Below are 62000 nucleotides of genomic sequence, written 5' to 3' on the forward strand. Positions count from 1 at the left end.
AAATATTGGGTGTATAAAAGATAGCATTCTCGTGAAACAGTAAAAATCAAGCTCATTTCCTCGTAATATTAGCTGTAAGTGCTTCTTGCAGATTAACAAAGCTCTGGCGTATGGTTCTACGTCACCTATAATCCTTTGTAAGGTTCATGTTGTCCTATAAATTGTCGCTATACATACTAAGTCCCTAGTTACAGCCTAAGCTTTTAGTTTCAATCAGAGGATTTCAGTGTTCAGATAGTGATTGTAGCCTCGTATAATAAACCAAATGGAAATAACCCAAGTGTTGATGCACCCAAAAAACCAGAAATACTTCAAAAATACTTTGAAAAAGGCTATAAGGCTAAGTTATTCTTCTAGCATAGAAAAAAGTTTAGCAAGTCGACCTATGGTTCATATAGTCAGTCGTCTGTGAACTTCGTCTTGTCCTGTGAATTGTCAATATATTGATAAATGGTTATATTTAAAAAAAAGAAACAATGTTGGTAAGCGTCCAGTTGTGGACCCTTCGGTAAAGGCATTTCACTCTTTATAGACACACAATAATTTTCGTTACACTAAAAATTTGGCCTCGTATAAAGGTAAATAGTCGAAATGATAAACATTTCGTGTACTTTATCCAGTAAGCCTTAGCTATAAAGACAATAACAGCGTTACAGACATAAAAATTAAGCAAGCTTTGATATTCTAGTGGCACATAATAAATATAAAATATCCTTTAAAATACTCTGACAAATAGTTGTGGGTTATCTGAGATCAAAAATTTCAAGCCCTCTCTCCTGCATAAATAGGCTCTAGAATTCACTAAGCCTCAAAATAATATTGGGTACATAAAATAAAAAGCAGATGGAGAGTGATGCTGATCGCATCATCTCCAAACAGCAAAAACAAAAGTATATGGATGGAGCCCTACCTGATTGATATATTTAGAAAACTTTACCTAGTATAAAAGTAACAAAATACTCAGCAAACTCTAAAATAAACAAACTTTCGTTGTTATTTGAGTAATAATAAGCCTAAACTTGTAAAATAAAAGGGTAGAACTTGCCAAAACATACTTTTGCATCCAAAATATAATTGAAAACTCTTTCTTGAATAGACTAAGAGGTCTTACTTTGGTAAAATAAGCCTAAACTTGTAAAATAAAAGGGTAAAACTTGACAAAACACACTTCATGTGTACAAAATTTAATTCAAACCACATCTAAATTGTGTTATTTGAGTAAACTAGAGAATAATCCTGTAAAGTTGGAAAAAATCTCTCTCTCTCTCTCTCTCTCTCTCTCTCTCTCTCTTTCTGTGTGTGTGTGTGGATGTGTGTGTGTGTGTGTGTGTGTGGATGTGTCCAAAATGTAATAAAAAAAACACGTTCAAATCGTGTTATTTGAGTAAATATTAGGCTAAACTTGTGAAATAAACAGATAGAAATTGAGATCACACACTTTGTGTGTCGAAAATGTAACTAAAAATCTTTCCTGAACAGATAGAATTGTGTTATTTGAGTAAAAAAATAGGCATAAACTTGTAAATAATAAATTAAAAGTTGAAAAATCTCTTTGTAAATACAAAATTTAATAAAAAATGTTGCCTGAATAGTACAAATAGTGTTATTTTGGTAAAAATTAACATAAAGTTGTAAAATAATAAGTTAAAAGTTGAAAAAATGTCTTTGTGAGTCCAAAATTTAATAAAAAATGTTGCTTGAATAGTACAAATAGTGTTATTTTGGTAAAAATTAACTTAAAGTTGTAAAATAAACAAATAAAAGTTGAAAAAATGTCTTTGAGTCCAAAATTTAATAAAAGTGTTGCCTGAATAGTACAAATAGTGTTATTTTGGTAAAAATTAACTTAAAGTTGTAAAATAAACTAATAAAAGTTGAAAAAATGTCTTTGAGTCCAAAATTTAATAAAAGTGTTGCCTGAATAGTACAAATAGTGTTATTTTGGTAAACAATTAACATAAAATTGTAAAATAATAAGTTAAAAAGTTGTAAAAATATCTTTGCGAGTCCAAAATTTAATAAAAAATGTTGCCTGAATAGTACAAATAGTGTTATTTTTGTAAAAATAAGGATAAGCTGTGAAAATGTTTGACATAAAGTCAAAGTTTGGTAAAAAATAATCTTAAAATTAAATTAAATAGCACACAGTAACATACATTTACTACCTAAATCAATAATCAAAGGGTCCTAGGTTCGTTACCCCGTGATAAAAGCAAATGATGAAAACTGTAGGCCCCGTCCCTAATAGCTCTCCCTTCTTCATAGTACAGATAAAAAAAACCTGCGCTAAAGCGTCCTGTGCCTTGAAGGCAAACCTGAGCGGAATATTAATTGGCGGCGGAAACCGGTTCTACAAGCGACGCATAGCTTCAGAGATTTGACCCTTGCTGCGCATTCTCAGACATTCTTTGTTGTCTGGTTGAATCCCTCCCCTGCCCTACAGTATTGCATAGCTTTCCCCTGTTATTGCGTACTGGTTAACCTTGGAAAAACCGGTTCTGAAAATCTACCGACGCGTTCTCTGATTGGTGAATCAGGTTCTTCCTTTGTCCTGACGTTGTGACGTCATTTGACCTTGAACGCACTTCCCCCCAAATTCCTTTCTCCTCTACCTGCGCGGAGTTCAGATTCTGAGACAGTATTCTGTCTAGCGTGTGAGACCATCGTGTTTCATAACATGATGAAATTATTACATAGTACTAATTAATAATATTACATATCGCGGGTTCGAGTACCGGGACCGTCCCCAATCGTACCATTACCACCGTTCATAGCGGTTCATAAACCATAAAAACTTATTTTCAATATTATAAACATTAATTATTATCGATTTATACATTACATACTTTGCAGTAATGAATATAAAACCATATGCATAGCGTTTAGTACCTCTAATTACCTTTTATATACATATTTTTCATAAAATAAATAAATATATATTCATAAAAAGTTATAAACATGCAAATACATAAATGTAAAGTATTCTAAGTACATGCAAATGAATTCTAAGTACGTGCGAATTAGTTCTAAGTACGTGCAAATTAGTTATAAGTACGTGCAAATGAATTGCGAATATTAAACGCCCGAGGGCACAAACAGCCACTGGCGCAGATCGATACTACTTGAAGGTAATAAATTTATAAATCTGAGAGAAATAATTATCGAAACAAGACGGAGAGTGTTCTATAACCTTATTATTGTCAATAGCACGCATCCAAGGTGGGAATCAGGAGGCTCGAGCCCCCCTTCAGGATTTTTTTCTGTTTACACTAGATAAAATTAGGATTTTGTTTTCTTGAATAATGTGATGATAATTTGGGAGAAATAATTATCGAGACAAGACGGAGAATGTTCTATAACCCTGTTATTGTTAATAGCACGTATCCAAGGTGGGGTTGAGGTGGCTCGAGACCCCCCCCCCAAGGAATTTTTTTATTTTACACTAGATAAAATTAGGTTTTTGGCCGTTTGAATAATGTGACCAGGGGCGGCGCGTGCCTTTTCAGTCAGGCAGGGCACATTTTTCTTTTGGGTGGGGAGGGGGGGGGGCAGTTAACCTTGATATTCCTCTTTAAGTTTTTTGAGGGGAATTCCTTGATATGGAGTAAGTAAATTGTTCGAACAATTTGGAATAAAATTAACATTCTGATCAAGATATCTCTCCAAAGAGCATTAAATACTCACTACGTAGGAATACGAAAAATCAGCAACATATGGAACAAATTACATGAATAAAAAATAACTCGAATACTGACGTCGGAACCCTATACGCTTGCAGTAACTAAACTTTGGGTAGATACTGGAATGATTAGAAAAATGTTACACTGCAGTTTCTCTTCCATTGTCAATGAATTGAAAGGCGTAGATATTAATGTTTCTACATGATTCAATGTCATATTCACCAAGTATCTACTAATATCAATGACTAACTAGGAAGATGATGCACCGTTAAGTTCAGTTACAACACTTTACATTGGCCATGTACCCCCAAAATTTCGTTTATACTTACGAAGATATTCTGCATGTCAAGTTGCTGGAACACAGACACAATTATACAAATAAATAAACACGTACAGTAACTATAAAATCGCGAAAAACTAATTATTTCATAAGCGACCAATACGCACAGACGGAACGCAACGCAAACTCACACACTAACTCAAATCCAAATCCGTATTACAATGGGAAGAAAGGAGGATCTTTTTGAAAATACGAGGGACTATAGTTTGTGCAATAAAAAGTGTTGTCAACTTTTCAGGTCGCCGGAACAAGCGCGAAGAAAAGCATTCGAGGGATTTTTTTCTATCTTATTGCTGCAGGCTGGAAGAACGAATGAACTGCCTGCCAAGCGTTGGAAACACTGAACGGTGAAAGAGGCAAACATGAATGGGCAGGGCACCTCGTTCCCTGCCCAGAGACGGCTACGAATTTTTTCGCTTTTCCATTGTGAGGGGACCGTCCCTTGCCTATGCTGTAAATGTTTGGATCAGTCAGTGACGTCACGTCTCCGGGGCAGAGCCGAGATTTTACTCTCTCCAACAGGACGGAGAAATATATTAACCTCGCACAGGGTGCATACCCTGTAAGTCTGGTTGCAGCAACGTAGGGGTTGAGGGAAAAAACAAACAAAAATATTTACGCGTATATACCGATCGTCTCTTCAGATGAACTTTTTATGTTAAAATTGTTGTGGGGCAGTGCCCTAGTTGCCCTTTATGTAGCATCGCCACTGAATGTGACGTAGGTTTTTGGCCGTTTGAATAATGTGACGATGATTTAAGGAGATACACAATTATTGAGGCAAGACGGAGAATGTTCTATAACCCTGTTGTTGATAATATTGCACGTAAACTTTTCTTGCGCTTTCGGTGTTGTGGCAGCGCACTTGAGCACTATGTAGAAACTTGTCAGCATTTAGAAGCTGCACAACAAAGGTAGCGCCACACGTAGGGCGATTCGTTGTAATTTCTAATCTATTGAAGGCGGGAGAGGGTACGTTCTTGAATGAGAGAATGAGTCAACTACTGGCAATATTAACGAATCGTTTTATCTGCGGAGCGTTCTAAAATATAATGAGGATATAAATACGCGGATTCAATTTTTCGGTTGATCTATTTGAATGTCGAGAATAGAAAGCAAGATGTTGCATATGTAGACATTTTAGGTGGAAATTGCAGGCTCTACCAGGACCCAAATCAGGGCTCTACCAACTGACTTCAACCGATTATTCGTTAAAATGTCTACATAGTACATGTCCTGTGTATATCAAATCGTAAGGTGTTGCCTGTATAGTGAACAAGCACAGAAAATATAGGAGAGAGAAGAAAACTGAGGAGCATTCCCACCGGTTGAGAAGAATTTTTTTCTGTGGTCAACAAGAGCTACTACTTCGAGGTGACAATGACAGTGGCCTAATAAGGGAGATTTCACACCCTGTCGCCTGAGGATTTCACAAGTCGAAATTAGGTTTGTGTGGCCTTTTGTGTCGCTACGGTGTGAAACGTTGCTGTTGATTGGTCCATTTCAATTGACATGTATTGCGTGTCCCTTCAGTCTGAAACCTTCCTAAGTCTTGAAAATCCAAGTCACAAGGATGGAAAATTAGGGCCTTGTTAAGGTTAGGTGTGAAAGCAGGCAGACGACAGCACCCTAAAGGATCATATCCAAACCTGCAGGAAGAACGCATCTTACTTCAATCTCCAATACGGAATGATAAAAACTTCTGGGGAGTTGATTTTAAAAAAAAATGTGTCCGAGATAAAGAGAGGCGTGCCCAAGATTTTCGGAAGGGAGAGGGGTTACGCATACTATTTTTGGTGGTCAGTCCTGATTTTTCAATTTTTTCCCTGTCTTTGACGTTCCTCTCTTTTTTTTTTAAAAAAAAAAAAGGAATACTGGGTCAAATGGGGTTATGACCTCACCAACCCTCCCTTGGGCACGTCACTGGAGATAAATGAGTAAGCATTTGATCATACTGGGAGACGAAACATTAGATGTGTTGGGAACGGAAAGGTTTTCACTGTGCATTAATCGTTTCGTGATCCACCTGTATTCGAGAAGACTTCCTTTGTTTCGTGCCGATATAAGACAAGACTCCGGAAGCTGTGACAGGCATTTTTGAACACTTGTTAGTGCTAAGGCCTGAATCTGAACAATTTGGTGGGTTTCGGCTTTTATAAGAGCTGCAAACATGGGAGGACAAGACACGTTAGTGGTATTCAGGCTCGAATCAGGGAGAAATATTCGAGAGCTGTCTGCCTCTGCAGTTCGCAGCCCACAATTTGAATCTCACGTTGTCGAGTGGATTGTCCATCCCGTGCATGTGTAACAGCTTCGTAAAAACACTCAAAGACACCATAGATGTTTTTATGCCTGATGAGAAGAAATGGACAAACACACATACTGAGATGGTTCCGGCACACAATGGTAATGCATGGAAACAGAGTGGTCGAGTGATAACAAATGTTCCGATTTCACGTTCTGATTAAAATGACAGCCTTACAGTGGCTTATAGTTGCTCCTCATATTTTATTTTCTTGCCTCAACATTATGGCCTCTTAATGTTAAGCCTTGTCTACCAAGAGAAAGTAAACTTTGCTTGCAACGCCCTCCGCACCCCCCCCCCCCCCGTTTTGGAACCCAATTGCCACCACTGGTCTTGAACATACAATTGTGAGGTTCTTACATCCCTTAAAAAAATGGTGTTGAGCCCCCCCGAAAGGAATTCCTGGATACGTGCCTGGTCCCATGGAATTGTACAAATAAATTTTGTGGAAATAATATATAAATATATTTATGATGTAAGGCAGAACTTCTGATTGCTGGGTACTGAAATATTTATTGCAGGGTGTGTTGCGTAAGTATTATAAAGGCAAGTTGTGCATCGCCAAGTCCATTCACTTGAGTTTTCACACTGCATATTTCAAGTATTGAAACCAAATACTCTTCTAGGATCACTACAATTCCATTCTGTGAGAACATGTATGATGTAAGAATAAAACTAAATAAAATAAGGGGACAATTTGCCTTGTAATGTTTAAGCATTCCACTAGGCCCAAATTCATTTTGTTTAATTCAGAACTAATCTGGTACAAATACATTAGCCCCGTCTAGTTCCCTACACTTTTTGACTCTCTTTGCACCAAAGCATCTATACTAATGTCCAAAATTAAAGCAACAAACGGAAATTGTTTCCCGTGTGTCCATTTGACCACATAATACGATCAGGTGATAGTAATATTTATGATGTCATAGACAACTGGTTTAAGATAGAAAATAAACTAACCTTAATGTGCCAGGATTCAGGGGTGCCCTTACCCCCCAAAATCATGTCATGCGTTTTCCCCAAATCATATCATTCGCGCCCTTAAACCATATCGTAATCCCCCCAAAATATTTAATTACAACAGCATGTCTACCGAAAGTAACTTTTTCCTTAGCTTTACTGAACATTATAATTGAACTGTCCCTCCTCCCTAAATAGGGGTGCCATCACTCAAGACTACCCCTAAAATCGAGAATATCGCATGAATCCCACTTTAAACTGTAGGTTCAGTCCTGATTAGCCTTAGAGTGCATAAAGTGGACTTAAAATAAAATTTTTACATCCATTTCTTTGCAGACTTTGAAGAATATTAATTTAATGGGGTGTCAATACTTTCTTAAGATCCCGAAATATTTAGTCTTTTCCTTTTCCAGCTTTTCCTTTGGCACATTCGGGGTCGAAAACGTGTGGAAGCCTTATCGCTAAATACAGTCTCCAAAATGTAATGTTCGAACTCTCTCTCCACTACATAAATCCCTTGACAATCTAACATTTAACACTTTATAAAGAGCTTTTTTCTATCTCCCCCTTTAAATTTCGTACTCAATCCTACCACCAAAATTTCCATGCCAATTCTAGACTTATTGTTCATATTGAAGAGTAGATATTGCCTCCTCCAAAAAATTATTCTCAGGCTCCACACCAGAATTTCCGCAACGGTCTAAGACAATAGCAATACACAAGAATTGGGTATCCCCTTCAATTTAATGCTCAATCCCCCTCTAACTAAAGTACTCGCCATAATCTAAGACCTAGAGTTGGATACTGTCCCCCCCAAAGTTTAATTCAGAATCCCCCTCAGAACCCACGTGTCAATTAAAGCCTAATATATGCCCTAAACACTTTCATTTCTTCATCTAATGGATTAAATATGGTGCATTTAAGGTGTTAAATTTTTACATATATTTTGAAAAAGATATAAATGTTGAATTTTATATTATTTGAAGGGAAAAAATCTCCCCAAAGATCTCGATGGTGCAACCTGCACCATAAAACCCCCCTGTGGTCAACCCTGCCAGGATTTATCAACAAAAAAGTCACGATAGCAACAGGATAAACTTGGCAAATTTATCAACAAAAATAATCACACAAGGAAAGGATTTCTGTTTGTTGCTTTAATTTTGGACACTAGTGTAGTTAGTTACACGGTGCAACACTGAGTCATCTAGTTCGTTGATTTGGAGTCAAGTAGTGTATTTGGTGTCTCCATCATTTGCACTACCTTCTGGACTGGTGTATGTGTGGTGTACGATCATGTGGTGAGTACTAACTAATCAAATGACCGTTTATAGCAGCAGACAGGCATTTGTTGAATCTACTGAACTTGAACACCGCTTTCCATCTGGTTGTTTGAATGTCATTTCCTTGCACCACCCTGATACTGGATACACCTACACTGCACCGAGTGTCAAAAAGTGCAGCGAACTAGACGGGGCTGCCATTTACAAGGTTTGATTATTATTGTGTCTGTTCACATAATGGCCGCGGTGGCTCAGTCGGTAACGCGTCTGACTACCATGCTAAAGGTCCCGGGTTCAAATCTGGGAACTTTTCTAACGATGGAAGCGGCTCCGGCGCCCACCCAGCGTCGAATAACATGGGTACCTAGGGGAAACCCTGGGGGGTAAAGGCGGTCAGGGGCATGATGCTGATCACATCACCCCCACTCACGACCGGATCAAGAAAGTGTGGGGCGTTTCCCCCACACCCCCTATATGCCTTCATGGCGTGGTGCTATGCACAGGGGAACACTTTACCTTTTTTTTACCTGTTCACATATAGCCTACTTCAGGAACTTCATGATTGCTTACATGCGTTTTCTGAGCAATGATATTCCCACTCTGTTTACTCCTGTGTGTGCATGTGTTTGCTAGCATCCATGCATTTACTGCCACTTTAGATACATACTGCTGCTATGTTTATACCACGTCACCTGACATAAGGAGCGAAGTGATATTACTTTCTATGAATGGGAATATCTCAAGAAAGCCAGTTTCTACTTTTTATTTTAAAAGTATAGGAGTGGTGAATATGTTGGTGGTTTTTCAGATGAATTTTTATAAAATTTGGTGCACCAGTCATAGGTCACTGTGATATTGAAATATACAGACTATAACAAGTGGCACAACCAATGCACACTCATAATTGTTCAGGTCATGAAAAATACCTGTGAACTCCAAATAAAACACATTTCCACACTATCAAAATTTCTACAAATCTGTAATCGATGTGTAGTAGGCTCATAATAAACAATAAAATTTATACTAGTTGTTTAAGCTGATTAAATCCCCCCCCCCCAAAAAAATGTGTATTTCAACTTGAAATATTATCTATGATCACCAAGAAGTAGACACTTTAAATGTAAATATTCTTAACTGGAAACTAGTTAAACGTCTATTTAAGAAGAGAAGAGTGGAACAGCTAGAAGCTGCAAAAGGCCTCCTGAGACTGGATCATTATGAGAGACAGTTTAAAATGGTTAATGTGGTTGCAGAGAAAGTATTCAGTGTAAGTATTCACTTGTTTCTGTCTTGTCTTTTACAAGAGAATGAGATCTGTTAGATACAACACTGCTGTGTTGACTTTTTCTTGAAAGATTCAATAGTAAATTATGTTGAAACAAGTTTTTTTCATTTGTTGTGTTATGTGCAACTGTAATTGTTTTATATCTAATTATAAAATAAAGGTCTGATGTGTGTAATCTACTGGCAAAAAATATTTTTTAATTAAACTAGACATAAAACAAAGAGCATGTTACAAGCAAAATGAACATATAAGATTTCTTCTGTCTTTCCCCTTTTTTTTAAAAAAAATCAGTATTTAGAACTTGATGTCTTTTAAGTTAGAAGTTAGATTCAAGCAGAAAGTGCAAGAATGATATATTTTTTAGCTTTCTATTAGCCTACGTTTTACTTGGCCCAAGTTCTGATTGTAAGCACAGATCGAATAGACCTACTTGCGCTGTGTTTTGTGCACAATGATTTTTCTGTCCCCATTGACTCCATACATGGACCTCAACTCCCACCCCCTGCCTCCCACTGTGGTATAGTGGAACCACAAGGAAAAGAGCTTGCACAGACCCGCGACTCCTGTTCATCGCACTCCCGTGTGGAGAGAAGGAGCTGAGTGGAGCATCCTTCCTTATGGCCCAAGTTGAACAGATCGAGGTAAAGGTGTGCTGAGACCTTTGGTCGAAGATTCTTTTCATTGTGGTTGCTCTGTATATATATATTGCATTAAAATGTTAAAATTTGATTATATCCTGTGAAATCTAACGGTTTGTTTAAAATAAGAAACTACTAATTCATAATTTGTTGCTATTTCAAGTATTTCACAATGGACTATTTATGCAATATCTTTGCCTTTGCAGGTTATACACAACAGCAGAGTTATCCTTGAAAGTTCCGGCTATGTTCCAGGGAGCAGATTTCCAAAGGAAGACAGTGTCCTGGATGGTAGGTGGTACCGAGAACCATCATCTTGGTGTCTCATAACAAGCAAAACAAATGTAGATTAATTTGTATGAATGTATAGGGTCCGGGCAACTGAACATGACTGTTTTTAATTACAAATGAAAACAAAACTTTCATGCAACGAAATCTATTTAATACATGTTGTATTACATCTCAAAGCATTTCAGGAAAATAGCATGAGATACAGTTTCATGCAATTTTTTGAGAAGGACAGTTCATTTTTTTACACCTGTGAGGCGTGGCACCCGAAACTGGTGGTTTTTATATCAACACTAAACATAAGTTGCTCGAGGTAACGACTTTCACCGTTATTTGCATGATACCAGTCAGAATACTATATTACTGCGGATAAGGAACTTCAAGGAGATGGAATCAGCAATGAAGAGAACACCTGGTGGACATCGTGAGGTTCGAAATCCCGAGAGCATCGAACGAGTTCAGGTCATTCAAAAGATGACCTGTTCTTGTCAAGAAATTGCATGTAACTGTCCCTCATGCTATTTTCCTGAAATGCTTTGAGTTGTAGTACAACATGTATTATATTGACTTCCTTGCATGAAAGAGCTTTGTTTTTATTTGTAATTAAAAACCGTCAGGTTCAGTTGCCTGATCCTGTACTATTGCATATGAACTGGACTAGAATTCTCGCAACTTAAAACTCGCCAACATGTGCCAAATAAAAAATGCAGTTATGACTTTAAATTACCATAAATATGCCTTAACAATATAAATTTGAGCCGGACCCTGTGGCCAAGTGGTTAGCACATCGTGCTGCAACGCCAAGGGTCCCAGGTTCGAATCCTGCTCGGGCTTGGTTGTTTGTGAATGTCCATTTATCAATTTCATCACTCATCCCCATCTTCACAAATTAGCCAAGAGGCACAAAACGCGAATTAAAATAAACTAAATCAATCAATCCAATATAAATTTGTAATTAGTAAATTCCCTTTTCTTTTACATTATGGATAGAGATTTGATTTTTTATGTTTTTTCCCCACTTTTTGGTGTTATTTTTCCCAAAATTTCCATTCTTATTTTAGCACACTTTTCTGCCGAATATACCTAAAAATTATACCTTCATTATGCTTAGGCTGAAGAGCATGTTGATTGTTAGAATCACAACCTTGCTACTGAAGGTGCCAATTTTGAGACTCATTCTGGGCATTGAGTTTGAATTGATGTTTTAAGTCCACTTTATGCACAGATAGGTTAATCGGGACAGGACCTACAATTTAAAGTGGGATATGAACAACTGTGCAATGTGCCTCCACCAGGTATCAAACCCAGGACCTCTTGAAACACTAAGGGCACCGTGAAACGAAAAAGTTTGGGATCCCCTGGATTATGATGATAGAATGAAACACTATGTTATTGGAACAGCAGTCATGTTGGTACTTAAGCATTACAAACATAAAAAGAAAAAGGATAGTGAAACAATATTACATTCTTACTTACATATGCTTTTATTTGGGTGTGTGTTTGTATTGTTCTCATCTAACATTGCCTTTCAGCCTCATTAGGCTATTCTGTGGTGGAGTGGTTATCACATCGCGCTACTATGCCAGGGGTCTCAGGTTTGAATCCTGGCCTGGGTGTTTGTGAGTTCCCATTCACCAATTTCATCATATCATCACTCATCCCCATCTTCGCAATTAGCCAAAAGTGGCAGAAAAGCGAAGTAAAATATATGAAATCAATCAATATCAGGAGAACGAAGTGGCCTGATCCACCTACCTGGTAAAGTTATATCTAACATATTACGAACCTCACTGCTCCAATAACTTGTCCAGGCCACTTCAACTAGTACATGTTTCTGCCATACAGCAAACAATGAAAGTTATGTTGGACCATAACTATGGTTTGTTTCTGCAAACCAATCACGGTTTGTGCTTTTTGTTGTACTGACACCATGTTTACAAGAGTGCTGCCTCACAAGACTCATGTCATCTATGAAAAAGCCTAGAGCATAAACTTTAAGAGTATATAAAACGAAAGAACAATGACCTGATTACATAAGTGAAGTTTTATGTTTCCATGTTGCAGAATTGGATAGTTTTTTCCTACTTAATTTCGAAGGCTCTCTACCTTCATTCACTATGTGTATGGTATCTGGAACGGAGATGATAGCATGTCACTTCGTTCGTGAATGAAGCCAATGAGCCTTCAAAATTAATCTGAAAAAAAACTATCCAATTATGCAACACGGAGACACAAAACCTCAAGTACATAATACTTAAACTGTATTTACCACATTCATCTAGAATGACCTGATCCTACATATGGTACCAGGTTCTTCAAACATTATTATAAAACTGGAGGTTCATTGTATACACCCTGCATATTGATTTGGTCCTGCATCTTTCATTCCTCAAAACATAAGTACCTATATTATTAATTATAATTCTGAGATATGCCATATCTTATGAATTTTGATTATTGAGAGGAACAAATATATATTATTCACTATGCTAAGATAGTCCCCAGATGCTTGAAAGTGCATAAAATATATTACCTTGATACATGTTTTATGGTGAATGCATGAGTTTGAGTTTGTGCTTTAAGTTCACTTTATCCACAGTAAGGCTAATTGGGACTGGACCTACAGTTTAAAGTGAGATACGAACCACGCCTCTACCGGATATCAAACCTGGGACCTCTTGATTACAAGGTGACGACGCTACCACTGTGTCATCGGAGAGACCTGGTGAATGCATGAAAATGTGTGCACAATTGTTGAATTCTTTATGTTTACTAGTTACAATCAACCAACAGAAAGAGTTCTTTTTTTTCGTTAGTACTTTATGATTCTCTGTTATAGCCTTATCGAATATCTTGGGAAACACTGCTATTTTTGGAGACATCCTGTTGAGGCTGCCTGAAATGACGCATGAGATCCTTCATTCACATCACGAGTGGGAAGTTATGTTCGGATGGAGCCTTGGTTTCTGTAATGAGACCGGACTTCTAGATGTGTCGACGACTACTTTGATAAATTTGGTGAGTGAGTAGATTAATTATTTTCTTGTAGTTTACGGTTATTACAAGCATAAGAACACAGTTTTTCGTTGTGACGTTTCAGGAGAACACACACTCCCTTCATCAGACATTTATTTTTATTTTGACTAAAGATACAGTTATAACAATGGTTAGCAATTTTTGTTTGTGAATGTCCATTCATCAATTTCATCATTTCATCACTCATCCCCATCTTCGCAAATTAGCCAAGAGGCACAAAACGCTAAGTAAAATAAACTAAATCAAATCAAAATCAAAATCAAATCTTTGTCAGTGTTTTATCGTGGAGTTGAAATTAATGCAAAGAGATTTTCACGTAAGGTTTCAACTACACATGCTATTGAAGATGCAATACACTTCCTGGAAATGTTCGACAGTGTTGAATCAACATGTAATATCAGTGATGTTTTGAAAGCCATTGAAATCCTTCTGGATAATGTAAAAGAGTCTGTGCATGAAAGCAGAGTGTCAGTGCTTCATTTTATAAAATCACAAGTACGGTTGTTAAATGTTCGCAAAGAACGGCTGAGACATGATTCTGAGATTATTGTTTTCTCATCATTGTTGAATTTTATGTCTCCATATGCATATAGGTTCATCCGTGATTCAATTTTATTTTACCACATCCAAATACTTCAAAGAAATTATGTTCAGATATCCATGCAAGTCCAATTGCAGAGCAAAGTGAAGGTAATTTTCTAATGAATATTCAAGTAAAAGTGGTTCACCTTAAAGACCATGAGTTGTACTGCTCATTGATATTGGATGAAATCCACATCAAATCTTACATCGATTATAAGGGAGGTACAATTGTTGGTACTGCCTATGATAGTTCTGAAGCTGCAAAAAGTTCTCGTGTATTTATGATTAACAGTGTGCTCTCCAAGTACAAGGAAGTTGTGCATAGTATATTACCCGTGAAAACTTTAACTGCTCAGTCATTGCAGAATGCCATATTTGGCCTTGAAAATTCAGGCATTAAGATTATATGTGTTGTTTCAGATAACATGATAAATAGGAAAGCTATGTCCATGTTTAATGTTGAACATAAACAGAACTTCGTGTATATCCATCCAAGTGATAATAAGAGTTCTTTGTTTTATCTTGTGGACACTGTGCACTTATTTAAGTGTATTAGAAACAACTGGATCAATGAGAAAAATGAAAATGCGAGTGTTGTTTACCCAGATTTTGAAAACCTGTGATATTCATGTTACATCATTTGCAACTTTAAGAACACTCTTTAGTATGGAAAGTGATAATATCCTAAAATATGCTCATAAATTATCATTAAAATCTCTGTGGCCAACTTCCCTAGAAAGACAAAATATGAAAACTAGTTGTTCAAGTTTTCAACCATATGGTCATTGAAGGTTTAAAGCAACAAGGGCCAAAAAACAATTTACCGAACTATGAAGTAACTGCAGAGTCCATTAAGATTGTTTTAAACTGCTGGGAAGTAGTCAATCAAGTCTCCATGGAAAGGTGCGAGGTTAAGAAACATTTTACAGTATTCTCTGACAAACAAATCCTCAGATGAGTGTGTCTTGTATCTACATAAGTTCCTTGACTGGTTGGGAAAGTTTGAACGCCCCGTCAGGAAAACTCACCAGAGAAACTTCCAGTCCCCTGAAAATAACCACATTGTCTGATTGAAATAACCAGATATTGTAAAGAAGAGTTAGGAATGTAATATCTCTTGCCAGGAAAATTTCAAACAGACACACTTCAAGCGAGATTTGGCCAATACCGACAGTTGGCTGGTGCGCAGTATAACGTATCTCTCAGTCAGATTTTTGAGACGGAACAAAAATGCATCTTGCGAGCAGAATGAAGTCGTTAAAATATGGTGACATCTTTGTAAATCAAATTGACGAGCATGGTACATCTGAATTAACCCTGGCAGTTACAGACTTGGCTATGTTTCAGAGTTTGAAAACGTGTGCTCCGGATATTTAGGAAGCGAAGAAAGATCTTCCCATTTTGTTGTATCTATTGCTCTTACATTGCAAGAAAAAAAATGACGTGCGATGACTGTAGCAACATTCTATGTAGTTTGGACAAGACTATGCAAGATGTTCCAAGTGATTCATTGGATTTTATAAAAAGTTTGGATAGAAGTGAATTGTTGTGTCCTTCAGAGGTGGTTGTGGATATTGTGCTGATCAATTATGTTGTTGTCAAAAAACTGATAAGCCGTGAATTTGAATAGGAAGTAGAATTCTTGAAAGCAGCAAACCAACTGGAAGTGGCATTCAGTCTGAGTCTTGTGAAGTTGAAAGAAGATGAAGATAAGTGGTGGGTGACCTGCAATAATGGACACGAATGCGAAAAGGTTTCGAGAATAATGTTGTGGTCCTCAACAAATGCTTTGTTAAATAATTATTGTAAAAGAGTAAATAACTTTGTTGAAGGCCGACACAAAAGAAGGAAACTCTCCACAATTAAACTTTTTTGCTGTTTGCCTTATTTAATTATCGAAAACATTGAGTGTTGGTACTAAAAAGTGCTATCTGTGGTCGTCTTTTCATGAACGGAAAGACAATTATATAATAATAATAATAATGAATGTGCTAGCGATGCTTTTGTGAGTTTATTAATTGGTTAGGCAACTTGGCGATTTTACTGTCAATGTAACATGCGGGGTTTAACTTATTCTCTTTGTTTTTACTTTTCTTACAAAAACGGTAACGAGTTTTATGTAAAGCTTAAAAATACTACGGATAATATTTCACAAATACATGCATTTATTAAAAAAATCACTAGTAAGTTTGTAACGATTTCCAACATGAATTTGTGTGATATTAGGGTTTTATTGTGTTGGCCATAGTGGCTTCTTGAATGAGAATATTGGTGTAAATATTCAATATTTTTCTTCTATCTCTTCTAACTATATTCACTGTGAAGTTAAATGTTAAAATGTAACTTCCTCTGAGATTCCAGTCCTTCCAAAAAAGAAACGAATGAACTTAAATTCTCTACGATAAAATATCGTCTTCCTTGCACAGTGTTAAGATGATCGCCTCCAGATGATGACGTCAGGGCTGAGTGCTGCGGCCTGAGTCTCTAAGATGGTCTTGAATGTAGTGCTCCTCATTTTGTGCTACAATATTAATGCGCGTATCCGAGATGCCTGATAAGGTGGTGAAAATCGTACCCGGAGCCGTTATGGAAGAATACGGGGATGAAGCGCGGGTTCTTAGCCTTCAGGTTGCACCTGTTACACCAAGAATCAATATAGCTTCCGGTGAAGTGATCGTGGTGTCAAACTTTCTTTTTTTTTTCCTACTATCAATAAGTTTTTCGTTACAAACTGGGCAGTGTGTTGCCTCTTCATCTTTACGCTTTTCTTCGGCAGGGACGTCGTTAGGGGGGGGCCGAGGGGGCACTGGCCCCCCGAAACGTTCACGTGGCCCCGGCAAACTGTTCTACATTTGCTGAAAATTTTACTTTCATGACAAATATTGAAAAATAGTTTTTCAGTATTTTTTTCTTTCAGTTAGAAACAGTGTTCTTGAGTGGCACGAACCCAAAACCACATTTCTTTCAACTTTTCCTGGTTCTAGCTATAGTGGGTGTCAGTGTAGGAACCTAGAACTTCGTTGTTTCTCGAAATTTTGAGGGAGCGGTCTTTCCACCCCTAGCAGTCGCAGGCCAACAACAGGTAGGGTTGGGCGTTGATTGGATTGATTTGTTGTTTTAAGTCCACTTTATGCACAGTAAGGCTAATCGGGACTGGACCTACAGTTTAAGGTGGGATCCGAACCACTATGTGCCTCCACCGGGAATCGAACCTGGGACCTCTTGATTACAATGTGACGGCACTACCACTGCGCCATCGGGGAGGCGGTTGGGCGTTGCCGTTGCATCCAAACAATGTTTTGAGCTTGAGTAGATTAAAGAACGACCGCTTGTGCAGCGGTAAACCACATATATGCAAACAGTTACAACTGGTCCCGAATCAGAGCGCAATACACGCTAAATAAGTATAATGGTGGCAGGATGCCTCATATCTCCGAGTAAGTAGTATTATTCGCATCAAATATCTATTCTACTATTAAAACAGTCTAAAACACGCAACGTGTTAAAAGTAATTATCTTCACAAACTGTACGATTTCTCGAGTCGCATATTTTTCTTGATATCGTGAAGACCGATTTTGGGAATCCTCCTTAACAAACGATGCTTCCCCGATTGCGCAGTGATAGCATTGTTGTCTTGTAATCGAGGGGTCTCGGGTTCGATACATGTGTGCAGGTACACAGTGGTCCGGATCTTACTTTAAACTGTAGGTCCAGTCCCGATTAGCCTTACTGTGCATAAAGTGGACTTAAAAACACCAACTCAACTCAACTAGTTAACAAACTTTTCAAAGAATCGAAAATTTAAACAAGAACAAGTAAATACATTTTCGTAATTTTGAAATAAATTATTATTATTATTGTTATTATTTTGGGTATTTTTTGTTCGTATGAATCTGCCTCACACAGTAAGCTTATTTTGTTGAGTCAAGTACAACCCTTGAAATAAGTCACTGGAAAGACATGTCTGGTTGCACATAATAACCCGTGGTTCGACAGCCCTGGAAGGGCTTTGGCCTATCTCCCGACTGCCCACAATCCTACCTAGAGATGTGGAGATGTTTAACCAGTAATGGGGTGACGTGGGGTCAGCACGTCGAACCCCAAACCGTTATAGGGAATATCCGTAAAGAATTATTTATTATATTCTTGTGGTAAGGAGTCGTTGTCATTTAAGAAACTTTATTGATTTATTCCATCAGCATTATTTAAAATATAGTGCCATACTGAACTTAACAACTTAACAAATGCACATTAATTGCTAAATGAGGCATTTTCCTTGTGTTGCAGAGCAGGTTCAGCTTTTGCAGTATTGCAATGTTTTACACAGTCCGTTCAAAGCATTTTGAGAATATTGATGTTTTGTCAGAGGGACCACCCCCGAATAAATATCTGTGGATGTTTTACAGGTTTCATCGTATTTAAGAAGGTAATTTTTCCGGTGCAACTTTTCTCTGTACAACATGTCTTTTGCCACTCAAGCTGAAGAGCCGATTCATAGGTGCAACGACCTTGGCAGAAAGAAACTCTGATTGGCACCATGTTGACAAAAGACTCAAGAAGTCCCGCAACCGACAGAGCTCGGAGCGCTCGGATCCCATGGTGACATACACTTTGGTTGAACACAAACGGATGCATTGGTAGGAAATGCAGTGATATTATGGGCCGTCCCTTTCTGGGAAGTCAGGGACCTTTTGAAAACTCACTTTCCCTTCATGCACACCAGGGGGCCTAAGCCAGGTCACCCCCTCCCACAAAATCTTCTCTTCGTCTGGCTCTGGTTATCGGCCGCGCCAAAACGCACTGCAGGTAGCTAGGACTTTCTGGGTTAATTACTTTATTGTTCAGCATGGACATAGGCTTTTCAAATTACAAGAGAAAGAAATCTACTGTTTGTCCCTTTTCTGGCGGGAGATGAATGACAAAGATGTTGCGGTTCCTTCAGGTTCCCACACTCAACCCTTGTGCTCATAAACCTGCAATGAAGGGAAAGGCCATAATAAGCCTTTGTAATGTATCCAGTTTATATCATTCCTTGGTAACTTTCCACTCATTTTCAAGAAACATCTTCTTCTTTTTCCCCTACTGTGTTGATTGGTCGACAATTGATGACTGCCAACTAGTTCGAAGAACAGTTTGATCCTAGAAGTAGTTTCATAGTTAGCTTCTGTAAACGTGAGATTCCGGTAGGATCACGGAGTGCTTGAGATCTCATTTTCATGCATTGCGTGTGAAATTTCGATCGATTTGGTTCATTTTACTTTGCTCTTCTGCTACATTTGGCTAATTGCGAAGATGGGGATGAGTGATGATATGATTAAATTGATCAATGGACACAACAAACACCCATGCTCAGTCCGGAATTCGAACCCGGCACACCTGGCATCGTAGCACGATGTGATAACCACTCCACCAGGGGGTAGGCGAAGTGAAATTTCGAGTGTGAAGCTGCCAGCTCGTTTTCCTCTCGAAAAAAATTAAGTAGGATCGACTGATCGACCAAATGTCCAACACATTGACTTTCTAAATTGGTGTCCGACTACCACACAGGCGACCGCGTTTGACTCCCAGGGCGGTTGATCTCACATGTGATGAAGAATAAGCCACATTTCAATTAAGGAAGGAAACGAGGTATGTAGTCAACTTTATATAGTAGAGTACATGCTCTAGAAATAATATGTTTCCAAATTCTGCATATTTTGTGATTTTTCTTCATTTAGCCTCCACCAGGGTTGTCAAAGGTCCATCTACCCAAAACTTCTATGGGTTCTATTGAGTTCCGTTGCAGGACCTGAACCTTTCTTCTCGCACAATTTAAATTCGGTCCTAGTAGTGTATTGTTCCATTAAAAAAAGGATACTGGATCATATTTAAATTGATCCGGAAAATATTCCTGCGCCAAATTTTAATTGATCCTGGAAAAAAGGTTCCTGGACAGTGTTTAAATTCAGCCGCAAAACAAGGTTCCTGCACCGTATTTAAATTCATACGGAAAAAAGGTTCCTGGACCGAATTCAGGCCTAGAACCCATTTACACTTGCTGATTTTCTCTCCCGGATGTGAAATGAATTTATTTACAATACCTGGACCATTAACAACCCTGGGATTGTTAAGATTAGGGAACGCATACATTTGTTCTATAGGATTCCGTTATAGGACCGGAACCTTTTCTCTCGCACAATCTAAATACGTACCAAGTTGCGAATTGCTTCATTTCAATACGGAACTTTGGCCCTATTTAAACTGATTCGGAAAAAAATGTTCCTTGACCGTATTTAAATTCTTCAGGAAATAAGGATCCTGGACCGAAATTAAATTCATCTGGAAAATAATTCATGGACCAAATTGAAAACGTTATAGATGAAGAGGTTCCTTATGGTCCAGAACCCATTTACGCTTGCTGATTTTCTCTCCTGGATGGGAGTTGAATTTATTTAAAATTCCTGGACCTCTAGCAACTCTGGCCTCCACCCGCAAATGCAGACGCTGTGGCTGCTGCTTAGTGCTTAGGCGGGAAAGTTGACTAGGCATACAAATAAAATTAATCCAAAGTTATATAGCGAATAATAGTTACTTACATAATAATATCATGAAATATTGAGAGCCAAATTACTTATCGAGCATTTTCTGTTATTTGCCTATCCTAGTGGGAGCGAAAATCTTTTGCCCTTGCTGGTGAATTCTGTTCCTGCAAATTCAAGACGGTATTTCTAATTTTCATTTCTATTAGGGTCGACAACTCCGTGGTGGACTGGTTAGCAGGTTACGCTACGAAGCAGAATGCCCCGTGTTCGAATCCCAGCCTGAGAATGTGTCTTCTTCGTGATGGTCCTTTCATCAAGTTAATCTTACCTCATTCTCATCTTCACGATTAGCCAAAAAGTGTCAGAAAAGTGAAGTAAAATGAACCAAGTCAATCAATCATTTCTATTTCGTTATTTTGAAATAAGGCAACTTTTCTACCTCTTGGGTTGAATGCGACGATGAGATTGAATGATGATCCGAAGGAATAGCGATGCGAGACATGATGCAACCACACCTCCTGTCCAAGGTCCGAACCTTGGACCTCTGGTTTCGTAGTGTGTCATGCTCATGCTTCTGGAGTGGAATCCTTTGAATGAAAAACTATAAAAGTAGGGTGAAAGAAAACAACATTGTACTGTGCAAAAAACCCATGTTTAGGTCCTCTAATGAAAACTATAGTTATTCAGTAAAATTAATTTTGAAGGACAAAGCCTCGAAGTGTTTTTCCATTCGGTGACGAGTAATCATCACATCGAGTCCCATCTAGTTTTGAGAGTGGAATTCGCTTACATATTGATTTCAAGTAGCTTCTCAATTGTCCTCACGATGTTAGACCATCACAGAAATCTTGGAGTTTCTACCAGTGATCGAACTTTGAAAGACTAGGGCGCAATAACTTGAGCGCACGAGAATTTTGTTGTTTCTATTGCCATCATATATTCAGTTTTGCACGTGCAAAGAAGATTACTTTTAAGAAACTAGATGTGTGCATAAAATTTCATTTATATCATCATCATTCTCCAATGTGTACAGTACGACGCCACAAAAGACTCGTGCATGTCCCATAGAATAGTGGTTAAGGGTGTCGCCTTGCACTAAAGGCCGCCGGATTCGATTCTGGTATAAACAATATACATGGGATGCCTATCTTGAACTCATTACACAAACATTTCATTTTTGCACCGTTGTCATACTTGTACGTACACCTAATACCAGCACCCTTTTATATCTAAACCCACGGAAGAGGGTTTTCTCTACTTCTCAATTTTCTTCGAGCAAATTTACAAATCTAAGGAGTAAGGACTAATGACATTGTTCTTGGTGTCTCAAAAATCTGACATAAGAGAAAATACATGGATTTTTAAAGACTGTCTAGATGCCATTAAGTTAATAAGTTCATTCTGCATTTAGATTCCTGAATAATGGCCATGGATTTCGCGAGTCTATATCCGTAATTTTTGGGGGGCTACAGGAGAAAATAATGTTCTCTTCCAACAAGATTATATATATATATATATATATATATATATATATATATATATATACTGTGTGAAAGTCGTCGCCCCCCTATCCCTCGTTTCTTTCCGGCCCTCTGGATTACTTCCTACTTTCATCCCTCAATCTCTCCTTTCACCTCACCCTGGGTGCCAAGCGAGCAGATTATATTTGCGCCGGAATTACAAAAGGGGGGGTTTCACATAACAATTTATATTTGTATGTCCCTGGTTCGTTTACACATATACAGCAAGTGAATATACAACTGGTTATATGGACAGTACCGTTGTTCTGGAAATCATAACATTCTCGTAGGATATATTGGTTTATTATACGTAGTTATATATATACATATTTTACAGAGCGTTTCCATGAGTGTCTTGCATAGACCAAAATTACCAAATCTCTAATAATATAGTTGCGCACCTATGGCATAACCATCGGCACTTCCCTTACCACCGAGTTAGCAAAACTATCTCGGTGGGCCTATCCTCAGCTTAAATGATATTCCGTTACAAATGCGTTTTCTTACGCCTTCTCTCTTTCTTTTGGGCATCAATTAATCCAATACGGAAATATCCACATAATCAAAGCTTTTTCTAAAAGGGGACTTGGGACAGCAACAGGGGCTGGCATAACCAGATGCTACATTGTTATATCCAGTCTAGCCACCATAAGTGGACTAAACTTGAGGAGACGTTCCTCTTTCGTCGATCAATGGGGAAACACTGTTTTTTTCCTAAAGCCCACTGGCTCTTTTTATAGCCGGGGTAAACGTCCGTGGACGTGGACCCCGTAGCGTTGGAAAATTCCACTACAACGGTCTCTTGAAAGACTGCTAGCTCCCCCAACCGGGGAGGTAAGAAACAGGGGAATCTAACATCCAGCAAAGCACAATTCAATAATATACACTTACATGCAATAATAACATAAAAGTACACTCATGGAAGCATATTACTTAACCCTACACCTTGTAGCTGGCCAGCAATTAATTATTACAATATACCAAAACCAGTAATGGTCAATCCGACCGTTACATAGTTCCCCCCTTCAAGAGGAACAAGAAAAAACAATACACTCAAAGCCAAAATCACCATATTTACAAAACCATCCAACACAATTACACAATACCCACTAAAGTATTCAACTGTTCTCAGAGTATCTGAAAAATGAAATAGTCACTAGTTCATTCACTTTATCACATTGTCCACAATGTTCACAGATTCACCAAGCTTCCTCTTCCTTGTGAAGTCCGCCACTGAAGTATCCTCTCTAGGATGAAGTCTTCCTCACAGCATCTTCCTTGAAGTTGGTTTTCTCTGGTTCCTGGTTTGACTCCCCAACGAGTCCCTGGTTCGACTCCCGACTGAGTCCCTGGCTTCGACTCTTGACCGAGTCCTTGGTTCGACTCTTCACCGAGTCCTTGGTTTGGCTCCCAACTGAGTCTTGGTTCGACTCCCAACTGAGTCTTGGTTCGACTCTCAACCAAGTCCTTGTTCGACTCTCAACCGAGTCCTTGTTCGACTCTCAACCGAGTCCTGGTTCGACTCTCAACCGAGTCCTGGTTCGACTCTCAACCGAGTCCTGGTTCGACTCTCGAACCTAAATCCACAATGTGTATTTCTGTTTACAACTTGGAGACACGCAAATAAATAAACAGTGTTGTGTGAATGAAGAAAATGGGGGTAAGTTATATACAAATGAAAACTAAAATAAAAATAAGAAACAAATAAAAGAAGATCGGCGGTCGGCTATTATGACAACTGGGATTGCTGTCTAGGCGGCCAGACGGTAGTCTTCCTAACCCTCATTAGGAGTTGTCGCGTGGCTCCCCTTGGCTGTTTTCTGTCCCTCCACCTCGCAGCAAAAGCTGGTGGTTTATGGCTGGACAACTGGCCTGGTTCACCTTCCACAATCGGACAACCCTTCCCATTCTTTGCCCTGAAAGTATCTTCTTTAATCCTTCCAGACATTAAACATGGACCTGAGTGTTCCGTTTCAAGTTCACCATTAACGCCACGCAATCTGCCAGATATAGTGTGCTCTTTCAGCCACACCTTGTCTCCAATGCGAAATTTACATGGCCTACTTTTGATTTCGTTCTCTTCATCCGGGAACATCTGTAAGGCTGGGCTCGTTTTCTTGTACTTCAGTCTCACTTCTTCTGTCTTCCTTTTGCTGGAAACAGTACAAGGAACGCAACTTCTGACGTAGCGAGCGATATCTCGTGTCATTCCAAGCCACGAATATTTCTCCTTGATTTTCGACGAAGTTTTCTGCTTCCCATTGTGTCCTGCAAATTCAGAATCGTGATGTGACGTCAATATTTGAGATTTCAAACTCAACGGGACCCATATCTTGGCTGTTCCCTTAGAATCTTCCTTGCAGTCTATCCTCCTGCACAAAACTCCCTCCTCATCCAAAAACGATTGATTGGCCAACTTAGCAACTTTTTCCTTATACTTCTTACTCCCAGAGAAATGCTTTTCCTTCAGTTGTTTCATTATATGAGATAACAAACTGTCTCTCATTTGCTCTGAAACAAGCGATGAAGTTTTTTGTAGCCTCTCAGAAACCAGTAATTCATCATTTTCATTGTCCTCTAAAGCAAAAGGCAAAAATGATAATGCATGGTTCTTCTTGTCCGTAGAAATGGAATTTTTTCGAGGAAATTTGCATTCCCTTTTTATTCCCTTCCTCCGTTTTCTCTTTACCTCTTTCGAGATTTTCAGAGAGCATAATGCACCAGCGTTTGCAGTCTTCTGAACTTCGAGTCCTTGGGAATCCACTAATTGGCCCGTATCCTCATTCGTAGACTTCCCGCTATTCTCTTGTGCATGTGTGTTGCATCCATCCAGGCGCGAGTGATCTGACGAGTTATTCCTTTCCTGTACCACGTTATTTCTCTGCATAACTGTAACAGCGAATTCTCGTTTACATGCACGCTTCGAGAACGTGTAAATCACGTCGCTATCTTTAAACGACCATCCGTTCTGCTCAATGTGCAAAATTATCCCACTCTGCTTCAAAAAATCCCTTCCAACGATTATGTCACGGAAACAATTCTCAAGGATGATAAATTTATGCTTAAATTTCATGTTATTAATACAAACAGTAGCATACATCTCGCCAACTAATATATAACGCTGCCCACAGCTAACGAAATGTTCCATTTTCTCGTCTTCATGAATTTATTTCCATCCCTCTCTAACAACTTGGCTGTCTCCAAACTTAGCGTAGAAGCTGAAGCTCCCGTATCTGCAAATAATACAAAGCGTTTCTTGTTAATCTTACATTGAATGAGAGGTTCGAGGTCTTGCTGAAAACAGCTTTCTCCATTCAAAAAACGGCCTTTGTTTCTGCGTTTTCTCCCGGCGGGTGACAGAATGTTTATTTGGGGACGATGCTGACCTCCCTTTCCAGCGGGTCGGTTCCTTTTATTGGTCTGTTGACATTCCTGAAGTTTATGGCCCTCACTACGGCAGCCCCAACAAATTATCTTTGCAGAATTTTTATTGGCCCCCGCTTGCCCAAAAGTTGCATCAAAAGAGGGTCTCTTTTGCCCTACGGTCGTGTCACCGCCAATACCCCTTCTTAGAAACGCGGTTGTTTCACAGCCCTTGATCCTTTTTCCTAGACCTGGATTCAGAGAGCATAAGGGTAGCTGGTCACTCTCGGTTCCCCCCTCGCTTGTCCTCGCGGACAAAGCCAAATGTTTTCCTCCTGTTCTTCGTGAGGTGTCCTCTTCAGTGTTGCAAACTTCAGAAAATGATAATTCCGTCTCACCGGCGAGCGGTGAAAAATAAAGCCTTTCTGAATACAACCTTCTCTGAACAATGGCTGCTTCAGATTCCAATTCCTTCAAAGTCTGAAATTGCATTCCATACGAATGCCTTCGGAAACTAGGGTGTGCATGAGATAGAATATGTTCGATTACTTCACATTCGTCTGTCTCTTTTTGCCTCATAGAAAACAGTTTTCTCATTCGACGAATAAACAATACAAGAGATTCTTCGCTCATTTGAAAGCGATTCAGAATCAAACGGTCAATTTCATTCTTATAATCTACAGAATAATATTCTTCTAAAAAAGCATTTTCAAAGCTCTTGAAATCTTCAAACGGGCGTGAAAATCTAAACCAATCCCCTGCAGCCCTCCTTAGCGAAAACGGAAGAATCGTGTCAAACAATGACCTCTCCGAAATGTCCATGACATCTTTATAATTCCGCAACTCCTGCAAATAATCATGCGGCGAAATCTTGTCATCGCTCCCTGTGAAGACTGGAATCGGTAAATTTGACTTCTCGAGAATTTTCTGAACTTTTTTCTCCTCTTCCTTAGCACTCTGCTGATCAGTGCGCGATAAAGCAAGATTATTTAAGTCCCTAATAATTTCCTCCTGAGATTTATCGCTTATATCCTGATTACCCAATAGCTGTCCAAGCAAATCTCTATCAATTTGTACTGCCATTTTTCCTACTTTACTTTTTCCACTACGTAATAACATTCACTTCTGTACGATCTTCGTTGTAAAAATTAAAAAAATCAACCCGTCCGTCAGTCCGTCTATCTTTCAAACCTATAGACCTGACGACAATTTATACAACAAGATATATCCTGGACAATAGAGCCCCCATATGTGTAAGTCGTCGCCCCCCTATCCCTCGTTTCTTTCCGGCCCTCTGGATTACTTCCTACTTTCATCCCTCAATCTCTCCTTTCACCTCACCCTGGGTGCCAAGCGAGCAGATTATATTTGCGCCGGAATTACAAAAGGGGGGGTTTCACATAACAATTTATATTTGTATGTCCCTGGTTCGTTTACACATATACAGCAAGTGAATATACAACTGGTTATATGGACAGTACCGTTGTTCTGGAAATCATAACATTCTCGTAGGATATATTGGTTTATTATACGTAGTTATATATATACATATTTTACAGAGCGTTTCCATGAGTGTCTTGCATAGACCAAAATTACCAAATCTCTAATAATATAGTTGCGCACCTATGGCATAACCATCGGCACTTCCCTTACCACCGAGTTAGCAAAACTATCTCGGTGGGCCTATCCTCAGCTTAAATGATATTCCGTTACAAATGCGTTTTCTTACGCCTTCTCTCTTTCTTTTGGGCATCAATTAATCCAATACGGAAATATCCACATAATCAAAGCTTTTTCTAAAAGGGGACTTGGGACAGCAACAGGGGCTGGCATAACCAGATGCTACATTGTTATATCCAGTCTAGCCACCATAAGTGGACTAAACTTGAGGAGACGTTCCTCTTTCGTCGGTCAATGGGGAAACACTGTTTTTTTCCTAAAGCCCACTGGCTCTTTTTATAGCCGGGGTAAACGTCCGTGGACGTGGACCCCGTAGCGTTGGAAAATTCCACTACAACGGTCTCTTGAAAGACTGCTAGCTCCCCCAACCGGGGAGGTAAGAAACAGGGGAATCTAACATCCAGCAAAGCACAATTCAATAATATACACTTACATGCAATAATAACATAAAAGTACACTCATGGAAGCATATTACTTAACCCTACACCTTGTAGCTGGCCAGCAATTAATTATTACAATATACCAAAACCAGTAATGGTCAATCCGACCGTTACAACTGTACATATACTTATGTAGGCCTATATGGTATATTAATAGTTTGTTAGTTTTTAATGGTTTGATAGAAAAAAATCTAAAGTTTTGGGCCCCCCCGAATTGATCAACCTAGCTACGTCCCTGTTCTTCGGGAGTTAAGTCTCGCATAGCTATAGGATCTGACAATACTTCTCGTATCTCGTTCACTTCTACAATCATCCTCTCCAGAAAATGTTTGGCTGTATCGGGACCGTGATATACATATGGCTCAGGGGCAATTATTTGATTTCGTCGCACCACAAGATACGCAAAACTTGAGATCTTGTGAATTTGACAAGGCGTGGTAGAAGAAACTTCTGGGTTGGGTTTACAGGTGGACAGCGGTTCAAGGAAGGCCTCTAAATCTGCAATGATAATAGCAGGGTACTCTCCCATAGCACTATGCGCCCGAAATTGCTCCACAGTACCAGGCTCTGGTAAGACTGCAACCCCAGGCCTGTTGTCGTTACAATAGCGCATGTGGTGTGCAAGCTTCTGGGCAGCAATGTCGGGACCTTGAATGTGTTGGTAATCTTGTGGTTTTTGATTATCGAACGTGGACAAGCACCTGCGACAGACTTCTATGCAACCATTATGCTTGTTTTTTTTGACCTGAAACTAACTGGGAGAGAGAGCAAATAAGCATGTAATGATGGCAAGTCTCGTTCTTGATAAGTAACAAATTGATTTCTTGTACAGCTTCACCTTCTATGTTGCTCACTCGAATAGGGTATACAATATTTGTGTTCTTAGTAAGGCCGTAAACATTGATAGCTAGTTGCAGGTTTAGTAAGTTGTGTGCACGGGTCTCGAATTTGTTTATGTCTGACAACTGAACTGGGTAGGTAATCCCAGCCATCGCATTTTCTAAGTTTGATTCATAGGGTATGTAGTGGGTAACACGATGCGGATTATCTTTCCGGTGGATATGATGCAGCACTGCCAGCACCGACCAAAGAAAACATCTTGAATCGCTATTCTGGATGTTTAGAACAGCCTTCTTGACTGCAATTATTGCCGGCAGTGGAACATAACTAGACCCAGACAGTGGAACAAACTTGTTAAGGCTCAATTTAAGTTTATGCGGAGTACCACACAACGAACCCCCGAGCCTTCAGCCTGATGTTCTTCCTGTTTGGCAACCAACTCCTCCAAGAATTTGTCGTAGATACTTTCGAGGTTGGCAACATCTGCCAAGTGCAATATTTTTGCCTTGGTATTATGGTGAAAGCTGTATTTCTCATCAGATGGTTTTTTGTATTGGCATCCCAGCGATGCATAAAATTTAGTAGAGTTTAAAGCCAGTACATCACTTAAGATAGAAATTATCTTGGGTCGCACACTCTCTAGGAAGCTATGTACATCGCATAAGCTATCTGAGGTAAAATCAAAATCCTCTAATATATGATCAAAAGCAAACCGGCTTGCTTTTGTTGCCGACTTGACGCGTTTGGCAGATGGTGATATGCTAAAAAAATCTGCTTCAGCCTTCCTTTTGACCGAGGTCGATGGTTGCAGCACAGGGTCTCCAGGACCCTTGCAATTAGGCATATGCTTTTTGACATGTGCAATTGTAAAGTGTTTGTTACACTTAGGACACAATTCGGTTGCTGTTAAATGCTTGCCAGGCACATAGGTACGACTATGTCGTGCATAATGAGCACTGGAAATATTTTTCTTACATGTAATACAAATCTTCGTAGGACGCATATTTTTGGGGGGTGTTTATATATGTAGATATTCTGATGTATGATTTTTTAGATGTCGAATCCACACGTACTGTTGTACAATTAGGTACAAAATGTTGTACAATTAGGTATAAAGTGCAGTACAATTAGGTACAGAGTATTGCACAATTAGGTACTGAGTGTTGCACAAATAGATACCCCAAAAAAACACTATAAGAAAAATAACTACTCTTCAATCAGTCTCACAAAAACTCAACTACACTGCACTGTGTATACAATTTTTAAAAATCAAACAGAAAATAATTGCTACTCACCATGTAAGGTAAATCTACGAGGAACACTGCGACAGGACGTCCGTACTCTTCAAGCTGCTCTCGCAGACTGTGACTGACTGCTCTGTGCACCTCCTTATATAACCTCGGTTTATTTATGACATATTTTTCCTCCAATCAGAAGAGACCACGTTAAGTATGACGTATTTTTCCACCAATCAGAAGAAACCACGTTAGATATGAGTCATCATATTACATCATAATTTGTTGCGCAATCAGAAGATATGAGTCATCACATTACGTATTTTTTAACTAATCAGAAAACACAATATCAAAAACATTCGCCTCTAGCGCAGGCTAATTACTGCTTATATATTTACAACTTGCAACCCCTCAGATTAATGTGTAATGACCGATATATACAAGTACATAGGTTCTGTTATTATTTTGAGGGGTCCTATATTGGACACACGATGGGGTCCGACATAGGGTCATCAGCTATATATAATAAACATCGCCCGTGGCAGTAACTTCGCAAAACTATAGGACTAATAACACAGTTACCATATACTTGGCTATTAGCTCCATTAGCAGTAATATTTCTAATGTACTCACTTTCGACTTTGTTCCGCAACAGACGTCACTCCAATGTCCTGCGACTATTTTACTCGACCACGTGCACTTTTCACACCTCACAACGGCCTACTGGTGCGAGCAAAATAGGTCTCAACTTGTCCACCACACAACAACGTCCCAAGCTACAGTTTTCCATCTCCCGCTGTTAGGTTGCAGGTGTGGACATTATCAGAACAGGTGGGGGTCCTACATAGGGTTGGGGTCCGACTTTGGTCACTTTCTTCTATAATATTTATTTTCATGAACACAATGTCAAGAGCATTTACCTCTAGCACAGGTCGCTTGTTTCTGATATATTACGACTTACAGGCTAATAAGAGCTTATACAAGAGCACCCCTGATTGTCGAGCTGTAGAAGCCACAATTTTCCTAACCTATTTTTTTTTATTAATATATTTGTAAAAATCCATCTAATGTCTGAAATAAAGAATGTTAACTGTTTAAGGAAAATTTTTGCAAAATATCCTGCCATTTGCTTCAACTTACCAGGACCCCAATTTCATACGCTTGATCCTAGAAGTCACATGCGCAGCCATGTCCTTCGTAATCGCATATGCTAGTCAGCCAGATATTATCATAGGAGAATCACATTTCACCATGATCCTACCCAAACTGACATTGCACAAGCTAGAAGAAACAGGGGCGAGATATTTTATGTTAATTACGGCAGCCTGTGTGCGGTTATAAGTTAATTATCAAAAGAGCACTCTAATATATGACAATACCACTTACAATCTTCCCTAACACACAATCAACATACCAGGTAAGATCCTATTTGTCCTTTTATACCCACCAAAACACCTAGTTTTTTTGTTTCCTCATAGATGGTGCTGACAGCGCCACCCAGCTCGAGATAGTTCCTTTGTTTACTAACAGATGGCACCCACTCTCCTCCTCCGAAAATTTTCAATAAAAAAACTTAAAATGTTAAATATCTTGAAAACGGTAAGAGATAGAGCAAAAATGGCAATAGATACCCCTTGGTGATTTAGGGAATGTAGATTACGTACACCAAGTTTGGTGATCCTAAGTCAAGGGGTGGGCCAACTTCCAAAAATTTCCATTTTTTCTAGACTTCGTAACTTTCGAACGGATGGTCGCAGAGACGTGGGGTTTCTTGCGTTAACATCGTCTCGGTGTCCTCTGTCTTCCTCTACCAAAATTGGTATAGGTCGTCATAGAACCAAATTTACCCCCTCTAGGTTTCCTCAATAAAAAACAACTTAAAATGTCAAATATCTCAAACGGTAAGAGATGGAGCAAAACAGACTGCGATTTTGACTTCCAAGAAGCATTTTATGATAGTAGAGAATACCCATACCAAGTTTGAGCGCACTACGATTAATATGAACAACCCCCCGAAATTTCAGGGGGTGGGCCATATCTCGAGAACGGTTAGAGATAGAGCAAAAACGATTAAAAAAGCAGAAAAGCTTAACGAAAAGCACATGGTATAAGCTACCTGTATATGATGTTTTCAATAGTTGTTGTCTGGGAACCATGTTGGCCCACCCCCAAAATTTAACTTTAATGGACCATATCTCGAAAACGGTAAGAGATAGAGCAAAACAGACCGCAATTTTGACTTCGATGAAGCATTTTATGATAGTAGAGAATACCGATACCAAGTTTGAGCGCGCTACGATTAATGTGGCCCACCCCCGAAATTTCGTCAGTGGACCATATCTCGAGAACGGTTAGAGATAGGGGCAAAAATAAAAAAAATAGTAATACCCTAAAAGGTATTGCTAGATGCCACCCTTGTCGATTTAGGTAATGTATACCAAGTTTGGTGGTCCTACGTCAAAGAGGGTGGGCCAACTCCCAAAAATTTTTCATTCTTTTTTTCTTGTAGAAACCCCCATCGTAAAAGGCTATGGCAAGAGCCCAGTAGGCTGCCAACATTGCTTTATGCACTGGAACTACATAAGGCAAGCCTAAAGCAAGTTTGCCAGCTCCTTGCTTTAGGTTAAGTTAGACTAGGAAAAGTACACGAGCGCACCACTTACGCGTTTGCCTTATGATATTTTCAGTTAAGGTTGCAAAAAAAGCACCACTTTCTGATGCAGAACTCTCTTTATCTCTCTACTGACCCTCATCTAATAATCATTTAACTTCATTGCTGTGTCTCGTAATCAAGGATTCCCGGGGTCGATACCCGGTGAAGGCACATGGTGGTTCGGATTCCACTTTAACCTGTAGGTCCAGTCCCGATTAGCCTTACTGTGCATAAAGTGGACTTAAAACACCAAATCAAGCAATCAACCAACCAACCAACCAACTTTATTGCTGCGTGTAGAAGTGTAGACAAATAGTGTTAAAGAATCAAAGACATTGATTCCCTTTTTGCTTAATTCAGCATGAATTTGTTCGTTTGCCATCCTCAATTAACTTGAGAAGGTACGGGAAAGCAGTGAAGAAGAACTACATGTTATAAACATTGCTTCCCAAGAGCTATAATCGCCTCTATGAGGCGATAAACTTGTATGATTTTACATGTTATTAAGCGGCCCGCACCTGAGGGGTCCCCTTTTTGACGTCACTCTAGCAGAAGACCTTCACGTGCCGCCATAGCGCGGGAAGCCGGAATAGCACCCCGTTATTAACAAGGTAACTTAATATATAAGGTAGCGCCATCCGAAAATTGCCGATCATGCACGAGTGCGTGACGTCATGTGGGAGGATCGGTTATGCTCGGTGCCCCTTCGGTTATGTTCGTTCGAGGCTTGGCCGAAGCAAACGGCCGCTATCATTTCTATGCGAATTTCAGAGAGGAAAAGTGTTTCATTACTTTGAGGGGTAAATATTAATTATCATACTTCGGGATGGTATTAAGGTATTCCTTTAAAACATGCTACTTTTAAAAGAGGGAAAATTGCGCATGCAAAAGTATTGTAAAAATTCATGTTTCTGAAACCTGATCGATATATTACAAAAAAGGTTGTCCGTGTTCTCATTAGCATTTCAGAATTCATCATTTCATAAATCGTATTATGATTTTAATAAAAAACGTTTCATGCTAAAGAATAATTGCATAGTGAAAGAGTTACAAAGAAAGAATTGATTGACAGATTTGGTTTATTTTTGCTTTTCTGTCTTTTTTTAAATATGAAAGGAGGTAGTCTCCCCCCCCTTTCGATCTCTTTCTTTGTTTCCACAAGCCGGTCTCCTTGGCGTAGTGGTTAGCACATCGCGCATCAACGCCAGGGGTCAGGGTTCGAATCCTGGCCTGGGCATGGATGTTTGTGAGTGTTCATTCATCAATTGCATAATTTCATCACTCAACCCTATCTTCGCAAATAAGCCAGAAGTGACACAAGAAGTAAAGTAAAGTAAAGCAAATCAATCAATCAATCTTTGTTTCCACATATACTATCACATTTACTAATTTCTCATTTTCTCATTAAGGACAAATCAATGTCTTACCCGATTGGATTCGAACCCAGGACCCCTGGCGTCGTAGTGCGCTGTTCTAACAACTCCCCCACGGAGATCGTCAGAGGCCTCCGAGGTACTACGGGCCTCACAGAACGTCCCAGGAGTACTATCGGATTATAAATTATGGAAATTAGAGTTTGGACAATAAATAAATACAATATATAATATATAATCTATAAATAAAAAAAACTGTTCTTTATTTATTGAATTTCAAAGAGAGCGATAGTTTGCGAAACTAAAAAAAAATCCTATTTTGTTCTCACGACGATAAAAATAGAAGGCATAATAAGAAATAAATTGGTAACTATAGATTAACACAGAATTGAATAAGCTTAATTTGGATGTAAATCGTTTTTATGTGGTTCTACTGGTTAACTTTTAATTGAGTCGAAACTTGAATATCCCTAATTTTTAATCCTATAGCAGTCCGGTATAATCAGTTTACAACATTTAACACAACGCAGTACAAAAACCTAATATTTAGTTTTCTAACTGAATCGTTCCTTCTTATTCATTCAGAACGTTGTAATCATTTCCAAGAACATTTCATATTTTACATAACATCAGAAAGTATTAACATTATACTGATATACTTAAAATCCAATCTTTACCGTTCTCCATAATGTAACTTTATTTTTCAAATTATCAAGTGAAAGATGCAATATGCAATCTAGATAAAATTTTACTCTGCATTTGAAACTTACTCTGAATTCGAAAGAATCCTCAACCTGCTTCATATATTTATTTAATGTACAATAATTTACGGATCAAAGTTCCACATGCAAATTTTTTTTGGAAAGTTTTATGTGGAGGAAGAATGACGAAATAGTTTGTAAGATTCTAGTTTCAGACATTGAAAACGCAATTCCAGTTTGTAATTTGCAGATATTTTAAATTTCTCTGGTTCAAATTTGGCTACAAGTTATCGTTGTCATAGTTCTGAAAAGTATTTTTTCGTATTAAGAACTTTACATACAAACGCGTGCAGAAGACGAGCCAAAGTGTACAAGTACTAATTTAACTAACTTAACCTACTCTAAATACTTGAGGAGTGCTAGGAACATCAAACTTAAATGTCTTAACCTACTAAATTCAAGCCTATAGAAATAGATGTATGATCACACCATAGAATAGAAACGGTAAATGAATCGCTTTGAGAATATCGATGAAAATATCTTCGTTCTTAGTTTAATTAAACAATAAAGGAGAAAAGTTACATGAACTCACAATGATTGACTGTGCAAGTGTACGAACTATTATTCGTTAAAGAACTTTGTCCGCAGATTTTTCATTTCCATTTCCATGTGTGCTGAGTTGTATAACCAGAAAATATACTCCAAAGCTGATATGCGACACACATTTGTACATTAACGAAGTAACTTGCATTACACTAGTCTTAGATCTTGCTCTTTTTGACAGAAATGTACTACAAAGAAATAACGTAACATCCAATGGTTTGTATTGAGTACAAGGGTACAAAATTATTTACAATGTATTTGTGAAATACCAAAATTGCAAAAATTTCAATTATGGGTGTAATATTCACTCATGCAATATTTACCATTGTGCATACAACTCTATGTAACTCGAATTGAAGATGTACTAAGCGAATTTAATTTCCAATAGCGTGAAAGTTAGTACGCGATCTTCGAAATGCACATTTTCGACAACGTTTTTCACAATAATGTGAACATACAAATCACAATCAACATCGGTTTGTGTTAAATAAATGAATTTGTTAGTAATTATAAATCCGACTTACATGAATCCGTTTTACCCATACGATAATGTTACCGCAGATTGATAGTGGTTGTTTGTAATCTTTAATTTATTTGCTTCTGAATGCAGACGTGTGTTTCTCCTTTGTAGACGATCGAATATGTTCTCAAACTACGAAACATTGCTTGCAGTTTGTGTATATATCTTCGTCTATATATTTTTCTCTTTTCTGGCAGCATAGTCTTTAGCTTATATAGGGCACATCTTCCTCGGTTTTTTGGTACTAAAGTAGGTAAATTTCTTAAATTGGGTGTAATTTTAGGGATGGCACTGCAGTTGGCTTCAGCACGTTCTTTGGTGGAAAATACAGAAATTCTGCTTTTAGATCTCGCACATAGTCTTCTTCACAATAATTGGCACTGCACACTTGCATTTTTTACATTTCGTCTACAAGCATGAATCCACTGTTTACTTACGCATTTATCGACTGGAAATCTATGATAATTTATGTAAGTTCCTCTAGTTGTCTGGTTATAGTTTTCATAGCTTGTTGCAGCACAATTAGACATGATTGCAGACCTTAAGATGGCGCCAACGAGCGAAGACGTGCTTTTATCAGCTCCTCTCAAATTGAAGACAAAATATGATGATAAATGTGCAAAGTGTAAAAGATCTGTAAAAAATGGAATTCTGTGCGACATGTGTGACGAATGGTTACACTTTAAGTGCGGCAACCTGAATGCCGATGAAGAAATCGACCAAAACAGTGAATGGTTCTGTCCGCAATGTGAAAACGGAGAAAAAAGTGTTGAAAACGAGGAACTCGCGAATCTTTTGCTGGTAGTGAATCTACTGCAAAGTGATATAAAGGAGTTAAAAAATGAAAATGAAGCCCTGAAAAACAGACTAGAAACTATAGAAAAGGCAAAGGAAATAAGAAATACTACATCCTCAAGTGGTTAGGAAATCAACAAAGAAAAAACATCACATCGATAGAATAAATTTCGAAAGTAAAAACAGATTTTCTACACTACAAGATTTCCATACTGAAGAAATACACCCAGAAACTAATTCAAGAACGTACAGAAGAAATATGAAGTCAAAAAACACAACCACAAACATCTCGAAAATAGAAGAATCGAGTGTTAGTCAACCAGAAGTGCTCATCTATGCTGATAGTCATGGTAGAGGAATGGCAGAAAAAGTGAAGGGTCAGCTAGGCGATGTTTCAGTGTTAGGTATTGTAAATAAATTACAAATGATAAGCGCAACGGCAGTTCGGTATGAAGTTCGAGTTGAGTGGGCATTTTCAAAATGTTGACGAATTTCTAGGGCGTTCTCTACATATCAATCGAGCCGGTACGTGTTGACATTCATACAGATGAATACATTACCAACTCTCAGGTTTCACGGTGCATCCTGTCATCTTCATGGGCGATTGAAATCACTTAATAGTCACACAAAAGGTCGCGACAATGAAAATGCGAAGAGCGTTCCTACATCTGGTTCCTCGGCGTCTCTTCCTCTCGGGATCAGTGAACATCTCCGTGGTCAGGCGCGATTCGGACGTCGCATCTGGGTGGTCGTTCTTGGCTCGTCGGCGTCTTCTCCATCACCGTCGGACGATCTCGCGCGTCGGGACGTCAACATGGCAGCGTTCGACATCTCTCTCTCTCTTCGTGGCGGCTGGTAGGATTCGTCGGTGCATCGGGACGTCAACAGGGCAGCGTTCGACATCTCTCTCTCTCCGTGGCGGCTGGTAGGCATTGTCGGCGCATCGGGACATCAACAGGGCAGCGTTCGACACCTCTCTCTCTCTCTCTCCGTGGTGGCTGGTAGGCATCAGGCGGCGTAGCTCGTCGTTTCTTGGCATGTTGTAGGCATGGGTCGTAGTCTTGTCTGACATCGGGCGAATCGAGGGTAACGCCCTCATCTCTCTTCTTCCTCTAGCCCGCCATAATTTTCGATGTTCCTCGTTTCACAAAACGGCGTAAGGTTATCACGGAAACACAGTCTCGCTTCAACTTCCTCCAGCGGTTGAGGTAAGCGCACTCGTGTGGACTTACTGCCTATCTACACTGATGTTCGCGAAGCACAACAAAGTCCACGGTATACGGAGAGGTAACACGGAGGTGCTCTCGCTACGAGAATCGCGGAAAGACTGTATACGGAGAGGTAGCACGGAGGTGCTCTCGCTACAAGAATCGCGGTAAGACTGTATACGGAGAGGTAGCATGGAGGTGCTCTCGCTACAAGAATCGCGGTAAGACTGTGTGTCGAAAAACCATGTCCTTCGTTTTATTCCGATTTCGAAAAAGGACGCTCGGCGCTTGTTGAAGGGATGCTTCCGGAGAGGTCATTACACTTCGCTCTATTGTCTGCCAACCTGGACGGGTCATGCTCGAAGTTTGGTTTCTACGGATTAAGCTTCCGCCTTGCTGTCGCCCATAGCTCAACTGCAATCAGTGCCCACAAACTGATCAATTACAACCAATTTGATCTTGCATCCGTAATTGTTGCTTGATCGCGACGAAACTCCACACATCCGTCCTTGCACACATGCTGCTGCGCTGGTAAAAGTTTCAAATAAATCTGACCGCTGAAAACCGAGATATTTAAATGGTTGTCATTACGGTCGAATTTCCTAAGCTTTAGACGCATAACGTGACCTTTCAGGTGCTCACCCTTAAGACACGCGAACGTCTCCTTCCTCCCGTTGGCTTGGTGCATCAAATATATATATACATACAATTAAAGACACTCAACACCTTGATTAAGCACATTATTTGACCGCTATGGATTTGAATAATAATAATAATGATAATGACGACGGTAAACGTGACTGTCACATACTTTCCAAAAATATATGCATTACCGGGCAACTTGTTTCAACATAAGTGACCTTTTACTTGTGAGAAATGCAAACAATTCTATTATTGCATGTTATTTTCAGGTTTCTTTTATGTGCAGTTCATTTTTCTTTACGGAGCATGTTGTTTGTTAGTTTTTACTTAGAAATTTTTAAATCCTTATTGTGTGTGTATCTTTTCTTCGATTCTGTAGCTTTTCAGTTTTGCGACTGGTTTTAGAAAAATAAAATTCACTTTTGTACATGCAAAACTGTAGTTAAGAACGGAGACAAAAAGGTTTAAACTTATGATTTTGCACACACAGGAGATGATATACAGTCCCGTGCGAATTAATCGGAACAAGCTCCTTTTTTGTCTGAATTGTCAGCACTTGCCCAGTAGGTGGCAGCAATGTACATGCTGTGGCTATTTTTATCTCCCGCATTAACTTGAGCATTGTTGACACAGTCGGGCATCTTGTGTGTTGATCCTTTGCGTTTTTGTACATATCTATGCATTCGTAACTGTATTTTGTTCCATATAATCAGTAGGCTAATTGTTGCAGAGGTGTCTGTGAGATTCTGCCAATGGATACGACACCTAGGAAACGTTCTGTGTTTGTGACTTTATCGCAAAATATGTCTATGACGCAAAGGGAGATAGCTGCAAAATTCTCTGTTGGGGTAGCTACCATAAATCAAATTATCAAGCAGTACAGACAAACTGGTTCCATTTCACCTAATAAAAAGGAGCAATGTGGGAGGAAGAAGAAGACATCGCCATATGATGACCGATTTCTTCTCAGGAAAAGTAAAAAAAAACAGACTCTAACTGCAGTGGAATTGACATGGGAATTGAGGGACAAAGGAGTGCATTTGGACGTTTCCAACGTACGACGTAGACTTCTTGCAGCTGGACGGAAAGCCAGGAAACCAGTGAAAAAACAATTTCTTTTGGCTGCAATGCGCAAGAAATTTCTCTCGTGGGCCCGTACTCGTCGAAATTGGACAGAAGACGACTGGAAGAAAGTTGTGTTCTCAGATGAAACACATTTTGCAGTTCAATATGTGCGTCGGTCGAGTAATGAATCTGTAATGTCAGCACATCTGCAACAGACGTCTGAAAGGACAAGAGAGAAAGAGGAGAGGAGAAGGAAGAAAAATGAAGGGAAAAGATCATGAGATTAAAAGTCCAACCACATTCTATATGGAAGTAATTGAGTTTAGCTTTTGAGGTGAAAGTAAAGTAGGTGAAAGTGAAAGTCACCTGCTAGAAAGTTCCTAACAACTTTCTAAATAGTCTGGAGGGAGTAATGTTTGTGTTTATATAAGGCCCTGTTTTTGTATCTTGTTACTTTTGTACTTGATACAGAGTCTGAAGAAGACCTTGCTAGAAGGTTGAAACGTTACGTTTAGTTTATGTTTTTAATAAAATAAATTACTGCCTTGGTCAGCATATTTAGTTTTTCGTAATCATGGAAACAAGGCTTAATGGTGTTATGATTCAAGGGGTTTTGTCTTTAACCCTAGAACACAAACACTTACTGGAAGGAACATGTTCACTGATAAAACCATCTACAAAACCATTTGTGATTATCAAAACATTTTTTTTTTTCTCATTTACCTTTTTATTTTATTTACAGTTGTTGTTATTTAACAGTCTTGGAAATGCAAAATTTAGTGTCTGAAATATTGCATCAGATAATTGATTTAAAAATAATATTTTGCAAATTAAACTTTTTCTTTGTAATAATAAAAGTGCCAAAAATGTTCTTCAATATTCAAAATGTAAAGTATTTATTATTGTCAGTTAGATTTTAATTTGAAATTACATTACGTCCTACTGTACTTTATTTTTGTAAGACAATTGAGCTCGTAAAAATTAGGATGGGTTAGTGGTCTAGAGTTAATAAGGAACTATGTATTTAGACATTTACTTTACAAAACTATGACATAAATATTGTATAATAAGAATAATAACAAAATGGCAGAATACTACACTAAATTACAGACTACTTATAAATATATCAGATTGGTAAAATTATCACTAGTATTACTGATACACTGATATCAATAAAGTAACAATTAAGCTGTCCCATCTGTAATAATAATACAGGGTGGCTACTGACTGGGAATTCCAGGAATTATGCATGAATTATTGGCTCCGGGAATTATGCGTGAATTCTACGTGAATTTTTCTACATAGATGTGATAGATGGACTTTTATTAATCAAATGAATTCATACATTACAAATGCCCTGAGGCAAGTTTTTCACAGTTAAGCTTTTATTTCTATTGAGGAACGAAAAAAGGAAGTTGCTTGGAAAATAAAACAAAATTATCCTAGAATTAGATTTGATCATTATATCCCGTAACATTTGTGACTTGGGTTTGTAGATGTATTTCAAGTCTGAAATGACAAATGTAAACTCCGTACCTTAAATTGAATATTTTAAATAGTATATATACACACCGTTTAATTGAATTGAATTAGAATTTTTGGATACATTGAAATCATACAGCCCCTTTATATTGTTAGTTATTTGTGTGTGTGTGTGGATGGTGAGAGGCGATAATACTTGTAATTTTGAAATAAGGAGAAAACATTACTTTGACCCTTGAATTTTTTAAAAGTTCGCCTTGAAAAACTGGGAATTATACTTGAATTTTATCATGGTCGTAGAGTGGCCACTCTGTAATAATATCCAGAGGTCCCAGGTTTGAATCTTGGGCTGGACATGGGTGTTCTTTCTGAATCTCTTTGTCAATTTTGTCATATCATCACTCATCCTCATTATTGTCATTAATCAAAAGTTGCTGAGGGCCTCCCCGATGGCGCAGTAGTGGCGTTGTTGCCTTGTAATCAATGGGTGCCGGGTTCAATACCCGTTGGAGGCACATAGTGGTTCGGATCCCACTTTAAACTGTAGGTCCAGTCCCTATTAGCCTTTCTGTGCATAAAGTGGACTTAAAACAACAATTCATTCATTCATTAAAAAGCTGCTGAAAAGCTATGCTAAATAACAATCTAATAATAACTGAAAAAAGGTGAGGATGGTATAGCTATGAGGGGAAATGTAGTGTATTGTAAAATAAATTAAAAAATATTATAGCACTGTGTATTGAGTTGGAAAAACTTGGACGATTCTGGAAAACTCAGGGAAAATACATTTCTAATGCACGTGGGAACTCTGTAAACTATTGTGAATAGCTGGACAACTATGAAAGCAAACCACACAGATTCATGTGAATGTTCTAGAATGAATTCTAAGCAGATATAATTTTGAAAATGGTATCACTGATATTGGCCAAAGGTTCAGGTGAGCCTTAACAGTTTCAAATTCAATATGATTTCTGTAGAAATTCAACTAACAAGGTGTATTACATGTTTAACTTGTGTCGTAAGGAAATATTGGTGTAAAAAATATGCATGCATGGTACTGTTGGTTCTTCAATGAGCAAAACACACTAAATCTGTCAAGTAAATGATCAGTCTTCTCGATGAGTGAATATCTGCCTTGCTGAGCATTGCTTGGATGCTTTCGTGCTTGTGGCATTTTGCATACTGCTCAATATATCTAATTTTGTGGAGTAGATCAGTACAAAAACTCGACCACAATGTTATGTGAAGTGGCATAAAATTATCATTTTTGAATGGTCTTAACAGGTTGGTATAATAATAATAATAATAATATTTTGCAGGCAGTTACTGGGCTCCTGAGAAGACCTGAAAATGAAGAGGCAATAAGGAAATTCCCGATAGGATTTCTACCCCTGGGAAGAACCAATACAGTCGGCAAAGCTCTCTTTACAAAGGATTCTGATTACGTGAAGTCTCTTGCAGAAGCTGCCATGGCCATTGTAAGGGAAGTTCTGAGGCCAGTGGATGTTATGAAAATCGAGGCATTAGAGGTTAATATATTTCTGGATGAACAAAGTGTTGGCTGGCTTGTAATAACCCATGGCTCTACAGCCCGTAAGGAGGGCCTTGGTCTCCCTCCCACAATTCTACCTAGAGGTGTGGAGATCTTCAACCAGTAATGGGGTCAGCACGTCGAACCCCCAGCCATTATAGGAGTTTTTTATGACTGGGTTACGCTGCTCACTCGTAACTCCCCAATTTCCTCGCAATGGCCGAGAACCCAGAGGCTGAACCCAAGCAGACTCGAACTCGTGCCATCCCACAGTCAGAGCCCAAAGCACAGTGCCTTAGACCGCACAGCCACGGAGGATAACGTTGGCCGGCTTGTATTAAAAACAAATGTTTTCTGCCTCTTACAATGAACTTTCAGGATAACGGGGGTTGAAATTAGATGGTTGACCATCCCAACTGAAGTTTATTCATTGAGTATTTCTGAGTGAGTCAGGCAAATGTAGGGCTGGCTAGCTTCTTGAAAATTTATGTAAAAAAATTGACTCTACCACTGAGCTACTATCAAACTCACCGTTGCCTCCTATCTACTTAGATATTTGTTTTTGATTTCAGGTATGTATATACAAAAAACTGTATTCTACACAATTTATTCATTGTTCCATGCAAAAGCCATAGCAACAACCCACAAAAAATAGAAACCTGCTCCAAAGGGGAACCTATGGACTATCAGCCTCACTCCCACATGCCTCAGCAGAGGTTAGCGATCAGCCAACCAGTGACAGGTGATGTGTGGTCAGCATAAGGAACCTGCAGTCATTGTTGTATATTTGTTATGCTTTCCCACGGGGACTCGAACTAGCACACGTCCTGTAGCCTGAGCACAAAGCCTGACACCTTAGATTGCACTGCCATGTTGCGGGACAACAAGCCATACCAATCAAAAGTAAGCCGAGGACAGAATTGGAACTGGTCTACGATGCCAGGGGTCCTGGGTTCGAATCCTTGCCTGGGCATCCTGTCTGGGTGAATATACTGTGCAACCCAAATTTTATGTTCCTCGATTTTACATTTTCCCGCATTATACATTCAATCTTGATGGTCCCAAAATAGCAAAATGTTACAAAATTTTCCTCGAATTTACATTTTTCTTGCATTTTAAGTTTTTTCTGGCTTGGTCCCTTGAAAAACGTAAAAATCGAGTGTCCACTGTATATGCCATCTGCAGTCGAAGCAAACACAAGGTGTATCCATACGTCTTCTGCACTGCAACAGCACATTGCAGACAGTGACATGCACTGAGGAGTAGCTAGTCTAGCAGAGATAGATCAATCAATCTCACATCTCGAATTATATTCAAATCACAATATTTATTGTCTTAAAGCCACTATGACAATAAAAATATTACATTGTCATAACAACATTTGAAAATGGCTAAGTTCAAAGTTCCACATTTGTGCAATATTTATAATAAGTTAGTCATAACAGTTATTTTGGACTGGCAATATGAAAAACAAATATCTTCAATCATATGTGTTCTTTCAGACAACAAAGATATGATATATTCAAATTTATAATTAAATTTATTCAAATTGTGTACATTTGCATTGGCTTCAAGGTTTATATACAAAGGTCAACTCTTTAAAATTGTTCAATGTACAATGTGATGTCATACTTGGTATTTTGTATCAACATTCAAAAAATGGTAATTGTGATCAATAGATAAATATATTGTAATATACATAGTAAAATAGCTATAACAGAGCAAATATGTACATTTACAACACAAACATTCAAGATGTTAAGCACTTAGGGACAAAAATATAAAACAAAAACAATTGAAGATTGCACATACTAAAAAATCTGGCTGGAACTAGTTGCTCTAATACTAGTTGTCTGTGACTTGGTGGAGAGCTCAAGATGGAACAAAGATAAGTACAAATTTAGCATTATGGAATGGGGATATATTTGTACAATAATTGTTGCTTTTAAAGCATTAAACTTGGCAATGTGATAATAACTTGGATGTTTAAGTTATATAGAAGCCTTTTATGACTTGAATGAACTTTGATCATGATATAATCTGATAGAGATTCGAAAGTTGTGGAATGACACTGATATGTATAATGGATGCCATGTTGAGTTTGAAGCAGTGAATGAGTATCTGTTTTCATCTTCCTTAAGCGGCTGGCTTGTGAATGTTACAGTTCCTCAAATGAGTGCTTGGAGGAAGGTCGCATAGAGTGACACTTATATGTTCTACGTTTGGAGGTGATTTGAGAAGATGATGAATTTCGAAAACTGAAGCTCAGAATTGTAGATACAAAGACTTGCTTTATCCTGGAAGGAGATAACAAAGATATATATATATATATATATTTTTCTTATGTATAGCATTGATATCTTATAAATATTCTTGTAAACAAAGGCATAATTTGATGCTATTGTAATTTTTGTTGTTTCTAGTTTTTTTCTTTCATTTTTATCAATATAATAATTATAAAGTTATCAGTATATGTAAATTTAAATTTCCTTTCCAATATAGCACCATAGCTACTACCTATTGTGCTGATACTGAGTTTGAATTATACTGACAAAAAAGGTTAAACTTAGATTATGAGGACTAAAATGGTACAATTATTGGATAGGAAAGAATAAGTTATTGAGTTGTGAATATTCTTGTTTCTGATATTAGTTTCAATACCTAACATTATGGAGAAGGAGATCACATTGGCTGACATTGTGATGATGCTCAAATCGCAGCAGGCAGAAATGAAAGAAGGTATCTGCAGTGCAAGGTCAGATGAAAGAAAGCATTGAAGCCAGTAAAGCTCAAAGTAAGGAACTTAGAGAAATTAAGGTAGATATTTCACAGTTCCGTAAAGAATGCTTAGATAGAACAGAAAAGTTAGAAAAGAAAGTTCAATTACTGGATCAAAGGATGAATGATGAGCTAGTTTATCTTGCTGCGGATATGGATAAAAAATTAGACAATACAGTTAGTAATTTATCCAAACAGTTTACTTCTCAACTGGATCAATGTCTTGAGGTTTGTGCTCAGTGTAGTGTATCACTTGGTACATTAAGTAATGATCTAATTAAGAAGTGAAACCAAATATGCTCATTCAACTGAACCACAGGTTGATGTCAAATCTATTGGCATACAACATGATGAGGTTGATGAAGATGTTATGTCTAGCAGTGCAAGGCATATTATTATCACTCGCATTCCAGAGAATGATGCAATTAGGAGTGATGTTGATAGTGATAAGTCGGTGGATATTAGTACAAGGCATAAGTATTATAGAGATGATGAATTGCATAAGTTGCATGATGTAAATAATAAAGACAATATCAACTCTTCTTTGGAATTAGGTGTTAAGAATGCACTTTACAAATAGAAACCAATATCATGAGTGTAGTTAATAATGCATTAACGCCAGTATCAACTCATGATATAAGAGCAGTTAAAAATACAGCTAAAGCACAGCGTGACTGTACACCTCGAATGAGTTCTCACACTGTAAATCAGAGACAACATACAGTTGGGAATAAAGATGAAGTTTGTCATGGTTCACCTAAAAGTAGTCTTGTTAGACATAATATAGGAGTGAATACTGAATCTGAGATGTATAATAGTACAGATTCAGATCATGATAGAGTAAGTATGCTTAGTGGTCCATACCGAAATACAAGATTAGCATCTAAGCGTCGAAAATTGAGGAAGAACAAATCAGTTGCTTATAATAATGTTGATGACAAAATTTCTTATGCACAACATGATGCTGGTCATATGACTAATGTTAGTCATTCAGTAGATGTTCCATTGACTAATTGTAATAAGAGTCAAATTAAAGTTCTCATTAAACCACAGGACTTGAGGCATTTCCCTCATTTTGATGGGATATCTTTAGAGTTTGCACCATCGGAATTTTTAGAAAAAGTAGAGGAAAACCTAGATATTTATGACATCAAAGAAAGTCAATTCTTGAAGTACATACCAAAACTTCTAACTGATTGTGCTAGAACTTGGTACTTAGAAGTAAAGAATCAGTTTACCACTTATTCTGAATTTAAAGAGGCTTTTTTGGCACATTATCAGAATGACCGCTGGAAATCAGTAAAGTTGACTCAAACTTTGAATTCTCCTTTTACAAAAGAGAGTAATGTAACCCTGTTACAATATGCAAATAAGAACTACAAAATTTTGAAGTCTACCCAGCCTCATGCTGAAGAACCTCATTTGATAGCACAATTAGCCTCATTATTACCACACAGGATTAGTGAACACATGGTGATCAATAACGTACGTACATTGCAGCAAACGTTGCAAGTAATTGAAAATTTTCAATCTTTAAGAAATAATCCTGCACGGTTCAATGACATGAACAGAAATAATTATAATCCGAAGAATAAGGCTAGAGTAGCGTATGTTTCACATGCTAAGGATCAAAATAGGAATTTGAATTCAAATGAAAGAAACAATGGAAATAATAGTATAAATAAGGATAGATATTTTAATAAATTCTATAGAAATTCTAGGACTTTTTCTAATAATAACGAACAAACATCTTCTGATGTTAGTAATCAAATTCAACAGCAGCATGATAAACAATCATGTGTTACAAGGGTGCAAAACACAGTATGCAGAGAGAGCAATAACAATGGTCATGGTTATAATAAAATAGAATATTACCGATCAGATAGTGACGGTGGCCGTAGCAAAACTAGTAACGGTGGCCGTAGCAAAACTTATAGAAACTCTGCTTATACTCGGAGTTCAGCTTCTAATTGGAGACTCCAAAGCCAATAACAAAATTAAATTTAGGAATCAAATTAAATATTTAAGTAATCATATACATGATATTTATTTATTTATTTATTTTGTAATGTAAAATTAGTGATCTTGTGCAGAAGTTTCTTGCCCAAGTTAGACAAGTTCAAGTTGATGTTTCTTTAGCTGCTATATCTTACATAGATGTAGTAACTGCTTAACACATCAACTTATAAGGGTGGTTGGTTGGGAGTATCTTCTAGACTGTTGGTCTAGGGAGGTATATTTGGCCACAGTACTACTGTTCATTTTGATGGACAAAAATACAATATAATATTTTGAAGTACAAGTTTGTGATTTATTTTATGCACAATTTAGTTGCATGATCACTATATTTAAGTTTATTACACTTAAATATAACTCTGCATGTTTGTGGGAAACTTGGCATTATTATGCACAACAAAAGCAAATTTTAAAACACTTTAATAGTTCATATATGTAACAAACTTGAATAGCTGGTGAAAGATGTTACCCAAGATGTTAGTTAAGTAGTGGTAGTGTACCAAGAATGTAAGTGCATTTAAAATACTTATATACATGGGCGTCCGCAGGATTTTTTCCAGGGAGGGGCAAGGAAGGTATTTTTTTCCAGGGGGGGCCAACATGGCATATTTTCCTCAATAATAGTGTTCGTCCTTCAAAAAACATTGCTTAAATTTGAATTTATCATGTTCGTGCAATAAGTAACATACATTATTGTGCCTGAAATTAAAATATATGTGTGAAATATGTAATTTTTGGTTGACTTTCGTTTTCCAGGGGGGGGGGGCCACGGCCCCCCCTTGCCCCCCCTTCCGGACGCCCATGCTTATATACGAGAATTATTTTATTTGCTATTAGGGAATTGTTAAGTCAATAATTCCTGAAGATGTTTCCTCGTATATTTTATGAAGTTGACATGTAGCAGAGACATCCACTAGATGATCCAAGCTTGTCACTCATAATTCCATGCCACAGTTGCATGAAAGCATTGTGAAGTTTTCACGTAAAGGCAATAGTGAGTCCTATTGTGACACTTAATGTAGAAATATTTATTATATGAATATATATATATTTCTTTTTATGATGCACATGTACCTTTGGTGCTTTATCAAGTTTAGATTCTTCCAATAGTAATCGTGTAGTGTTGATAGGTTAGGTATTTATGATTTCAAATACACTTATCAAGCTAAGCCACACGATGATGCTGCTATATATGATGATTGAAGGTTGACTATTTCCACATCTTAGGGGTATAAATTTATGAAGGAAAGATACATATTAAGACCAGTTATACTAGTTTTTTCAGGGAATGTAATGTTCCATTTATGTTATAATATAAATGTACTTAATTACATAAGTGATTACTCTGAGCCACGTGTCTTATATTGATAATGATCGTAAGTATCAAGTATCTTTTGAGATAACCATTCTTACCATGTTTTGGATTAAAGCTATGTTAGATATATTTTTGATGACTTCTGAAATCACACATGACTACGTTAAAAAGGTTTTAGTCAATTAAGCCTTAGAGATGTGTTATTTTATCAATGCACTTGCTAGGATAAAATATTTATACAGACTGTGATGAAATTTTGTTGGTATGAGGTATATTTTAGTTGTTTTATTCTAAATGAGCAACAACGTTAATTTGTGACTTCCTATTACAACATATCAAAGGACTTTGACATGATCATATAATATCTTTGCACTTGAAGATATTATAGTAATGAGCTTTCACAAGGTATTGTCAGTGTGATGTCATTCTCTATAAGTGTGATCTACATTAAGAGTAGACACAGATTGATTAATTATTTGACAATTTCAGATAGTAGCATATTTTCTCAATTGCAAACTCAAAGCAATTCTGATAATCGAAAATTGATTCATGGTTGTAAATTATTTTTAATACACACATGTATATGTTTGACAGTGTTATGCATCTGAGATTATATATCCAATATTTATGTTCATACTTCATAAATGTATAATGTAATATTTTCTTCATCATTACAAAACATGATAATGATATCTTAACTGATAACATGTTGTTTATTTTGTTGGTTTGAAGGACAAAAGATACTGCTTTGTTTCAGAACCATACCCATGAGGATTGAGTGATAATATGATGAAATTGGTTAAGGGACCTCATATGAACAATCCAGGCCAGGATTCGAACCCGTGATGAGTTCGCATTCTTGTCCTATGCGTTGCAGTGAATAATGAAATAATTTGAAATGAAAAATGTATCTCAGAACTCAAACAGTCAAATGAATATCATTGAAGGAACTACAAAAAAAGTGTGTTGTGTTTTGTTACCTGTCACCAAATCAACCAAGCATGGGGGAGTGGTTATCACAGCGCGCTACGACACCAGGAGTTCCGGGTTCAAACCCCGACCCGGGCATGGGCGTTCCCTGTGCTCGTCCCTTCATCAATTTCATCGTATCATCTTCGCAATTAACCAAATGTGACAAAAAAGCGACGCTAAGTAACAAAAATGAAATCAAATCATTGATTGATTGCTCAATTTGGTTTATTTTACTTCGCTTTTCCGCCACCTTTGGTACGACAAAATTGATGAAGGGATACACACAAAGAACACAAATGGCCAATCCGAGATTCGAACCCAGGATCTCTGGCTTAGAGTCAAATCAAATAGTTTTTTTATTTTCGAATGTGAGTGGGGGTTACGTGTACTTTTTTTTCTAGTACACATTCATAATTTTGCAATATTTTCCTGTTATTGAAATTCTTGTTTTTTATAGAAATACGGCCCTAAATGGAGGAGGGGTGTGACCCACACAAACCCCCCCCCCTTGAGCATGCCACTGACTGCTACCCCAAGTGTCGACGTCACCGCACGTCACTGATTGCAGATGATGTATATGTATACCATCCGCACCTAAGGTGTTAAACTGTAAGTCCAGTTCTAATTAGCCTGTCTGAGCATAAAGTACACTTACAAAAAAACCTAAGTAAAAAACCAGAAAACTTCACCATGAATGTTTCCTCCCCATTACTTCTCTTTCTCTCTCATTCATCCTTTCATCTTCCTTACCACGATTTACACAAATCAGGGTAGTTAAATGAAACAAACAATAAATAAAATAAAATTAGATAAGTCTAGTGTTTAAGTGTCTCCGTATCCATCCTTCTTTACTAGATAATAAAAAGAAGCCCAGGCTCATAAGAGGAGAAAAATCGATCGGAAAATGTGCATGAATTGTTCATTTTAATAAGAAGATGATGGCATTTCAGGAGTTGGCACACTTATTTGTTAGAAGTTGTTACATTAATTCCTTAGGAGTTGGCAATCTTGCCCACTTTCTTTGAACGCAGGAGGAGTCCCGTGAGGGGGAATTTCTCTGTCACAAGCAACCCTTTTGACTTTTCCTTTCTCAGTGGCTGACCTCTTCAAACAACCCAGAGTAGATGTGGGGTGAGGTGAAGTTCGGGAGTTTGTTGGCTGTCTGTTTATGGTTTATGTTTATGACCGCACCTAAAAATAATCAAACTGACAAAGGACAGTGCCAAGCTGCCAGCTACTCTTGTTCTGTAGTTCAAGTGGCGTTCATTTCCTTGGTGTGCGGAACTTTTTTCTTTCAAGGCAGGTTGCTTTATAGAGTAGGGTTCAGTGCGTGGATTATACTGTGAATGATATGTGCTGTGTTGTGTAGTGAACTAAATGAATGACTAAATTAACGAGCAATTTACTCGGCTTACGTATGAAGATACGCTTCAAATCCGCTGCTAATGTTTGGTTTTTAGTCCACTTTGTACAAACAGAGAGGACTGGACCTATAGTTTAATGTGGGATCGAAACCACTATATGTCTCCACCGGGTATCGTACCTGGGATCCCTTTGCTTCAAGGCTACGACATTGCCACTACGCCAATGAGGAGACCCTAAGCTTCAAATCGTGAAGATATGTAGGTCTCAGACACTCCAAAAGAAATATACAAGCTAAGAAGTTTGTTATGTATTCTCTCGTCTAGGCCTACATTAATATTTCACAATATTTCAAAATCCCTTAAAATGAACAAGAACCGCCTCTTCTCTCCACAATCAAATTTTTTGTCCATTTGAACATTGTGATATAGTGAGATAGTCCAGATTATTTAACCAGTATACACCACTGATGAGACCATTACAAACATGACAGGTGTGAAGACATCCTATATTAGTTGCACAGTAATTATGTTTTGGTTGTTACCTGATATCATGTGCAAAGTATTTACAACAAGAGTGCATTCCATTGTAGTAAGAATTCATATATTTGAACATTCCCTATTTTTCAAACTCATAATTGAATTGCATCCCTTATACTTTTCACTTATATGTAAGTACATTATGATGTTAAATGCATTGAAATTCCAACAGAATATTTTCCATAAAAGTTGCTTGAAATTATGATACCTAGAAAATGTGTAAACATTCACTTTTTTTCTCAATTCACATTTTTGAGACACTTATGCCTTCCCCAACACAGGACACCATGAATTTGTATCATTTGACTTACCCCATAGCAGTGTAACAGTACAACTGCTAAATAATTTTCTTATTTATATTTTGTGATTAACATTATATTTCATTGTGTTAATATCTTGTGAGATAATATTAAAAAATAGCTTTGGTGTTTAACTACATATGTTAGCATTAATTTTTAATTCTGATAGCGATTTTGTTTGTTGGATTTGAAAGGATATGTGTATGTAACATAATAATAATAACAACAACAATAAAAATAATAATAACTGCTTCCCCATTACAGACTGAAAGTGAAATCCCAGGAAAACCTGTTTACGCAGTTGGCCGTGTCAACTGGGGAGCCTTCAGAGATGCAGAAGATAGAAAGGACAAGTACTGGTACTGGGGATCTCTCCGTTCATACGTGACATATGTGTTCTCTTCATACAAGGACATAACGTGGAATTGTGATGCAGAGCTGGAGTATGTGTTGCCATGTGAAGGCTGCTAGAGCTGCTACGTGAAGCAGGAAGAACATAGGCATTCACGGTGGTGGCATGTGTTCATTCCAAAGCAGATTAGTAATGCAGGTAAAATAATTATGTTGCAATTAGTTTATTCAAGATTCTATATTTCTTCATAAAATCGACCACATGGAAGCAATTAATGTGTCATTTCTCTGAAAATACACATTTTATTTCAGTTCTGTTCATTGTAGACATGCGAAGGTATGACATAGTCGAATCACAAAACATAACGGGTATTATTTCTATTTGTAATGCATGAATCTCGAGAATGTAGCTTTTTTTCAATGTTTCAGTAAGTTGTTAACGATTATCAACACGACTTATAGGGAGGCAAGAGTGATACATATCAGTTTTTTTTCATTCACTTGAGTTCATTGCAGTGGCCATAGAGCAGAAGAATAATTTTTGTGTAATATTATTTTTCCTTTTTTTGGGGGGGGGGTAGAGAAAATGTATAAATTTCACCTCCCTTGAAAGGCCAGGGAAGAAATCAAATCTCACCTTTCTTTGGCAGATAGTTCTACTAAGATTTTTTCGTACATGACTGCATATTTAAGGAACATGCACCTGGAAACCTGTCCATAGAGACTTACAGGCAGGTGAGGCTACTGTCTGTTAAAAGTTAAAATGACAAAAAATACAATATAAGAAGGTTTATTCACAATTTTTATTGATACACAAGCATGGTTTCATTTGGAGGCTGATCACCCCTTCTATCTGCTCAGAATCAGATTTGAAACATATAATCTCACTACAATTATTTATACCTTAAGTGGTCTGTGTGCATTTTTTGTATGTAACAGAAACATTGTGATTCTTGAGTTTGAGGTCTTGTTTCTTGATTTCCTGTCTTACATTTCTAGCACAAGATTTATTGTGACATGTATGTAAGAACATAATTAACCATCATGCCTTACCTGTCACCTTGGAAGCCCAAACACTGCATTGAGCAATTGACTCACAATCTGGTCACCGAAACTTTGACTTGAAGTCCTGTCTTAGATGTTCCTTTTGTAAGCGTCACTTCATCAATTTCACCTAATGTAAGGTTCCTTCCATGCAACATAATTTACGGTTGAACTGACACCAATGTCAAGTATTCCAGAATCTGGGAATCAAGCAGAGTTTTCAAAAATACGATTGCAGGGTCTAAATATCCTGCAAACTGTGTCATCATCATCACCCTTCGGCATTTCCTGCCTCTGGCTGGGTCAGCATAGAAGTCAAGCCTCTATTTTCTTCTGGTCTTCTTTCTCTCTTTCCACGGTGTTCCAATCTTGTCCACTTCTCCTAACATTCTCCACTATCTGCTCGTCCCACAGACATCTTGTTCTCCCCTTTGGTCTTACACCTTGTGCATTGTAAGCTCTTACTGGCAGTCTTATCTGCACCCATCCTCTTCATGTGTCCGAACTATCTCATCGTCATGTGTCCGATCTATTCTGTTCTGAAGCTTCACTACCCCCACCTTCTGTCAGATCTCCTCATTTCTTATTCTATCCCTTCTAGTCTTCCCCAATATACTCCTTAAACATTTCATCTCCACTGCCTGCATCTTTCTTTTGTCCGAGTACTGCAAACTGTGTAATTTTCATTAGTTTGGCAACAACATTGCTGGTTGAAATTACTTTCGTGATTAATTATCTTATGTGAAATTACAGTGGCCACAATGGAAATCTTACATTTGAACTCAATTGAAATCTTTCCATGGTTATCTCGTGTGCCAACTGTGCCATTGTTATACTCCGAAATAAACAAAGTGGGAGGAGTCTATAATCTTATGATTGTTCAGTGAACAACAGCCGACAGTGTTGTGGTTATGCTTTGGCTAATGGTCTTTACAAAGGAACCAGAGAAAAAAGAGTCCCGGTAGTGGTATCCAGTGCAAACAATTTCTCAGTGTTACGGAAGTGTGCAGTTTCCGTCATTTCATTGTTTCTGCCTAAGAAAACAATGGGGAGGAAGAAGTTGACAATGGAAGAGAAGACTTGTGCCTTGGCTTTGCTTCAACAAGGTATGTCTGTGATTCGTGTTGCAGCTGATTTGCAAGTTTCAAGACAGGCTATTTACGACCTTAAAAAAGCAGCTCCATGTCTACCACTTGGCATGGTAACACCTAAACGGAAAGTAGGCTCTGGGGATACCAAAAAAACGTCGCCACGAACCGACAAGTGAAGTTATATCAAATCCATGGATTACGACTGCATAGTTGAAGAAGAAGCATCCAGATCTGCTAAGTGACTATCCATTCGCACCATACAACATCAACTACAGAAAAACATTCACTTACCAGCTCGTCGTGCTGCCATGAAACTGCTTGTAACCTCAATTATGAAGTCGAAAAGGCTAAATGTCTGCAGAAAATATCGACACTGGACATCAGAAGACTGGTGAAATGTAATGTTTTCTGATGAAAGCACGTTTACACTTATGATCAGTATCAAAAATTGTGTGAAGACCGAAAAATGTGTTGCGGTATCATCCGATTTACACTGTTAAAACTCTTCATTCAGTGGTACTTATTGTAGAGGGAGACTATATTTTCTCCCCAAGAAAGTAACCATGACAGGGGACCATTACATAAAAGTATTGGAAGAACATATGTTGACATTCTGGCCAATTCATGAATATCTGTACTTTATGCATGATGGTGTGCCAGCTCACAGAAAGAAATCGGTTAAAAAGTGGTTGAATGACAATAACATACCAATTCTTGAATGGCCTGGTAACTCACCTGACTTAAACCCAATTGAGAATGCATGGAATCAATTAACATGAAAACAACCATCTACCATCACAGAGTTACAAGAGCTGCTCAAGAAGTTGTGGGTGACAATGAACAAAACTTATTTTGATTTGGCAGATTCAATGCCCAGAAGATTACAAGAAGTTGTAGATGCTCGTAGAAATATGACAAAATATTGAAAGTAAAAAATTGTGAAATTTTGAAAGCTATAAAACATAGAAGAATCAGACTTCCCTTGTTTTTGTTGCTTTTTTTACTTATGTAAAGATTTCCATTTCAGGCACTGTATTAGGGGTGTGAGGGGACAGAATTTTTTGAGTCGGGATGGGAAATTTTTTAAATCCGACATTCCGGATAGAAAAAATTCGAAATGTTCAAAATTTCCCAAAGCTTTGGAAATCTTGAATTCTGCATGCCATTTTCACCTTAAGTGATTGTTTTTGCATTTCTGGTACAAAAGCGAATAATTTCCAGACATTTACAATGCAGAAAACGTCTAGAATTGACGACTTTTTAAAACGACCATTCAGTATTTCCCAACTGCTCGGGATCCCGAAAAGTCGGAAGTCATTTCCTGAAGTTGGAATCGGAATGGGAATTTTTTTTTCCTGATCCTGGTCCCAACTTTTCGGGATCCTGCACACTCCTAAGCAAGACTGGTAGCTCCAATTAAAAAGTATATTTAAAATTTTTAAATATTCTAAATTATTTTAAATTGTTTAATTTTAAAGTTTCGACATCAGTGTTTGTGGATATCACTTAGTGTCAGCATTAGGTCAAAGTACTATTGGATTGTCCCAATTTTTACAATGATATGCCAATCTTTAGACCATGAATACCAGCTCAGTTCTCATTTATCGTACTACACATTGGTTCATATAAATTAATAACAATATGCTATCATAGATGTAAGGTTTTTCTTGTATGACCAAATTGCTTCCATTGAGTAATTATTTCTCCTATAGATTACAGATCTTATATGCACATGAACACATTTTTTTATGTACTGTTTCAGAACACTTGCTCATTTCATCATTAATTTTTTTTTGGGTTTAAATAGTGTTACAGTTATAATCATGTAGTAAATTTAACAAAATAACCATAATTAAAATTTCATCTTCATTTAAAATATTAATAATACTTATAAAAAATATTCTTGTTTCACAATTAAGTTCAACAACCTAACATTATTGACAAGTTTCATTGTATAACTGCTTCTTGAGGGGTCCCGGGTTTGATACCCGAAGGAGGCACTTAGTGATTCGGATCCCACTTTAAACTGTAGGTTCAGTCCCGATTAACCTTACTCTGCATGAAGTGGACTTAACACAAAACTCAATCAATCAATCAATAACTGCTTATTTTTATTGTTAAATTTATCCCATTGTTATAACTGTAACATTAATCAAGCTAAGAATAAATGTCTGATGAACGGAGCATGTGCTTTCCTGAAACGGTACATCAAAAATTAAACTACAAAAGAAATAGATGTAATTTGCCATTCTAAAATTCACCTTCATGAATGTCATTTGTGGATTTACCACATGTTACGATCATGTATCTTTTAGTCTGGATGTTGTATTTTGATGCTACAGCCTTGAGTGACCTTCAACCTTTCCACTGTCCACCATATTCCTATTCTCGTGGTTTTAAAGTCGTTTTCTAAATGTCTTGTGTATCATTTCCTTGGTCCTCTCTCCTCATATGCAACAATTTGGTCCCCACTTGCTTTTTAATCATGCATTTTACACTAGCCAGGACAATCCTTATGCCTTTACAAACTTTACCAGGGTCACCTTAACCAACAGGCTTGGTAGGCTGTATGGGTGCAGGATTTCTGGCAGTGTCGGATTTGGAAATGATACTTGAGAGGGACTAGTTTCAAATGGTGCTTCATATAGCAGTGAAATCTTGCAATCAATGCATGGTACTACAAACAGTAGAGTCCCAATCATTTGACAGACTACCTCAAGTTACAAATAACCTGGACTATAGGGAATAATCAAGGAAAACTCGCAAGAGGCAAAGGAGAATAAACAATATAACTAAACACTACAGTATGTGAAAAATGCGTTATGCAGTATTTTTGAGTTTTGTTTACTGTTTTACAGAACATGAGATTATTGAGACACTGCTGTATGTTCAATAAAGGAGTTTTGAGTTTGAATCTGATAACCGCCGCTGCGCTTAAACTTGCAGAAGGATTACCAATGCAAATAAAATTGCTGTAATTAACAATAATCGTTATATTTGAACAAATACAAGTACAGGCGCAGGAAATCTCACTACTTCCATCACCATTTTAAGTACTTATTATTTCTCGTTGCTATGGTTACAACAATTTTTTCTTTCTTTTCCTTTTTTAGATACAAAGTCTTTTATACAGCGCGATGAGAGCAATATAACAATATATATATAAAAACAAACATGCATAAGTTAAAGCAACATTAATATAAATAACATTGACATTGAACATAAAGTTTGAGAATTCGGACAGTCTGAAATCACAGTAAAGGATGTACATTTTGTTTTCATTAGTTTTTTCAATTGCATAATGAGCTTAAGAGTAAATACATAATTTTCTTATTGTGCATCAATTTTTAAATACTTTTCGCTAATTACAATGATGATGAATAATGATTAAGTCAGCTTAGCAGTAAAAGTATGCTTCTACCTGCACCCATAATGAACATATTAGTTGATATTTTTTTTTCATTATTTGTGCATATGTGATTTACTCTCCGGATGGAAGCCACGTTATGAATGCACTGTCATTTTGATGACATAACAGCTAAATTTTGTTCCAGGTTTAACTGAGCTGAATTCCCATATCTCTGTTGATATTCATGCTTTATTGGGAAATTGCCATGGCTTTCTTTATATGTTGGTCCCAGTAACCGGTACATTTGGCCATGATTTTGGTTTGTGCAAATAAAATCCTGTTGCCCTCAGTGATGCAGTGTTCTGCTAGTCCTGATTTTTCTGTTTGGAATAATCTGATGTTGCGTTTATTTAAGCTGGTTTGTAACCTGAGACCACTTGTTCAAATCAAGTTGCCAGGAAAGCTACAATTTTAAGAAATTTCGTAAAGGATGCAATGCAGAAGTGTAACATGTTGTTAGTTTTTTTAAATTTTATTTTAGAGATTTGAATTTTTTTAAGATGCTATCATATTTTTTATTTCCCCCCTCCCCCAAGAACTAATCTGTCAGGCAGCCACATATCCAGAAATAAATTTGGGGGGGGGGTCCAGCCAGGGGTGCCCACTTCCCCGAGGCCAATGGTGCTCTCCATAATAGTATGAGGAAAGAGGAAAGTTATCTCGTTTTTATGTTTTGTTTTTCTTCGAATCGTAATTTCAGAATTGAATGTCTGTTGACACTTTCAGAAGCAATTTGAAATATTTGGCTGAACTCTTCATTTTGAATTTCATGAAGTCTCTGAAGCAGTTCTGTGACGTCTCTTGGCCAAGAAAGAGCAGAGGCTAAATTGTGATGAGGGTCTAAATACACGGGCTATCCAGAAAGTAACTTACGTTTTGGAATAAATAAAATGCCAGTGAAGGGAAACATTTTTTATTATATACATTTGAAAGTCAAACTCTTACACTATTTGTCTCCGTACAAATTGACACACTTATCATAACGGTGCACCAGCTTATCAATTCCATCGTCATAGAATTTTGCCACCTGGGACTTGAACCATTCACGCCTGCCTGCAGTTCTGCATCATCGTTGAAGCGCTGCATTGCGAGCCAGGTCTTCATGTGTGGAAAAAAGTGATAGTCGCTCGGTTCAAGATCCAGACTGTATGGTGGATGATGAACAAACTCCTCCCATCCGAAACCATCCAAGAGCTCTCGAGTGTGATTGGCCGTGGGTGGGCATTGTCATGAAAAAACAAAACCTTGGAACTCAACTTTTCCCGATGCTTGTTTAGAATTTCAGTACCCATCTTGCACAAAACTTACAGTAGCCTAGCTTTTGCGTTACAATCTCATGCAACAAACTTCGTGAAATTTGAGGAAACTCAAGCAAGAGCTCCATAAGTGTGAAGCGTGGGTTTTCACGAATCTTTGCATTGATTTTCGCCACTAGTTCATCAGTCACAATGCTCGGTCGGCCACTTCGCTCTACATCGTGCACATTAGTGTGGCCATTTTTAAACACATTGCACCACTGCCTCACTCCGCCTTCACTCATTATGTTGTTTCCATACACCTTGCAAAGTTCCTGATGAATTTCAATTGGTTTGTGGTTTTTTGCCAACATAAATCTAATCACTGACCGCACTTCACAACTCATTGGATTTTCAATTGCAGCACACATTTTAAACATTCACAGTGAACACAGCAGAAGCAACACGAACTGCACGCTACCACAGCTGGATGCGTATTGAGTGAGGGGACGCTCTGACACCAAGATGGCAGCGTTAGCCCCACCCCTCGCCCCACTCCACCAAAACGTAACTTGCTTTCTGGATAGCCCTCGTATTTGGACAACTGTATACTAAAACCGAAAACCTTTCCACAATTAAGAAAGACCCCTTTTGAACTGTGGCTAGAAGACCACTTGCTTGGGATGGTTCACTCGGACAGCTCCACTTTACTGACAAGTTTGAAGAAATTTAACAAAAACATGAAGTGAATCATGCTTTTCTAGAAGTAGTTTCACACACTGACAATAGGTTTTTTTTTACAGTCTGATACATAATGCAATACATTTGTTTTTAGAATTTCAACTCTACATGTATTATTTCTAAAGAAACACAAACTTAACTTACTGTACCAAACCAGTTTCTCACTGAAGTCAGATTTTCAGCTAATATATCACTACCCAGTGTGAAGCTAAAAAAAAACTTTCAGTGGATGTTATTTCCAGAATCCACAAACTGTGCACACACAGAGAATTTGCCACATCAAGTGTCTCATCGGAAAGTATGCTGAATCAACCATAGTATTTTAAAAAAAGTGAAAGGAATTGAGGAGGATCCCTCTGGACCCACCCCCTGGATACACCCTTGCTGTTAGGTTGTGTATGCCTGAGCCAGAATACATCTGCCCATATTAATCTTACGTGGGAGTAAAATAGCGAATGTATTAAAAACCAAATACAGTATAATTTTATAGCTAGTTTTTAATATAAGTGCACTGATTCAGAGAAACACCAAACCAAGCAATTTTCCTCTTCCTTGTGTCTTTTATTCTGATTGCATTAGGTATAAGGATACAAAAGAAATGGTCTCTAAACATCATCATTGGTAGTGCATTTTATGTTCAGTCTTTACTTTAATAATAATAACAATAAAATAAATTCTTCATAGAACTCAAGTATGCCATTTTGTAATGTTTTTTCCCCTTTCACAGCAATGGATAGAAAAAAGAAGGTTGATTATAGCAAAGTGGATAATCCAGAATGTGGAAAATGGTACGGAACGGATGTGTCTACTGTTGATTTCACTATAACTACAGAAAATGTAGCCCCAAACTGCAAATGAAATGGTCCACCTCATTTAGAAATAATGATGGGTAAGTGCAATTTTATTAGACTTGTATTTGGGAGAAAGCTATACCATTGGTCTACAAAAGTTGCAGTTTTTACTAATTTATTATCAGGGAGTATATATAGGCTGTATATGAGAACTTATACACAGTCTGACAATTAAGTAATGAGACAATCATTATAGAAATGAAAAGGAAACAAAATATTTGAACATTGTCTGTTTTCATGTTTGGGGAATAAAATACATGGTTGTATAATAAATACACATAAACAAGTTACTAACTTTTTCTGTGAGACTTACTTTCAAAGGTTTTTCTTAATTTCGGTGGCCCCTGTGTCGTGGAAAAAGTAACTTGTTTACCTGTATGTATTGCCTGTTTATTACTCAAAGTATATCCCTCCTGCATCGATACAGCAATTTGCACGTTGACCAACGATTGAAACGATATCTTCAAGTCTTCATGTGGTATTCTTGAAGAATGGATGTCACAACCTGTTGGATGTTCCTGTATTCATCAGGGAAAGGAAACTGTATATTTTTTAAAAAGAAACTGTACTTTAGAAAACATGTCTATATGAATTGTATCTTTATATTCATAAATATAACATCAAAATGGTAGAATTTTGCATTAAATTACAGATTATTTATAGGTAAATTGGATCTTTAAATTATCAGCAGTTTTACCCATATGGGCTGATAACAATATAACACCAGTTAATTCCTACTGTTCACAGTGGAATTCAGGATCTAGCTAGTACTATATTAACATGATATAAACAATCTCAGTCAGTACACGTGTCTGTTTATGAGAGTCAATTAGAAAGTATCATTAATCTTTGATGACTCACCCCTATTTGCACTGTACTTACTTGCATACACCCCCTATACAAGTACTAGTAAATGTAAGATTTTATCTTCTCTTGACCAACAAAGATTACTAATTGGGTGCAGTATGTAGTGTATAAGCCTACAGTAGTTGTTAATTTATAACAATTCAAAGTCCTACGTTACCAAAACTTTGCAAAGGGGCTAGTAAGAAGTCTAGAGGTTAGTAGATACAAGAGGAATGAAGGAAAAAAGAAATGAAGAAGGTGTCTTACAGGTATCGCAGTAGGAGAGTTGGGTATTGGAGGACATCAGTACAAGAAGATTCTCCTGCAGGCCAGATAAATAGGAATTCCTGGATACATGCAGGAGGGTGTCTTGCAAAAAGTATTACATGGTGTCGGAAGTGTTATCTTTTAGAGGTTGGAATATTACGTAACGTTCCCTAAGGAACTGGGATTGAATTCTGGATAGTGTAGCTTATTCATCCTTCATCCTCGATGAAGGCATACTTGCTGCTCATGGATAGCTTAATGGTAATGTGCAAGAGGTAACATTTACACGTAAATGGCAAAACACAACACTTGAGTTT

General features: G+C 37.8%; 1 protein-coding gene across 1 annotated transcript; it reads left to right on the forward strand.

The window, feature by feature from the left end:
- Positions 1-9727: 9727 nt before the first annotated feature.
- LOC145983458 (coiled-coil domain-containing protein 134-like) lies at positions 9728-45344 on the forward strand (the record flags this gene model as incomplete). The annotated part of the gene is made up of 5 exons (XM_083116564.1): positions 9728-9832; positions 10695-10779; positions 13616-13794; positions 42356-42629; positions 45220-45344. Coding segments are annotated over 5 exons (768 nt in total), but the record flags the coding sequence as incomplete, so codon positions are not given.
- Positions 45345-62000: the final 16656 nt, after the last annotated feature.

The sequence above is a fragment of the Lepisma saccharinum genome, unplaced genomic scaffold (genome assembly GCF_977018435.1).
Source record: "Lepisma saccharinum unplaced genomic scaffold, izLepSacc3.1 HAP1_SCAFFOLD_976, whole genome shotgun sequence".
Classification (NCBI taxonomy): domain Eukaryota; kingdom Metazoa; phylum Arthropoda; class Insecta; order Zygentoma; family Lepismatidae; genus Lepisma; species Lepisma saccharinum.